General features: G+C 41.7%; 2 protein-coding genes across 2 annotated transcripts; both read left to right on the plus strand.

Annotated features, from left to right (window-relative positions):
* The first annotated feature begins 10506 nt into the window (after nucleotides 1-10506).
* LOC128712552 (uncharacterized) lies at nucleotides 10507-11869 on the plus strand. The gene is made up of 2 exons (XM_053807445.1): nucleotides 10507-11519; nucleotides 11593-11869. Exons 1-2 carry the CDS (start codon nucleotides 10507-10509, stop codon nucleotides 11867-11869), a joined length of 1290 nt encoding a protein of 429 aa, XP_053663420.1.
* A 7887-nt stretch (nucleotides 11870-19756) lies between these two features.
* On the plus strand, nucleotides 19757-48652 carry LOC128716066 (unconventional myosin-Ia). Its single transcript, XM_053810988.1, has 11 exons — nucleotides 19757-19910; nucleotides 35905-36302; nucleotides 36499-36673; nucleotides 38640-38941; nucleotides 44212-44383; nucleotides 44639-44811; nucleotides 44995-45357; nucleotides 45773-46008; nucleotides 46112-46275; nucleotides 46795-48188; nucleotides 48314-48652. The coding sequence occupies exons 1-11, from the start codon at nucleotides 19757-19759 to the stop codon at nucleotides 48650-48652; spliced, it is 3870 nt and encodes a 1289-aa protein (XP_053666963.1).
* The last annotated feature ends 4194 nt before the right edge of the window (nucleotides 48653-52846 follow it).

Raw genomic sequence — 52846 nt, forward strand, 5'->3', positions numbered from 1 at the left:
AGAGTGTAGTCAGTTGTTTATTTAAGGTAATATTAGAAATATTGGTAATATTGGACTTGCAGGGAATTTTATGTGGGAATTACTTTCACTCATCTTTGTATTATCGAAGTTGGCGTTCCTTCTGTTTACGAACAAAAAATCAAAACCACATCTTTACTACCGTGTTGCGATCCGAAAAAGCGATAGCGCTGTCCGAAGGCGCCCAGATTACCGAACACCAGTCACGTATTTCCACGGGCGACATAGGTCTGCGCGTATAACTCACCGTTTCACTAGCTACGATTCGGCCTCTTTTTGCTCGCACCTAACATACGATGGCACGGTTCATTGTCGTAGGTTGTAAACGCGAGGTACCACGATGACGAGCGTACCGATAAGGAACCGGCAGGAACCGTATCATCAAATACATCGTTGCTATCAAAACGTTATGATCTATGAATTTATTCGCTTCCGTCGTGCCGACAGCAAACCATCGTCGTTGGGTTGCAGCTGGTTTGGAAGATGAATATGTCATCACGTACGTTGGGATTGCTTTCCCAGTAGGTGATGAGTTGTGTAGTTGATTTCAGTCTTCAGATTATAGAATTACCTGAGCTTCATAAAAGTTGTTGCCTCAGTTTTGTTCAACAATCATGCTGTGTTCACGATTATGATCAAATGCAATTAGCAGCAATAAGCAGAACCGCTCAAAATCAATTGTGGAAGATGCTAAAACTAATTTGATGCTTCCGTACATAACAAAAACTGCAGACTTCTGAAATGATAAATAATAAGTTCACATTTTACTTCACAGCAGATTTATAAAAGAGCCAACCATTGATTGGTTCAATGACAGAGACATATCCTTAGCACACGGACTGCACAACATATCAACATTTCCTGCCCAACGGGTTACAAGCATATTTTTAACTGTTCGTCTTTGGCAATGTCCGAAGTAAAAGCAAAATACAAAAAAAAAAAATCACAAAGCCTCAAGCGACCATTAGCAATAATAGCCGTATTAATTAGTGATTCCAGCAGCGTTTAATCTTACCCTGCCTTTATGCGTGTCATCGTTCCGTTTGGTTCAATTCGTTTAGTTTTTCGTTCTGTTTGCCCTGCCATCGGGGCGTTCTGTGTTGCGTTTTGGCGAACTTCACGTGCGTAGTTTTTGTGTCGCGTGTATCGTTTAATGCCATTTTATTATGGCACATGCAGTTCTGAAAGTAGTTGTTCGTACCATTGCGATGTTTTTATGCTTTCTTATAATTTATTGTAGCATCAAAAGCTGCTGTATGTTTGAAAAAAAAAATCGACTCAAACAAAGATATTGAAGTTTGTGAACAAATTAATTGAATTATATTTAATTAATATTCTACTAAATTAATTGAAATGTTCTACAAAATAGAAATGTGTCTCTATTCCAATGACCACAAACTATACCAATTTCGTTGTTGGTTCATCGCTTTGTGCAAAGATAGAATATAGTAGGGATTGTAAAATTGATATAAATTTCATTTTATTAATAGAGATCACTTTCCCAACGCCCTCGAATCTACAATGTGAAACACAGCTAAAGGCTCATGGATAGCCAATTGCTAATGTCCCACTGATCTCAGAAGCGAAAGGGTCACCAAGCCATGCTTGATGCCGTAGACTTTTCGTATTTTTTTCTCCTTAAACAACATGGTTTCGATTCCCCACCACGCACATCTGACCAAACTCTGAGGAAAACTTAATGAGCCTTTTTGCATAAAATAACCATTAGTCCGGGGAGTGCAACACCCGTGGTAAGGTGAGGCTGGTGGTTCGCTCAGCTTATCATAAAGTTTATTAAATTATGGGGTAATGTATCATTCAAAACCCGACCAGAACCACCTATCCCAGGGCGAGCCGGAAGGGATTTGAATCGAAAGCAGTGATTACCATAGATGTCCAGATTTAACCATCAGCTCTAGAAGGCCCGGTTGGATTAAGATGTGTATGAAAGAAAGCCTCCGGGGCAAAGATCCAAACAATTGAACAACCGCTTAGAAAAGCGACCGCCGTTTGTTGTCTTGATCGTTTGATCAACCTTACCGGGTGCTGCTGACTCGCAGGTAAAAGTAGTCAATCGATGCGATACGAACGGCTCGCAAGAAAGAAAAGCCCCACCATAGGCTAGCATCTTATTTTAAGCGCAACGGTCCGGCTTCAAAAGTGGTGCAACATTACCCGGTCATAATTTTCCAACGCTTTCCTCACCGAACTGGGCACCACGCAACACTGCAGACGAAGGTAATTTCCATTAAAATAATTACACCAGCACGATTCTTCGAGCGCATAAAACAAGACGTAATAATCCATACATCAATCGGGCGATCGGGCGGCAAAATGTTGGGGGTGAGTTCAACCGTGCAGGCAGAAATATCGTCCAAATGGCACCGATGGCGAACGCGCTGTTTGGCACAGGTTTCGTTCGCATGTTTTTCATTGCCGCTCAACGATCACTTAATCACGGTCGCCAAGATCCACCTCTTTGGTATAATGCGAACAGGATCATTATGGGATCGTGTACCACACCACACACTGTTGGATGTTTGCGAACACCGTTTGGGGCGCTGGTTCGCACAGGAAGCTACCTAGCATCGTGCGTGAAATGCGAGGAAAACGATCAAATTCCAATCGAGCGCAGATCTTTGCGAGTGCAATGCCGTATGTACGTTCGAATTGTTGATCGTTACTGCTGCGCGATAATGCACTTATAGCCTCTTCACCGACGGTTCTTTACCGAAAGGGCAGCAAGGCTGTTTCGGTCTCCAGACACTGCACTGCATGCAGTTCGTCGCCGGCGGTCACCGTCGTGATAGGAAGCGAGGGTGAAAAAACGAAGGAATTTGCAAAAAATTCAGCATTCGGCATCGGGGTAGAAAACATTATCGGTAATGATCCCAATTGGATGGTATCGTTTTTCGTTGCGTCACGCCGAGCCGTGTGTTCTGCAGCTGGCTTTATTGCGGTTGGTTCCTTTTGGTTGGATTTGGTAATTGTGAGGTGCAAGAGTTTACTTTTCAAAAGGATATTTTCTGACGTTCGTCAAACTGCTCGACGTCGTCGTATTATTGTTGAAGTACAACAATATACTGCGTATTCCGTGGGAATTTTTGCGTTTGGATTTACCTTAATTACGTAGCGTAGCAATTCATGAAACAACATTTTTTAATTGCTTTTAGCTTAAGATTTTCACTTAATAAGAATAGAAGAACACTTTTCTGAAAGATCAAGCCTGATAACATTTGAATTTCATTTGACACTTTAATTATATAAAATATTTCATTTGAAAATATTGTACTTCAAAGCTAAAATAGGAACTGTAACATTGACATGATTTAAAACGTATACGACAAATGTTTCGTAATAATTTGTAGAATGATGATGGTTTAAAAAACCTAGGAGATATCTGTAAGAAATGGAACGAATCAATGCTTCCGGAAAAGTTCCCGGTCAGCAATACCTGTGCACAAATGTAGTCCAGCGGAAGATTTACACGTTTATGGTCAATTTTTATGGCGCCAATACGTAGCTTTACGACAGTCGTGAAGCAAGAACTACCGTGAATGTATATCCGCGAGAGTTAATACTAGTTCGCTTCTGCTGGACCGATTTTCCACGGCATTGCATCTGGAAGATTGTTCATCATCTCTTACCCTCGGCTGAATTGATATTTACTGTGCTAAAATTCCAGATGCTAGTAATGGAAGTGTTGTGGTTCCATGTTAAAGTTTTAGTAAACTGCTTCGCTCCTACTGTTGCAGCATGCTACCTAGCTAATTGAGCGTTACACAGCTGTGCGTGGTAGGTTGGATGATTTTATAACCTTTAAAGCCATACCGGGTCATTATCTAATTACGCAAGACAGCGCGTGATTTCTTTCATTGACGATCATCACTCAGCACAAAGCGTGCTTTGCGGTATGAATGATGAGGATCATAATTATGTTGACGGAGTATTAAAAAAAGAAGCAACGAGAGAAAGGAGATTGAGCGATGAGAAAAAGCAGCTATACATAATAACAACACGGACACTCTAGTGATACGCCTTGTAAAGTGAGCTTGACCATAAGCAAAAGTAATGCTTGATCCTGCAATCACAGCTTGTGTCGTGTGGTTTTGTATTGCTAGTTTTTTTTCTTGGGAGAAGTGCACACAGCAGGCAACATGGCATGTTTAATTAGACGACATTCGGTAGTTAATCAGAGCACTTACAGGCCAAATTTTCTCACTAAAAAATGAACTTCCCTGCAGGTAGTAGGTTCAACAGTAGAACAGCTTTCGGAATGATTTGTGGACTGTCAAAAGGGTCATAACTTTTTATGCTTTCAACCGCTACCGCGTACCGAAATGCTCGTCCGGGGTCAATGCGAACAGTGAGACACTTGGTGCGTGGCGCGTGTGGTCAGTATTGGAAGATATAAATTTAATTGTCATATAGAACGTTTGTTGCCACCTTGTGCTTTTTTCATACTACTTTTCTCACTTCAGGCAAAAGGAAATAAATCAAAAAGGGGGACGGAAAATTTATGAAAACAGCAGAAAGTTTGTGATTTTTGTAAGAAGAGAATTTTTTTGTATCAAGCAAAGAGAAAGAACCAAAGATCAAGCAGGCTTAAGTGATCTTGTATCTTGTACTTGTATGTATGAAATCCAAAAGTTGTGTAAATATTTGCTCCAAGCAGACATGCATGTTTCGTATTTGCAAGATATAGTACAGCTCGTATAAATGATCAGCTGAAACGATATAGTACGTTTGTGAAAGTTTCAACCTGGTCTTCTGTATACTAACTACTCTGCAATGCCTGGTCATGGCGAGACTGCAATCAACAGACGGGTCACATTTGTGTCACATTTCGACTGACAAGCTGGAAGCACCATATTTGCTAATTAAATTACTACTCATTTTGTGTGGTGAACTGTTTGCCTCAGTGCAGGACCTTTTCTTTGATCGGATGAGAAATGATTACGAGTACGTGAGAGCATGCGATGGCAATACACACGTCCGATGTGATGCAAAGATCAAGAACCTTGCAGCACGTATGCCATGGCCGCGTAATGTATTTGGCAGCTGCGAAGTAGATGCATTGCGCAAAGATAATGCCGTTTGTGACGCACTAGTTCGGCCAAGGAAACGAGTGCGATGTAATTCCTGCACAGTGCTGTAAAGTGCTATTATCTTGAACTAGTTTTTTATCATAAATACAGATGCCGAATGCAATGTGTTGTGTTTCTTTATGTTTGATTATCCTTTTTATGCATTCTGACAAGTGTTACCCATGTATGATGGTTAATTACTTTAAAATACTGTTTTCTTTAAACATTTACTTTTATTTATTTTCTTTGTGGCTCTAGAATCTTTATTTAAGCTGACTTTCGCCTTATAGTTTTGTATAGTTTAAGATATTCTAAAAACAGTTTGTATCGATCCAAGGGTACGGTAGATGAATAATTCCACCCAAATCGGAGTTTTGACTCACTTTGTTTACCTTGCTTAGTTCAATTAGACAACTTCTACGGTTATTGAAACGTATGATCTTAAGGCCATTATCTTATTGAACATTAGAAAAAATTGAAGACATGCGATAGTTTGATTTCATGGTTAGATTGGGGTAAAATATAGCTGCAGCACAATGCAAGGCATCGTTCTATTGAAAGGCATGTAATACCAATCTAATCACCTTTTGCAGTTTCCGTCAGCTGTGAACAGGTTGGATTGAGTACCGAGAATAAGTGCCATCGAGTTGATCACTAGTTGACTCGGGTGCAGAAGCTGCAACGAATGGAATTTAAATTCCTGCCTAGCGTTCGGTGGATTGTAGCCACGTCTTGATTGAGCTGACCAGAGAAGAGCATCGAGGAAATTAAATGCTCGAACCGGCTGAAAGCGTGGATAAAGTGGTTCTAATTTGCCTCATTTAGAAGTTGATGCTCGGCAAGCAACGAGCCTGTGTTCAAGATGGAACAGCACTTCGGACACACTCGTCGACTTTTTGCCTCTGGGTAATTTACATAACTTTGCAAACAAGATGCCAATACTGACGCGTTTGTAAACGTAGGAAGCAATTGTATTGGTATCTCTACAACTTCTCTATCCCAAAATATAGTTACACAATGTTGAATATCTTCCTACTACTGTCTCATGCTTGAGTGGAATAGCTACAGAATATCTCTCTGAATTTACGAAGAATTTTCATTGCAATTTATCGAATATGCTTCGCCCGTAATTATCTTCTACGTTTTACTTGTATATACTAGAAGATTCTAGAAGAGAACTATGGTGTCATTTACGGTTCCTACTATGCATAAAGAACAACTATTTTTCTTTCCACCGAAGAACAACACGACATATTGTACTATTAAGCAGATAGAAATGTTTCCGTTCAATTGCCTCATGTTAAAAAAAAAAACTCAGCACCAAGTGATGTAGCGTCTCTATTTTGGTCTGCCTGGATCAAGATAATGGTTTGAAGATGAATATTTCGGACCTTAAAGACAATTAAATTCTATCTTATCTCACGCCTTTTCCTACTACACAGATATTGCCTACCAAAGGTAAATAAGCACCAGCAGTACCAAATAAAAAGTCGAATTCCAAAGAAAATCCTATAGCAGCAAACATCGTTTCGAGCATAATCTCTGCACCGAAGCTACATGGAAGTCGTGACGAGAAAATTGTTTGCTTAGCTTTGTTACAATTATTTAAACGAACGCTTGTGTTCTGGCGAGAAAAGAAACCTGGCGCGCTTGCGAATGAGTGCTGGCCAAGAAGTGCGGTACGAGAAAAGCGACGACTTATTGGGCATTATCTTTGGTGCCGCTTGTCTTTTTGGATCGTTCTGTACGGTGGATTACGCTCGATTGATTGACTGTGAAGGACTGATTAATGATAGTGGCATGATGTTGCGGTGTAAAGTGGATAGACATTTCGCACGGAATGTAACCATTTAATAAGACTTTTTTTGGAGCTCAGGGGAATTGTAATTGATAAAACGCTTTTTTGTTGTTGTTACGATGTATCTCCTTTTTTTGCAGTTTCGTTTTCTGAATTCAGAAAATATTTGAGTAAACTTGAGCAAAATTAAAAAGCAGTAAAAGTATTTGGGTGAAAATTCTGTTGGCGTGATCGTTTATTTCACTTTAGTATTTTTCGCATACATTTTCCAGTTAAGGGAAACACTCAAGTATTTAACATTTATTTGTAGGTTCCAACGAATCTCCTTCTCCAAGGTTAATGGCAGACGTTTAACCAGAAGTGCAGAAAGTAACAAACACGTCTCATAAAATAGTTCACTTCCTACGATCGCGTCCATTGCTTTCCGGTCAACGCGATGTGTGGCGCACATTGGCAGTTGCCACCCATAAATCGAAAATGAAAATCAAATCAACATCTTTCGCCCATTTTCCCATCCCACCACATGTTGAAAAACACACACAAGACGAACGCCAGCGCTGTGTAAATACTCCTTACGTCAAGCGCTGCCCCTTCCGGGCGGAGCACATTTAGAAAAGTATTTATGTTTGGGGCCGTGATGCTCGCTGTCCGTCCATTGAAGCTATTGTTGAACTGTTGGCACTCGGGAAGTTGTCTTTCCGCGCCACCGGTAGACTTTGTGGAGGAAGACAAATCGGTTCCCGAATGGGATGGCTACCATGGATTCATCTCTGCCTTGAATGGAACGTGTTGTTTCGTTTGGACAGACGTTTGATGTGGGTATGTCTTTTTATGGGCTACTTACGGCAATACTCCGCTTCCTCGTCCAAACTCGCTGGTTATAGATCAATTGTGTTTCAGCTTGTGGCATTGTCGAGGTACGGTTTGTTTATTTACAATGCTCTAACTATAGCGTTTCGATGATGTTAGAATGATTGTTTCAATTTTTGGTTTCTAGAAAGTTTATGTCATTGTACTAACCTTGAAGGAAGTAAGAATGAAGCTGCTCAAAAAAATTGATCAAATCTGAAAACTATACTTAAAGAACTAAAGATTTTCTTAAAGTTGGATTATTTTTAAAATCAAAGATCTTCTCATTGTTCCTCTCAAAGATGCAACTGCATGAATTGAAGTCAATATTTGTATTGATTTAAAATGATACGATGTACTTTACGCAGTAAAAAATAATAAACAAATCACCAGTATCATCAGAATCTATCAGAATATCCAGCTCACTAATTGCGAACAAGCAGAAATTTGTGACTGTAAATTTCTAGTGGCCCAAGTCTATCGTGAGAGATTTTTTGGCCCGAGCTTAAATACTATGACAATTTCACTGTGGGTTAACCTTGTTAATCGGTGCTAGCATAAATTAAGCACAAGCGATGTGCTCACGTCCAGTGACGAATCGTCATTTTTCCCGAAAGGTGCTTAGTGTCGGCACGAAGTAACGAACTAGTTGGTAGAATACAAAGCAAAACAAAAACCCAATCCATTACCACGCTCTTTCAGCAACCGATTGAGGAGGAATCTGAAACACTTGGTATCGTTCATACCGAAAAACGACACGGTTCGGTAGGTTTTAAAGCATTTAAGCTGAACTAGTTCTGTTTTGTAGTGTCTACAATTGAATTAAATTATCCTCTTCAGAGCAGTTACAAAACCAAAGACAAGATACGCCGATAAATGTGTCCCAGTGTACCATTCAGCAGTGTTTTTTTTGTTTTATTTTTCCTACATCCATCGTTACGATCAGAATGAAAGTAGTATCCGAAAACAATGAATCCGCATGCATAAGTTGTGTTTCACTGGATCTGTCGGAACTTATGTAGAAACCGTCCGGTTCCTTGACGCATCTTCGTGCGGAAGATTTTCCTCCAAGCTACCAGAAAGGGTTTGATTTTTTTTCCCAAGCGATTCCCTTGTTTGTTTGTTTTCTACCAAAGCGACCACACCGTGGTCTACAAACACCGGTTTTATTCTATCTGTAGTTCTTACAGAGAACCTCGGTATGGATGGTGATGATGTTGTCTACTTTACATTGAAGTGCAACCTAACTGGCAGCACAAGACGTATTTCTCCTGTGCCGCTGACAGCGAATGATCCGATTATGATGATTCAAAAGGTAAACGAGAAGCAACGAGAGAGCATTTCCCCGGGTGGGGTGGGATGGATCGCCGGCGGAAAAACCGGTGCGCGTCCATGTGCGGTTGGAAATTGATGTAGAATAATTATGACACTTCTTACTCTTACCACGTTCTTACTGGAGTCCAAGGGTTCCGGAGGCATTCGGACAATATCTTCATTTTCCCAATGGATTACGCTCATATTACCGACAGTAAGTGATGGTTCACCGGAGGGGCAATTTGAACTGCAGTGTGCTTGAATAAGATTGAATTTCTTACGAGTCAACATTTGGCGGTAGCATTTTATATGGTGTGTTATGCCACAATTTATTGAACAAAATATGTTTGATGCTCTTAAATTGTTTTGCGGAGTGTCGTTGCAAGATACATAAATGTTTTTTTCAAGAGAGTTCAGAAATTAAGATTTTATTTTGGAAAATGTTACAGAAATAGCAAACGTACATATTATATTATATATTATAGTAATAATTACTGATATTCATACTTTAAAATAGCAAGACTCACAGATGAATGGAATTCGTATGTCAAGTTCAGAGTTCTAAAACATCGTGTTTTGCTTAACAACCATTTCACCTACATGTGTCATAGCGAATTCCACTAAAATATGGAAACTAAGCAGAAAAATAAAACTAATTTTGTTTCATTTTGTTGTTCCGATTTTTGCAGGGTTGACAATCCGTCACATAAGTTGGCAATTTTTGGCCAGCGGATTGACTGAGTTTTGGTCTGCGAAACCAGTTCCAAAGCTACAGGGGCAAATCGGACGTGAGAGCAAAACAACATATAAACCAAATAAAGAAAGCAAAGAAGAATTTTGATTCCAGCAAAAAAAAAAAAACAAGAGAACCAACCAGATCTGGAAAAGCAAACGGAATGAAAATTCGACAAAGCAACACCAAATCGTCCACGGTTCACGCCAACAGCCCGATGGGCAGTGTGATGTGCAGCGAGCAAGTGAAATTTACAATTTCTTAAGAAGGAATCCCACCGACCGTGGGCACAAGCCGGCTGTCGCGGAGCATAGTTGTCTCCGTGTTTCGTTACGATTGTCCTGCGCTGGATGTTTTTGGTGACACAAACGATTTTTGGTGCAGTAGATACAGAAAGTATGAGAAAACACATCCGACCAAAAAAATGTGGCGACATTTTCGTCTGATTATGCCCCTGATGGAGAAGGTAGCAATTTAGTGAGGGGCTTCTTGAATATTCCAAAAAACCGTGCATCCGTCCCCTTTCGCAGAGCGCAGATCGCTCATCGCTCAGCCAAAGAGGTGAGAAAGCGCTAGCGGGCAGACCCAAGTCAAAGGCAACTGTATGGTTGGCCCTACACATCGATCAACTGGCTAAAGCTCACCACCCGAAAACAAACAAACGACAAACAGTCAAACCAGTTCCGTCCAGGAGTTGACATGGTGACATGTTGCTGCCGGACCAAACGTACGAGCAGGCGACCCTGGGTCAGGAGCGACTGAGAAGCTCGTCAGCGTACAATGACGGCGGTTTCCCGCGGCTGTTCGCTCTGAAGGCGCTCGATGTGAAGCGGTTGCAGCAGGATCTGCGTGGAGCCAGCCTGTACGTCGATGGTAGCGTGGGTGCGGAATTGGCGGGCGTACTCGCGAATAATGAGATGAAATTTGGCATTCGAACGACGGACGAGAATGGTGAGGGTAGCGGTAGCAGCGGTGTCGGTAGTTCGGGTGACGCGGGCAATTCGCGGGACGGCAAGCGACAGGAGCTTGATGTGCGTCTGTCGATGACAAATGGTGGCAGCAACCAGCACCCAGCGGCTGAAAAGTTACCACTACCGAAGGAATTTACCACGATATGTCCGGATTCGGAGAGTGTGTGGAGTGGCCGAGCTGCATCTGCAATGACGATTGGACACTCAATCGTTACAAAATCGGTCCGTTCGATCGAACGTAGCTATGCGGCGAATGATGCTACTAGATGCCGCATGAAGAATAGTCACAGGGCGCCACCAACGAGGTTGAAGAATCATAAGGATCGAGGCATAGGGTTGGAGTCGGCCAGCTCCGATGGGAGTAGTCTAAGCTATACGAGTAACTCTAGCGATGACGATGAGTTTGTGAATCATGAAAGTACGTTGAAATCGACGAGGCAACGTATGTGCCAATCCCGAATGGACGGTGAGATGATGGATGGGAAGGAATTGGCACTTGACGCACCTGCTCCATCTGATGGTCCCGATCCAGGTGAACGTGACGATTACGACAAGACGTCGGATTTTTTCAACAACATTCCAGAATTCCAAGGTGAAGCATTGGGACCGTTCAGTATTGCGGGCAAACGCACCGAACCAGACTGGGGCAGCATACGCACGAACGTGGACATCTTGCGTGCCTGCGAACTGTTCCTGATGCGGCATCGGATGCGACCAGACTTTTTCTGCAAGTACAAAACGGCAATGAAGTAAGTTCGCTGTTTTGTGGATAAACTTTAAATGTTCTAACTTGCGTTGTCACCTTTCGTCCAATTCCGATAGTCCACCAATATCAGCACCGGCATCGTTTCCGCTGTCCCGTTCCCGAACGCCCATCGATGTTCGGAAGCCAAAAAGCGTGTCCCCGCCAATGCAGAGGCCAGCGTCGCGGGCCCACGGGACGATTAGCTTCTCACGTGCCTCAGCTACTTTACCACACGATCGAAACGCTGCTGATCGGCCAGGACCGATATACAGTGTACCGAATCGGACCGGCAAAAAGCGACGTCCAAATGCGGGTAAGTTAACACGTTATTTTGTTTCGCTCTTTCTTGGTTAGTTTTTGGCCAGTGTATGTAGGTTGCTTGTGTTGCAGTGTATGTAGCATATACCACTAGAAATAATTTTTTAACAGACCCGAACGCAATCTCCACGAAGTTGTCATTCGTCAATTCACGCTTGCAACTTATATTTGCAACTTTTGACATTCAGTATGTTAGACATATCTTGAAAAAAATGATATTAGCTTTCATAAACCATCATCCGATGATGAAAACTTTGAATCTTCTCAAGTCCTGTCTATCGCTCAACTGTCATCAGCGCTGTCAGAAACTCTTCGATGATCGATCATTCGCATGTGATCCATAAAGTTTAGGCAATCATCCATCAGCTTTTAGCTGAGCGATCCTGTCAAGGATCGGCAAACATAATTCGGCAAATTTGGCTCGGTATAAGTTCTTTAGCTTTCAAATATATATTACCATCCTCAAATCCATCATGGAACAATTATGATGTTCGGTATACATGCCTGTTTGTGATGGAAGTTACCGACACTGCTATCAATGTGACTGGTGATGAGGTTAGAATACACTGTTTGTCTTAATTGTTAACACATTATGATGCATATTTGTTTTTTTTCGGGTAATATTTCCATCCGCATCGTTTGAATGTCGACATGATAGTTCTTGTATGAGTATAGCATGAATGATCGATCACCAGTTGGGGAATCTTTGGTAAAATATCAGATTGTGGGATAGCTGTGGCAACTTTCAAATATTTGCATTATTCTTATCAACATCACTTTAGCAGTATAAGACTAACATCAGTTTTGAGCATGATCCATAATGGTTCAAGAAAATCAATTGAAATGTTAAATAAAACATCACTCAACATCACATACATATTACGCACATTAGCAGGCATCATAAAATGATGAGTAATTTTTGGATAAATAATTCTTTCATCACCGATTACCATTGGCATTGTGCAGCTGACAAGTTATCATTATGTTTGACAACAAAAAAAAGGATCCGCCCATCACATTCGTGAGTGGTCCTTCGTTTTTGTGAGAAATCCACATCCATCAACCACTGATGAGATGGTCCAATGACACGGCAGAGAGACGATTCTGCCACAGTATTTGATTTCGACAGCTTTCCGACATGAGCTCGAGTACGTTCTCAAGTCAAGTGCAGACACAAGGTTAAGGGAGCAAGAAATGATAATTTAAGTTGTATTAACAGTTCCGTGGCAGGTAATTTTTCCTTCATCGTCCAGATTTTGAAGAGTGAGTTAACGCTTTCGATTGTTAACATAGCCCCCTCGCCGGGATGTGGCATGGTGGCTTTGTTTTCTCCATAGCCGACATTCTCCGCCTGCCTTTCGTTGGATCTCTGGTCGACGCCCTGTGACTCGTTTTTCTCCTTCTGGCCGTTGTATCTTGATGCCCATTTCCTGTGCATCCATTCGTACGTTTCTTTCCTGTAGCAAATTCGGAGTGGGGTGATTTTTTAACAATTCATTTCTTCGCTCCCTCTGCCCATTCGAATTGTGATCAGATCCTCGGCCAGTTATCACACGCTCGCCCGGACGATATAGCCTCACAGGACGAAAGGGAAAAATAAATACGGAAAAACAACCTTCTCTTGAGAGGCCAAGCACCAAGCAATGAGAATAACACTCGCTTGGCGCATGCTGAAACCACGCGAAACGCCAAAGGTTTCATTCAATTATACGTTGCAAAGTGAGCGATGTTATCAGTTTAAATTCAATTTTGATTAACATAAGTATCCCCGGTGCGATTAAAATTTATGATTCGTGAAATACCAGAAAATGGGCCCTTGGCTCGACGTATAATGCGAACGAACAAAATAAACAACTCGGAGCGTGATAATGCGATCGGGTCGCGAACGAAATACGGAACAGTGGTGTAAGAAACTGCACTGCAATGCAGTTCGGACAGACACAGACGTACGCAGCATAAGTGCTGAAAAAGTTGAAGGTTGTAGACATGCACTGGTTCGAATGAGAATAAATGGGACGAGGATCAACCGGGGCATCGTGGGTCCAGTCGGGAATGGAGGGATATTTGGTCGCTTGGCGAAATGAGCGTCTTTTTAATGAGATAAACATGATAAAAAATGTATGTAGGCGGGTGAGAACAACGTTGATAAGCGTGTTGTTAAGAATGCAGCGAAAATGACTGAGATTGCACTGGAAGATAAAATGTTAAGCGTTCCATTTTACAATGTTGAAGCAATATTTCCCTGTAGAAAAAGCGTGGAGCTTTGCTAGGAACGGTTTGACTAGACCTGATAGTGGATACTTATTTTTGAATAAATTAATTAGTATAATGAAGGAATATTGATCATCAAAATGTGATATTGAATGTGAGGGAAATTGATAATGCTGATGAACAAGTGTTTCTCGTCTAGTACTAAATTGGTACCATTGCCATAATACCCATCGGAAAGCTTTATAGCAGCATGAAAAGCACTGCCCAGATTTGTGTCCAATTGAGAAGTTAACCATTTCGTCGCATTTTTCCCTGCGACAATTTAAGGTCTCCATGAAGTTTTTAGTAAGAGGATAGAAAATCCGCACTGCATGGCCTCGACTGGCTGAAAAGAGAATTAACTTCATGTAGACTAAAAAGATGAACTTCCAATGTTCAAGTTTCTGCCAACAACATCATGCGCCTGATACGGGTTGGTACGGTTGGTTTTTAGTTTCGCTTGGTCTGATGTTTCGGGCGAAAATACGATGTTGCCAATCGGGTATCGAAAGCTTACCGAAGCTTAAAAGCTTTGGAGAAAAGAGACGCAAAAGCACCTTTTTTCTGGTTTTCAAGATTAAAAATACATCGTCAACTAAAGCTTTAAAAATTTATGAGTTGAAGTAAAAATTGATGGTTCAGTCAACTCTAATGATGTACATCACTTTGTATATTCAGTGCAAAACAATATGCAAAATGTTTTAGTGATATTTTTCTTCTTTATCGGCATAACGACCTTAAGAGCCTGCTATTTCAGACTTTCGTTGACTTTATTTAATCGTAGCGGGATTATACTCAGTCCTGCGTATGTAGGTTTGGTCCGGATGGGATTTTGGACCGATCTTGTGATGTGATAAGCGGCGCCGCTACCAATACATCATCAAGCCGCCTCGGTTTCTGACATTAACATTAATTTTAATGAACGAAATTTATGAGCTTTAGTTTAGTAAAATGAGAAATTGATTGAAATTGATTAAAGTTGAGAAATAATGATTGTTTTATTAGGTATCTTTTAATACTTGTTTTGAAATTTAATGTTATATGTTGTAGGTCATTTAATATTTTATTGATAATTCATTACACAGCAGCAGTCTCTTCAAATTTTCTCAAATTGTTTTGTTTTATTTTCAAATTGATTTGTTTTTAATTTATTTTAATGTAATATTTAAAAAAGTCGCCTGTTTTGTTGAATACTTTAAATGCACAGAAGGAAGTCAACTATCTAACTATGCAGAGAAGGAACACTAATTTTGAAGTATAAACGATTTCACTCCAGAATTTGCCTTACGCGGAAATTCTCATATCTCGATACGCGGATTTTTCTTGGGTTAAAGCGATTTGCTATAAAAGCGTATCTCGGAAATAGCCTGTACATTGTTTTTATCTTTTTTATTTTTTTATTCAATAAGAACTGCCAGGCCGTAATGTTTGTAACTAAAGGTTGTTTGTTTGTTTGTTGTTTGTTTGTAAACTAAGATAGAACTCACATGCGTTTGAAGACATATTCTATACATTGTATGATCATACAAACCTTTCTTTCGCGAACAATATTATAATGCCTTCTGTTTTGAAAATGTGCTTTCTTTTCAACTTTCACGCAAGCTTAATGATCAGATTAACCCCAAACATTATGAATTAGCATAATAAATTTAAGATATGATCGTAAGCAACAAGAAAAAGAAATGAGGAGGTAAACAAGAGCTATCTGGGCGCCGTATTACTGTCGTTATCTCAGACCACTGCACAATGTCCTCGAGGAACCAGGATGCCTTTCTTCGCGTTGCCTTTGCTGGTGGGTCATCCACAACCATTGAACCGGATAGCCCCTCTAGCGATGATTCAACGATTGCAGTGCCGATAATAAGTCGAAAATTGCAAGAATGAACAAAAAAACCCCAACATCCCAGAATACACTCATTGTTTCCATTTACGGGTGTGTACGGGGTTGCTGGAAGCATGGACAAAACATCAACAAAAAAAAAGACTCTATACAATGTTGCAAAAGGTAAATTTCGTTTGCAACGTGCCCTTGGCAGGTGATTTTTTCATGTTTTGCAAACGAATCAGTGCGGTGGGGAAATGCATTCTTACACTTTTTGTTTTCAACTGTACACTCGCGCACGATGATACCCTCGCGTCCCTTTTCTGTGCCAAAATTGTGCTCATCATTCATGCGACGGAAAACGCTATTGAAAATGCAGAATGCCGCGCTCGGGCTCGCCGATCACAGCCCTAGGGGTCGGAGTGATGCAATCAGGTTAAATTTGCCCATTAAAGGAACACAACCCATCGCAGCCGTGTACTGCCATCTTGACAACGTCACACGTTGGCCCCTCTTGCTGCGTTTTTTTTTTACCACGAGCCCAACAAATTATTCGACCAGCTCACATCTGACCCGCTAGTAACCGCTGAACCCACCGCAGCATCTGGGACCTGTTTTCTCCTAATTAAACAACGGCGAAAGGTTTTTGGTGGAGATTAGAAATGGTCCGGAATTCGAACACCTCGAACAGCCTGCCTATACGTGAAATCGGCTTAGAAAACAGGTTCCAACGTTCGAATGCTTCAGAGTAGCCTAGCCTTTTGAGGTTCGCAACGGAGGCAACGTATTGGTAGTGCTTTTTTTTGTTATCTTTCTCTTCTTTCATCTCGATGTTCTTCGACTCAGAAACCCTTTTTCAGTGGCCCCATAGCATTAACATTTGTTTAGGACATATGTTAAAGGAAAAAGAAGGAGAAAGAACATAAATGGAAGGGAATGAACGAATGCGAAAGAAAATAATAAAAAACCTGTTCACTTGACCGGACCTTTACGCGTGTGTGCTTGACAAACCTGTATTGGAGCGGAACTCTTCGAGAGGTCTCGGAAATGTAGACGGAACCTTACTTATACTTACGAATGATGTTGGAGTCGATCGTAGCTGGATGATATTGCCATTTGCTGTTTCTACTCTGTTCGCTTCCCCTTTTTCGATTGGACTGTAATCAGATAAGTTCATTTATCCGGCGAGCTTTTGTGTCATTGCGCTTTCGAGATGAACATATTAGTAGTGGAGAATAATATGAATAATAATGATAATTATTATTATAAGATAAGTATAAAGACACTTTTTAAACCAACAACAACATCATTTTAAAAATATGTCACTTGAACTGCACGAAAAAAATCATGCACATTTAGTCGGAAAAACTGTACGATATGATCCTGATAAGAAGTAAATTCGTCCAGCATTGAATTGTTTTGGTCAAATATCATTTGCATTCGTTGTACTCTTTGAAACGTGCAATTTCTACGCGTAACGAAATGCCAAGAAAATGTTACGCAAAACCTTTGAGTCACACAAGTCGTGGTCTTCTGTGGATAACATCTCGATCGGGGATGTAAAGAGCACATGTGAAAGAAGCTTTTATGGTAGCAAGAGAGAGAGAACATAGAAACGCAATAAGAGACGGTAAGAGCAAAAGCTCAGAAAGCTGAATAACAGTAGGCGCGAGGTGCGCATGAATCCATGTTTTCAGGGGTAAGAATGAGCATGAATAAGCGTTGGAGCGTTCATTTCAACCCGGCCTTACTGCAGTTTTAAAACCAAGCTTTCAGTTAGTTCAGTTACCTTAACGTTCAAACCGTTGGTCTGTTTCGTTTGGAAATCTCCCACCCAAGAGAGGATCGTCACTTGATCGTGCGGCGAAGTCTTTCAACCTTACCTTAGGTTTGAGTGTTGCACAAATATAAGCGTATTCCGGAGAGCTTTTTCAAAACGGTCGCAAGGAAGTGTTAGTTGCTCGGTACAGGTTTCCAGCCATGAGTACGACGTGATCTTACACTTCCTTCCATTTACACCTTTACTGGTGTGCGTTTTGTCTGCACACCGTTCATTCGAAAGAGAGAAGGATGGTTAAGAAACGAGAGAAAATGCACAAAAGCGGTTCGAAGTATGATTGTTTCTGTGCACGGTTTCAGAATCGAGAAAGTTTCCGTGGACGATGGTAGCGCGCGCGTGCGGTTTGTGAATGTAACCATGAAGTGAAGGTAGTGAAAAGCAGTTGCAGGAGTTTTGTGTGCTTTAATCAAGTGTTGAATTAATTTATGGTGAAAAGAAACAAGCAAATGTGAAACTAAAACAAGCCAAAACAAAGAATATATTGATAGTTAAAAATTAAACTTATCTAACTTCGTTTGTCGAATAACTGATCAGTGTGTGTGGTTTTGCAAGAAGATTGGTTGACTGTGAAGTAGTTTACTAGAAAATCGACAACATTTGTCCATTGAAGACAAGTGCTTTGTTTTCGTGGTTTCAAAAAGCTTGCGTGACCCCTATTTGCGTCTAGATAGTTGAGCCATTAGCCAACTGCGGCAGCAACGGTGGCAGCAGCAGCATCATCATTATCATCATCAACATCAACAACAAACTGAACAAAACGCAATAGACAGGAAGAAACCAGCCACAATAGCGACACCGTCGAAAATTATCCCAGTCGGTGTGTTTGAAAAGTAAAAGAAAGGCCAGAAAGAATGAAGATACGACAGGTTGGGAATAAGAAAAAGATGCATAGAAACTAAGGATCGACAACAACAATAACAATAACACTAGCGACGAGAACTACCACCCTGCGGATAGTTGAAATTTTTGAGGAGAAAACGGGACAGCATCAGGCGAAGGAACGGCTGAAGAAACCATGCTGGGGTTGTTCTTCGGCTGTCCAAATGAAGCATTATAAATCATAGGTTTCGTAGGGCTTTCAGGGAACCTGTGCTGTGAGCGAATGGACGAACAGTTTCGATGGAGGATTACGGTGGCGGGATGCGAACGCGGTGTCGATTTTTTTCTGCCATGTTTGATGGACATGGAAGGCGGTACTGTAGCGTACGGAATGGTAAAAGCTCACCAGAGAAAGAAGTCCAAATAAATGAGAATGATGTATGGTTAGAGAGGTCGAAGTGCTATTAGGAAGGAGAAGGGAATGAAGAGATAGCAAAAGAGCAGCCCGTTGCGTAGTGGACGCTCTGGACGTGGACGCAAAGGCAAGAAAAAGCAGGGAAACTGGTGTAACAATAATCTTTGGTATATATCGGAATATAACGCAATGGTTTGCTTGCTTGATGTTTGCTAGAGCTGTGCATGTGTTGAATGTTAAGAGTTTGTGTGCATGTGTTTTGTACATGCTTGTGTGTGTGTGTGTGAATAGTGAAGTGCTACAATAGGCCACAACTTGAAGGAAGTAGCAATAAAAAAAGAAAAGTGCCGTGATTTTTGTGACCGCAGCCGTGGTGTTGAAACAGGATAGAGAAGATGAATGAAAACTTGCTGTCCATAGGGGAATGATTCTAGCGATACGTTGGGTCAAAGTTGGGCAGAAAAGAAAACGAAAAAACCCAGGAGAAGAAAAACGATTCTCCAACCCAATAATTACAGCAAAACATAATTGTCTACCTTAGCGCCAGAGTTTCCGCAAAAAAGCACCCGTTTATGATGAAAACAGTAAACAATCAATGAAGAGGATCGAAGCAGAAAAAAACAGTTGTGCAAAAGTTTGTTTTAGATATTATTTGGAGGTCAACCGCAAAAGGTATAATTTATCGAGCGCCTTGCTAAGAGAAGGTTACACGGGTGACAACGAGCGTGACACAGCTTTGCGAATGATTGTACTTCGTGGTCGGTCCTACCCACCCGCATGGTGTTGGTTGATGTCACGGATTTTTTGAGTGAGCATCGGCATAGTGCATCCCCGAGCAAGATGGCCACCCTGGGCCTGTCGAAGGTATTCATCCTGGACAAGTACTTTACCGAGTTGCAAAAGTTTTGGGAAACGGAGAAAAAGCTGCAAGGTAAGACGGCTATTAAAGTTGAGAGAAAAATAAGTTGATTTTGAGTTGGATGAAAAAGTTGAGCTTGAAATATAAAAGTACAAAAAACATGTTATTAGCTATACACTGGTATTTCTTGTCACGCAGGTGATGCAGTACAAAGGTACGCAGAAAAAAAAGTCTGTACCTTTGACCATTCAACGAAAACAAAAGCCATACACTCTAATTAGAATATGCAACTTCCTCCAGTTTATTTTTGCACTGCACATATGCATCTGGTTCCAGCAGCACATTGAAAGCTGGAACTTTTTTTTGTGCTGTGCAAGACGGCGTTCTCTGTTGTTGCGGCCACAAAATTGGTTTCGCTCCTAACCGATCGTTCGTTGCGAATGAAGGTACGTTCAGCAAAAAGCTGTTTTGGTAAGAGAGCACCGCAGCAGCGATACAGCCGCCGGTCAGCGATCTGTCCAGCCTAATGACGCACGTCATTAGTTTTGAAACGAAATTATGCTATTTATATCGTTACTCATGAAAATGATTCCTACGCTGTACCCTGTAGCTGGTGCTCGAAAAAAAAAAACGGGGAATGAAAAACGCTCGTCTCAAGCAAGTTACAATAGAGTGTACTGCAAGCAAGCAGTCAATTAATGAAACACACAGTCCTAGTGGTTTGGGTTAACCCAAAAAATGAACGAAACTCGTGACTAAGATATTGTCAACTACGATCTAAGGGAACGAAAATCAGATAATAAAACCACAAAAAGGTTACATCTAATTGCTTTCCATTCAACTGGCAGCGAGGTTTTATAGTTACTGACAATAAATCCTCTTCTATGCGAAGATTTTCTAACGCTGGTTAGTGGTTGGCTGTATATGACAAAGGTGTACAATTTTTTATTGGTTTATCTGATTTACCCTGATGAAACCATTATCTTCGTGGTGGTTTTTAAGTATCTCAACTTCAGTTGCAAAAACAGGCAGCTAAAATAAACATGATTAGGTTAGTCTCGCAGTCTTCAGATGTTTTTTGAAATATTCAAATAGGAAGGAAACATTAATGTTATATTCAAAATCAAATTATTGTGTTGTGAACTTTTGATAGTAAACGAAGATGGTAGTTTTGTTATGAATATGTATTTCGAAACTCCGCGATCATAAAGTATTGCACTAAATGTACATGCACTTCCCGGTCAGCACTCACTGGAAGCTATTCTGGAAGCTGTCGGTTAATGAATGCAATCACTGATTTAACCTATCACGCGACTCGGTCCGTCCGGAACGCTTGCAGTTGTAGCCTACAGTACTGGGCTTGAGTGTACGTTGTACAAAGGATGCCGTAAGCGCTTTGGTTCGTGCATCCGTCTATCATCAATCGGAACCAAGATGAGAAGGCAGCAATTTGTCCGCAAAACGTTATGCAAACCAACTTTCGCGCTTGATTGGAAAAGGCATTTATCAGGCATATACCTGCAGCTAAACATTAATTCTTTCGCGTCGTTCAAAATGTGGAATGCATTGGGTTGAGTGTTGCATTCAAATCTCCGTTCGAATGCATCGTCTCGGCAATGGGGAAAAAGGCCCAGCTTGGCTCTGACACGTTGCTGGATATTGACTTCATGATGGATTTCTAATTATTGCCTCGTTCGTTCGATGCCTTTTGTCCAGGGCCTTTTGCGTTTATCAAACGATCTTTCTTCATCGTCACTATTTTGTGTGGAGTTTGTATTTCAATATGTTTGGTGCGTCTGGCGTCACTGAGAGAGTATCATGACGATCCATCGGAACAAGTATGCAGAGTTCGCGAGCTTGAAAAGAATGCATTTTATTTGTCTCGGAACGCATGGAAGTCGCCAAATTCTGAGCAGGATAGAGTGACTGGACGGAATAAAAAGGGAAACGTCGTTTTCCGAAAATTATAACTTATGTATTTTGCGTTCATTTTCGGTTCTTGCGCTGTTCTGGTTCCGCTGTTATTTAACGTTGCGCGATTGCACACCGGGATGAAGGAACCTTGAACCATTCATTCGTTCTCTTGATGCTCACACCGCACTGTGCTATCTTCGTATGGTTGAAGGTTGACGACGCCGGGCGCTTTGAGAGCGAGTGAAGGTTTTCTGCCGTTCTTAAGAAAGGTTGGCACTCTGCTCGTGAATCGTGGATCGAGATTCGAAAATGGCCGCACCGGGTATGGGGTTGTTTTTATTTTACACTACTCTTTGGTGCGTCATTTTGCTTTCGTTGTTACTTTCTGCCTTTGGTTGAGTTTTGCGTCTGTACGATCATCATCGTTGCAGCACTGTTATTTTACTTAATTTTCACAATGAACGCTGAAAAGTTATAGTAAGTAAAAAAAGTTAAAGGTAAAAGGTAAAATGGTAAATTGTGGGTTTGTTCAGTAATAAGAAATGGTGAAGTGGATTAATATAAAACATCTAATATATTGTAACACCATCATAATGACAATCATACAGTAAAATAATGCAGGATTAAAGGTCAATTAATGACTAAAACCTTTGGTGTAAATGGCGATTGAAATTAAAATGGTAAAAAAACGTTGGGAATAACGTGAAATGGTATTATTTATAAGATAATTTATATTTTTTCCTCCCGCATAAGAGTTTAATATTAATAATGAGCTTCTAAGCAAAAGCGCCTAAAAGTTTGTAATTTAAAAATGAGTAAACAATTTTGGCTGAATTCGCGCTAAGTTTGGCTAATTAATTTCCAAACATTTTGCAATGAAAATAAACTTCCCTTGTGCGTTAGGCATAAACTCGTACAAAAAGCCTACACCTCACAAGCGGCTTCATTACCGTCTCGCGTGACACAGCATGCAAGGGAAACGAGCAAGCGAGCTAAACGGCGGCATAAGCGACGAACCTCCACAGCAATGGCGCAGACGGTAAACAGGATGCAAGTAGATGGTGTGTGCGCAGACATCGTGGTGGATGTTCCGATTTCATGTTCGGAACTTGATTTCCCTCCGCGTCCACCGTACGTACACAGTTGGCGGAACAGAATTTATCGGCATATGCATTGGCTTTTAGCTGCAGTCGATCGAGGACGCCATGATGACTGCCATTTGGCGCGCAATCGATGCGTCTCTCGGGTCTCCTTGTGTGTCCTTCGGTTCGTTTTCCAAGAAATATGCCAAGCGCAAGTGTTTGTCGTTCCTCTGCACCGACAAACGGATGAAAAACGACCTGCCCAGTGTTCTGGGCCTAAAGATCGGCTACATCAGGGTTGATCGTGGTGCAGAATCGGGCGCAACATGTCGGATGCAAACTGATACAATTTTCTTTAGCTACAGTGCAATGTTTATGCAATGATTTGTAGTGGCCATTTTTGTGTACGATTGCCTGTTGGCTTTGGCGTTCATTCAGGCGTTCTTGTTGCATTTTTTGGCGCACACTGCACTGTCTCCGTCGTCCCCGAGTGCACGACATCTATTGTGTTGCAATGCAGCAAGCGCGGTTTGAAGCATTGCAGCTACACTTTGGGCTGTTAGTATTCATTCCCGTTCGGTTGACCATTCCTGCCGTTCCGTCGACCAAACACCACATTCACTGTTTCGCCCCGTCTGGTTGGTGTTTGTTTTGTTTAGCTGGGAGTGAAACGAGCTAAAAAACGAGTTGCGAATTTGGTTTTATTGCAAACATAAGAAGACTGCTATCTCATCTTTTGCATTCCAACGAATGTTTTGTTCTTGTGGCTTCCCGCGTGAAGACGAACAAGCACAAAACATCCAGTTGAAAGGGGTTGAGGTTCGTGGGGACGTTCTCCCTACCTACCTGGAATGCCAAACCGATCGAGAGGCGCGGTGGCGAAGATATTGAAGTTGAATAAAACAGAATTCACACACAGCACAAATTATATTCATACATAATTTATGTTAGTTTGTGGTACGGCGGTGGGTCTGATTTCGTCTTTTCCAATTTTGTCCGATCCCGCCAGGAACGGTGAGGCGTATCAAATTTCATTTTTATAATTAAATCCTGCCACTCGGTTGGGAGCTTATTGTACAGTGATTATTTGGCACATTGTGAAAAGAAGTTCATTCTATCAACCATTTCATCAAACGAAATAACGTTTTTTGTGTATGCCTCGTTTATTGTTACGGGCCGATCTTAAAGCAGTAGAAAAAGCACAATGGTTGAAAATAAAAAAAATAGATTCCTACAATGTACAGATATTTACCTCGAATATAAGTTCCTTACTATTAGCATTATCAAGCTCAATTCGTAAGCTATAAAAAAAGATTTTGACAAGATTCTTCGAACACAATTCAACAATTTCTATGCTTTCGATTCATTCTGGCAGCTCCCAGTTGTTTGCTGGAAGAGTAAAACATTTATCCGAGCTGTACACCAACTCACTTCGTCGAGCTGGGGATAAACATAATGAGTATGGCTTCCAGCCAATGGTGTTCATCTTGTGCAAACGAGACCTACCACATTCTTGTGGACTCACTCTGAGACCGTAAGCGATTGTCAGCCCGAAACCTGAAAACCGTAAGCCAGCATCGTCGTTTGACCCTTTCTGCCTTTCATCCGACACAGTCCAGAGTCACAGACAGCTTTGCACGGTCTGGCAACGTACAAAATCCTCTTACTGCACAGTCAACTCCCGCCTGTTGCTCTGAACCATGGAGCTATGAGCAGCTCGATAGCTATGAGCCCTATTTAGAAAGGGTTTTTTCATCTTTACCAGCACTATTCAATGTAAGGCTGCTATGCCAGTGGATGTTATGGGGCCACTTTTAGATGGAGGTAGTTTTTCGTTTGCGAATCAAAGCGAACAAAAAGTTTGTCACGATTTCCCATTTCATGAGCGAAACCATTAGGTGGTGGCAACTCTGGGATGAATGTATATATACTGGCGGTGTTTAGTACTCCTCCTTTTTGAAGAACTTTTGAGTAGCTTTGGTCTATAACATAATTTGAAACGTTTACGCTTACGTTACATCGAGTAAAATTGGAGTTTACTCGAATATGTTCAGTACATATTTATTCCTCAATTATATGTTTGGTAGTATATATGATTTATTTATTAGTAATTCACTGCGAAAAAGTAAATAAAAAAAGAATGAATGAATATAAACAAACGCATTCCATTTTCCTTTAGTATCGTATCATAAGCTCTGTTTTACTCGCAGCTTACCACATTATGGAACTGCAATATAAATGGAACGCAAGCATAAAATTCCATAAATTGCAACCGAACGACTGCAGAAACTGTCCCTGTGCGGAATAACATTTGCCCGTTGGCTGAGCTCGTAAACATATCCACTACCCGTGTAAAGAAACAAAAATTTATTTTTATTGCAAATTTCCTTATGGAAAAGCAATGCCTGTACCAAGCGGCGAAAAGGGACGAGACCGGTTGACCCAACAACGAATGTGGCCTGCCGTTGCGATCTTCAAATGGTTCGATTCATTGCTTGGGGTGGTTTGAACCGAACGATCGAGGTCGGATTGAAATGGTTTAAATTGGGAAGTTTACCTTCTCCCTGTGCGGTTTTGCGGAGTTAGCTGAATGGCTGGTAGCTGAGTGCAAAACAACAGAAACGAAACGTTGGTTACAAACCAATCGGACCAACGTGTGAGCGAGAGTCAATGTATCAAGGCAGGACGGAATACGTTCTTATTGCCTCATAGCCAATTTATGTATTTATGAGACGAGTGCGCTTGGCAGTGGATTTTTTCACGCTACAGACACGTCCGTGGTTATCGAAGTGTGAACGTTTGTGGACGCCATTGCAAGATCGTGCAGGGAAATGTGCCACATTGAGCGTCCACGCTGATGGTAGTAAAACATAAAATACTAAGGCCCACCGATTGCGACGCAGGAGTCAAGCCTTTCTTTTCGCTTGCATCGAGCGCGTCCGGCCATTTGGCGATGAACGAGTTTTCTATTCCAAGGTGCAGGAGCCAAACATGTAATCATCGTAAAACTCTCCCCGAATGACGGACACATAAAAACACATCGAAGTCCATGATTCTCCAGCGGAAAAGTTTCGTTCGAATGAGGCAAACCGCTATCAAGCGGGTACGATTTTATCCACGTCATCATCAAGGGTTTTGTTTGATTCAGATCTTTGAATGGGTGGGTAGAAGAATTTTAATTACAGCTTTTAGTGGATTTCCTTTACGGTAAAATATAGCATTGCGTTAAGATAGCATACACATTTCACAAAAACTTAAATGTCATGTTTTGTAGCATCTTATTTGTGCAGAAGAAAGTTTTAAGTTTTCTTCAGTTAATGTTTTAAGTGTTACTACAAGAAATGAGAAACGAGTATGCAAAAGCTGTAAATCTGAATTCAACAAGTAAGGACGTAGTGACTCCTTTGCAGCGGTCTAGTGTGACTAGTCACAAGTTTATTAATTCTATTTACATATTTGATGAGTTTAGTTCGTGAGTGGACACATCCGGTGTTCCATCGATCAATGTCAACCCTTAGAGCTACTGCAATTTGATCTATCACGCAGTACTTTGTAGTTCAATTGTTGGAATGTCTCGATTAGTTTTAAATTGCGCTTATTAGTGTTCCTGCATGAATGAAATAATTATCTGCAAAACAACAGATTAACATTGGCTATCAAAATATTTGCATACATTTATTACATCGACTTAAAGCATTTAAGCCGTATCATTGTTGAAATATTCACATTGATACACGATACGTGTGAATTTAAATTCCTGCGGCAAGCATTTACGAGCTTTGAAAATTAATTAGCCAAGAATGATAATGTGTACATAATGGCCTGGAAAAGGTAGGAAAGCGAATGAGCAGAAAAGCGATTATTAAGTTGGAACTTTAAAGCAGCAAGATAAGGGCAGGAAAGATCATGGTATCCAGGAAATCTTCCATCACCTGTCAGCGACAGCAGCAATTGCCGGTGCGGATGACACGAAAAACTCGATTAGTACGAGTCAGTGAAGCTGAACCGCACACGAGTTTATCTTTGCTTGCGTGTTGTCTCACTGAAGAGCATCATCGCACATGGGAAAGTACGTGTCGCGTAATGCGGAATGCAAAGCATTAATTCTTCGGTGGTGGTTGATCGTTGATTAAAGGTTGATTAAATACGGCGAAAAAGCCAAACAGGCGACATGACTCCGTTCCACCAAAAAATGGATCATTTGTTGTTGACAGCTGAGTCCAGGAAGAATAAATAACAGAGCTTGATGCACTCACTAAAGACCTCAACGCGTGGCCATAATTTTCCGACGACGAACCCCTTTTGTACCAGTTATATTTTATTTCGAAATATTTATTTACACATTTGTAATGATTGTACTAAAAGTATAACGTTATTAGACGAAGTAAAGTAGTACAAAAGAACTAAACAAATACAAAAAAAACTATAGTAGAACAAATGCTGATATTACGATGTTAAACACATGCGGCCTTCACCGTTTATAAATAGTGATTTGTGTTCCCTTTGTGTTTCAATAAACTCTGCATATCTATTCTAACTGTTTTTGATCAAAAGGTCGATTGGTGTGATTGGTGCGTCAGCGACACACAGATGGTAGTAAATTATTCTCATCAGGAGCGGTTATAATAAGGATTATCTTCTTAACGGAAACTCACCAAAAAGGAACAACCGAGGTTTCGAATTTCATACCATCATCAAATGATCCACAAGCTCTAGCAATTGGCTAAGCAAATGTTGATGATGAGATAGCGATCGAATCGAATGTGATCAAAGAAAGGGGAAAAATCAAATCATCAAAAGAATTTCCGAGGGGTGCAAAACAAACGAGATTCAATCACACAGAGAAAGGTTTGTTTGCTGGAGAGCTATAAGGAATTATTGACAGAAACGTTAGTCCGTAGGCACTGTTTAGATTGTTAATGAGTATCAGGCTAGTCAATAACAGTTTAAATTACATATGTGTCAAAATTACCTGTACTTAATGTGTTGGATACTTTTGTTGAAGGTATTTTCGATTGGGCTTAATCACGTTCGAATACGGATGTCGGAGGACATTTTGTTAACAATTGTAGCAGAATCTATTCGTTGTGTAGAGTTAGTAATGAACGCAATCAGGTGTTCGTTTTGTTTTAATTTCCGTTTTTGATGGTTTTATATTTTCCTGGTTTTTTCGAACATCTCGACTCTTATTGCCAAGACAAAATCTGGTCCTCATTTGATGGCTTGACGATGTGGCTGAAACTTCCACCGATCAGAACGAACAAAAACCAGTTATACTCCTTACACTTTGCGGACATTGCTGAGAAGTAGCGTACCGGGTTCGGGAACACGACGAGAACCGGTCAAATGTTTTGATCGGGTCGTTTATTTTGTTTCGATCTCTACCTCTGTTCCGAATGACGACGTGAAAGATAACATGAAGAAGCTTACCTTGCAGCGGTCAACGCGCGGCCAGCTTGTTTGGAATATTGGTGACAGCTGAAGAAAACTTTCTTCCCAAAAGGACTTATTGGAGCCGCTTAAACACACTGGGTGTTGCGCGCGCATTCGAAAGAGGCTTCAAACATGGGCAGCTGAGTATGCAGATATGCTGCTATTAGCATAAATTTTGTATCGATCCATTGAATTAATTGTATCGCATATTTCATTCATTTTCCCGAACCTTTGGCAGGGTGTTCCGATGGTGTCTTATGGGCCTTACCGTGCATGAAAGATTCCGATGCAGAAGGAAAACGCCGGAACAGAACGAAAATGAGTACTTAACTTAAAATGAATCGCAATTGCAACACAACATAATTGAAAATCGTTTCTGTCTTTCACTGACAGAAACTTTGTTCTTTTACTGTGGTATGGGTTTATCTGATAGAACAGTAATTCCAAATAAACCGTGAAGTCAACGTCATCGGTATTTGTGTGGTTTAATCAAACGGTGTGTAGCAGATTGTTGAATAACCAAATGATTAAGAATTCCAATGCGAATAGCACCAAATCAAGAGAAACTCATTGTTGAACTGCAAACGGCATACAACTGCATCATTTTGTTTACAGTACTGCGGTATTTAATGGTTAATAATACATAAACATTACCATAGACACATTCTTTTATCTGCCTGTGTAAAAGCCCTCTTTAAATAACTTTTAGAGAAATTTTTCGATTATTTTGTAACCATAGATACAAAATTGAATAAAATGTACGAAAAATGAACTATTTACTGTCAGACACGAGAAACTCAATAAATTATCATCAAAATCTCCCCTGACGCTAAACTTCACAGATGTTGGTTGTACCAAAAATAATACCGTTCGGCATCGGGCTTCGGTTTCCGTCGCGAAACTGACAAACATCCCTTACCGCAACCCTCCGGTACGTTATTTCACGCGCCAATTTATTGCGCCAGAATCGTGCTGTTCCGTAGATGGGTGATTAATTGATGACACTGGGACAAACACTGAGATCGCTTGCTCTTCTTTTCGGTTAATGTTATTTCCTTGCTGTCGTTCGCGCGAGTACCACCGTTCAATTGATCGCGACTTCTTCTGCACTCGGAGGAATCTGTTGTACGAGCGAGCAAAGCTTTCGATGGTGACGGTGGCATCCAATTTCGGCAGGTGCCGAAATTGTTAATTTGCTCTTCTGTTGCCGCGCTGGTTTCGCTTGTTGATGCATCACCGGAATCGATCGATGATTGGACGGTTTCGATTCGTATGAACCAGAGTTTGCCATTTTCTCTGGGACGCATTATTGTGTTTTTGTTTTTATTTCTGCTGCTACATTCTGTTGTACATTGAGGGTTCTTGACTCTGTTTGGCCATCGTATTGATCGTTCATGATGGGTGTGTATAATAATTTCAATATCTGATGCGTAGATAATACGTTGCTATCGATTGTAACTGGACCGTGCAGAAGCGGACGTGTAATTTTTTAAACGAATCGTTGAGTGTAACGAACCGTACATTTGTTAATTGGATGTCGGAACGAATGCGATTAGATACCCGAAAGAGGAAGATCCTGAACGATCGTTCGTGTAACATTATAGACGTTGTCAGTTTTTGGATCATTTCGATACTTTCCTGACCGGATTCGATGGATTGATACAATTTTTCATCGGATAAGCATCCCGGAGGAATGTTTCAAAAGGCGTCGCATGATATTTTTGTACCGGTTGTTTTCATAGCACAAAGATCACACACGGCCGAAGCTTTCAGTCCGTGTTGACACATTTTCCCCCTTTGGCATGTCGACGTCCAATTTAACGGTCCGTTATCCTCGAACAAGCAGGTCATCCATAGCCCGCAGACATCGAGCAGAAAAGCTTTGTGACGAATTTTGCGCTCCAAACAGAGTGGATTAACCGATGGGCGAATCACACGCTAGCAGCGAGCGAAAGAAAGCGTACATAACTTGCGTGCGAGAGTAGATAACACATGCACAGAAAAGGCGTAGCCCTCCGGGCATGTTGTTGAGTTCGATCATCGGCTTCTATAGTTGCTTTTGACGTACGATCCACTTGTCTGTGCCGTGTGCGTCTGCCATCATCGTATTCTATCCGGTGCTGTCAGGGTGAAACCGACGCAGGGCCTTACTTTATCCCAATTAACCTTATCCACAAGGGGTCCCGATCATCTGCGGCGAATTCTTCGGAATCGGCTCGGACCATTCGCATGTTCCTTTTTCGGGAGAACGACGCTTGTCGGACTAGCGGTCTGCTTAATCTTCTTGACTGGATCGACCAGATGGGATTGGCTAGAGACTTCGGTGGGACGCCACCTGAGTACAAGAGGATCGTATCGTCTAAAGATGCAACACGTTGGTATCCAAAGGTTATAAAAAACCCGCTCCAAAGAGACAGGATCAATGGAAGAGGAAGGTCTGTAGGTAAAACCTGTGTGTAGTGCGATGATAGACACTGAAGCTCAACTTTTCTTTGCCTCTTTCATTCACTAGACATAGATATAGACCGGTGTCTCGAAACTGGGGGTTAAACTTGCTTGACGGTCTTGGAATATTTTCTAGATGCTTCCACTATGAATCGCAAAACCAAACACTGGCCAACACATTTCCCTCACGCTCATATCCATTACTATAGGATATTTCTGGTAAAAAAGAAGTAGAAGGCGAAACATCAGAAACAACAAAAATTTCTAGCGTCGTAACTGGATTTGGACAACAGAGAGAAATTATCCGAGCCCTTTAGCCCTAGCCAATCGTCAACTTGCTTGCCTACTTTCTTCGGATTCCGATCTATGGAAGGTTGTGCTCACCTATCGGCCGCCCAATTTGACGGCTAGAAGGCTTAAATTATCGACACACGTTCCCCAGTTGGTGTGATAGAGTTAGACCAACGGTCCAATGTTTAGTGATGGACTATTAGCGCTCTAATGATTACCATTAATGAAAGAACTTTTTTCCGACGGCAAAGTGTATTTGCTTCTATAAACTTCTCAGTTGAACTTGAGAAGAAAACATTGTCCCTTTCAAGGTTTGAATTGAACTTAACGGAACATTCTTGTAAAGCCAGGGCTGGCAGGACTTCTCAAGGCACTCTCGCATAAGCTTTTAGAGCGGTCCATGTTTTTAATATATTCAATGTTATTCTAGTGTTTACTTGAAACGATTCCCATCGCACGCTACATTCAGGTGTTAGACGCACATCTGGTACCTTCTCGCTCTTTCTTCATCCGGGCACTTTTCGAATGGTCGATCGAACGAAAAGTTCCGTTTGAAAATATATATACTAACTGTACCACTTACTTTTTTGTTTGTACCGGCAACCCAAACAAGCAACCAATCGTTTCGTTAACGGTGGCAGTATTTAGCGGTAGATTGAAAGAATCTAAAGTAACAGGAACAACAAAAAAAGCAAATTACATGACCTATTCTAATGGATTACAAAGTGCAATAAGCAACTAAATATAATTACCGCTACTGCTACTGAACACACCAGTTAAGAAACCAGTGACTTTCGTACTGGTAGTAAGCTTTAACGAGCGGCCAGGTGGTGTTTTGGCAGCGTACGCGGTCTTCACACAATCCTCCATGCGCAGGACCTACTATTCAGCTACGAGTGAATAAAGTCAAAGTAAAGCAGAAATAGCCTAGACCTCGTGAGGTTGTTGCGCCATTAAAGAAAAAGTAAGCGTTAACGAAGATAGTAGGAATTAAGATGCTAGCGATTTTTTGTAACACTCTGCTTTGTAACTGTGTTAATTCATTTCGACTTTTCTAGATGTAGAGGTTCAATTAGGTCACTTGATAATAACAATTAACCATTGATAAAAGCGCTCCTCACGTTGATATGATGAAGGCTTCGTTGCATGATCCATGTATAACCATTTCCATTCGTTGCAGTTTCCATTTATATCAAGCCAAGATTTTTGGACGATAGCAATAGAAAATATCCACCAAATTACGGAAAACAAACATATACTGATATCAACATTCACCCCGATACTATTATACTGTTATCAACATTTAACCCGATTGCAGATGTAATTCCTAGTCGGCTATATCGCTAAACTCACAATAAAAGCACAGCTTGTTCACACCAGTTTCATTCAGTTTCTTTTGTCTTTAAGATATTCTTTAGAAATCGTGTTTTAAAGTTATTTTCCAGATATCGACCTAAAGCAGTTAACATGGTTTGTGTTTACATAATGTTAGTCGATCTTTAGCTCACATCGAGATCACTCGTATACGTAAAATTCAATTGTATTGAAAAAATTCCACTCGTCTAAGCTACTCAGTTTCAGTAAAGTTTGACAACTATAAAGAAGTGCATAAAATATGCATTAAAACTAGCTTTTGCTTAAAAAAAAGGTTTTGGGTAACGCGTAATTTAAGAGAATACCTTAATTTAGGAATGTATTGAATCCTACGCTTTCGTAATTTCAATGTTGATACATCCACCATGGGCATGGCTGGCAAATCGAAAAGATAGATGATCAACTCTGAAATCTCTTCTCTGATCGTTGTCTCACTGTACGCATCGCAGAACAAACGTCAAGATGGCCGTTCAGTGAAAACGCAAAACCTTCATCAAAGTTTTCTTTTCGGTTGTTCGTGATACGTTGTTTGTTCATTCACAGTACAATTTCTTCCTCCCGAACTATCTGCTTCTCGGTCGTATTTTCAAGTAGTTTTTGAGTAAGGCGCGAAGATTCGCTCGGAACACTAACAGCTGTGTGCGATGATGCGATGATGGCTCGCCCGGTTGAACAATCAAAGGAACCAACCATAGTCCATACCGGGCATAAGCTGGTCGTTGAACTTGGCGTTGGCTGCTCCGACTAATGGGTCTTCTCTAGCGTCGCGTGTTTTCTACCGGACGGATGTCCTACTTCTGAGCGAGCCCTTCATCGTGCATGTGACCTACGTACAATATGTCCGCACTCACTGTCGCTTCTATGGTCCGTAGTTACTGGATGGATGGCTAGAAAGTGGCCGTGACAAAAGCTTTCCACAGATGGGCATCAACGTTGCTGTTTATTTCCTTCGTCTAAGATATATAGAGGAATGATGTTCACATTTCCGTTGCGGGATAGTTGGAAGACTGTCAGGAAAAGCACAGGAAAGTATCGGCCGAGACGTTGAAACCTCCGGTTATCATTAGCTGTGTGGAACGTGCTTCGATGAAGATGTAAATTTTATTAACGGCCATTATAGCACACAGCTTTCCTCTCTCTTCTGTTTACTGAGGTACTATAGAACGTACCTTGAGTATGTCGACAACAATATCAAGATGAAAAGGATCCAATTATGTTCTTGTCCTGTGTTAGTATGCAGTGCAATTTTATTTGAATATTTGTTTCTTAATGTTTTAGCGACATATTTTTGAAAAGCATTGCGTTTTATTCGTCTTTCTTGCCATCACAAAGATAAAATGAGGATAAATTAATGAAATGTGATAAAAAGTTGAACATTACAGGGTTGTGGATAAGTCAGAAGAATTTGTTTTCTGAATTAATGTTTATTTGTTCATGTCTGATGAACAACCCCATCTGATATCTGATGCGTGATCTTGTGCATTCCTTCTGCCCACCTACAGCGTTCCATGAAAGATCGATTGTACTTTGAACCTTCTCATCCACGATCACGGCGTTAACAGCTCATTTTGGGAAGGAAAATCTCATACATTACCTGCATACAGATAGCCTCACCTTCATCTTCACCGTGTGCCTTGTGGCAAAGGTATTTGCCGTGCGGTGGTGCACCTTCTACCGGACTGCTTTATTGTCGGCACTTCGTTTGTTCGCAAGATGTCCGCTAAATGAGGCAGCATAAAACATATCATTACGCTTTATGTTTATAATAAAACCGTTAATGAAAAACTATCACGAACCCGTGAACGATGCAAAGACGGCGTTTACTTGGATGAAATAAACAGAAATGCATAAAAATCGCGACGCTTGAATCGCAGTGCGAAATACTAACTGCATACAGACAAGTGAACCCGAAACGTCCTGCGGGCTAAAAAAAACACACACACACTAGGGGACTTCAGGGCATCTCTTCCACTGGTGAGTCGGTTGTTATCTTTACCGCGTCCGATCCGATGGGTGTGAAATGGGGCCACGTACGCAATCCGAAGCATCGGAGATTTGGCGCAACTTTCGCCTCACAAGCGTTTCGAATATCCATGCGTGTGCTGCGTTGCAAAAATAAAAGAAGTTACAAACCCTACCGGGCAAACGGTGCAATCAAACCGTGCCAGGCACCGGATCGCTCCCGTGAGCAACAATCCGAAGTCAATTATTTCGTAATGCTTATTTACGAAATGATGGCCTTTGGGGGTTGTTCCGCGTTGCGTTACGGTTTTTCGGGAAGCTCGTCTCCACCCTGAAGGAGCGTTCGGACGGTGCTCTCTGTAGCTGTGATTATCATAACGGGAAAACTCTAGGCATGGAAAAGATGGACACGAGAGGTTGGGAGGTTTGCAGTTCAACCCAGGCCGATCACGATTCGGCGATTTCCGCAAATTGGACGCCTGCAGAAGTCAAACGAATGCATTGCGCCGTAGGTAGCGCAAAGCTTACAAGGTTAAAAATATGTCACACCACATCACCAAGCCGGTGTGAAAAGTGGTACGCACGAACTGCTTGCCTCGATGGACGGATGGATGTCTAAATTGGAGTGAATGTGTATTGTGTGTACCCGTCTGCCCCATGTTCCGGAGTGATCCTCCCTTCCGAACTTCACAAAGATTCTGCTGGATGCTTTCTGCAAAGAATCATTTCGACAAACAATCGAGCTGAGCCACGTATCTTTTTAAACTCACACTCGATGTGAGTCCAAGCGGTGTGATTGGAGAATTTTAATGATGTAATAAGATTAAGATCAAACCTATCGATTGGTCTGCGTTGCAACGCAGCTGACGCCATATCTTAAGAAATCCTCGTCTCTTTCTCGTTTTGCTCATTCTCTCCATTCACTGTGCACGATGATCCATGTATACGAGCCGGTTAGGGAACAGTGATGGAAAACCGGGAACAGGCGCAATTATCTGTGCGCATGTACGCGCAAGGTAGTGAATGAAATCGCGTGGCAAGAAACGGCCAGTTTTGTGTTGGATAGCATATTCCAATACGTTGCGTGTATCTGGACCAGTGAAGGGGTATTCTGTCTGTCCAGGGTGTCATTATGCCTTAGTATGTGCGTGAGCGATTGACGGGAGCTGGAATGGGCGAATACAGCATGCCAGTAAAAATTCATGCACACGCAAACATACCGTATCCAGTTGTGCAGGGTATTGATATTCCGTTTGCTTGAGTAAACCAACGCAATGCGCGTTGTTTATTTCTTCTTTACATTATCTGGAGTACTATTAGTCGATCGTTACTGGTTGGTTTTCGATACCATTTTGCAGGCAGTTTTGAGAACATTCAAATTATTCTTATCCATCATCGACCGAGAACCTGGCAACACAATAATTCATGACGTAGGTTTCCGTTGATATCTTTTTTGACACCCTGAAGTGACATGGTAAAATTCTCATAAAGAAGCTCATTTTAAACTTCAGTGGATCAGAGATTGAAGAGGCAGAAATTTAATATGACCGTTTGTTCCATTTCAGATGCATCTTCATCGAACGAAGCCGTCCACCTGCAGCAAAGACTGAAGAGCCTCAGCTCAGAATTAGTGACGCTGAGGAACCGACTGCACACCGGCGGACAGCCCACGGGAACCGGACCCAATGGAGGCGGTGTCCCGGTCGGCGGTGGAACAGTAGTATCACCAACATCGGCACCAAATACTAACAACACCGGATCGAACCACCATGTGGGAACGCATGGTACGGCCGGTCTGGCGACACACGCGAACAACGCGTCCAGTAACAACGGTCTCATAACGACCACGGTCGGAGCCAACGGGATCAATGTGCTACCACATCTTGCCAACGGGTGCCCCAATAGCACCAGCAACAATAACAACAACTGCAACTCCACCAACAGCGCTACCAATAATGCTAAGGTAAGGCAAGAACCATGAAATAACCATTTTAATACCACATTTGAATAGCGAGTGGAGCAAACGAAACTGTAGCCGGCAATCGGATCTTGATCGATTGATTTATCGCTTTATTGGGGTGCCGGTGGGTACACTCAGTTTCAACTCAGGCTCTAGACTTATGCTTCCATTTGTTCCCATTTCGTGTCTCTATCGACAGAACCACATGCTAGTGACGAGTGCAGCCCAGTGCATACCTGCGAATCAGGCAGGCAACAATCTGAACGCCTCGCAACCTAACGTCAACGTCTTGCCAATCGTTTCACCAAGAAATACCTCAATTCCGTACCCTTTGCCACATCACAATGTCAGCAGCGGCACAATGCTTCATGGAGGTGAGTAGAACAGAGGTATTATTTACGTGCTTGGTACCCCATGTACCCCAACTCATATGCATTTGAGTGTTGTAAGCAGCTCGGTGCGATCCAAAAGTTTAGTGGTAGCGGTACAGGTCCTCACGCGACAGCATCTTTATCAAATCCCTTCATAAATATTATCCCGTATGCAGCACTATTTAACACCTGGGAAATAAAGTACAGGGAAATCAAGATCTGATATATCGAAGTTATGATGCCATTTAGAAAAAGTAGCATGCAATACAGATAACAGATTTTTACATAAAGATGCCAGAAAATGCCTTAAGAAATAGGGGCTCGCCTTCTGGAAAGATTGGTGTTGATGAAGGTTCGGCCAGCTGACCTTTTAGATGATCTTTCCCATCTTCTGAACATGGGTTGTAGATTACCGAATCACAGAAAACAGTTCATCAGGCTTATAAAAGAATGTTTTTGGTATAAGTAAAGATTATGATAAGCTGCTAATTTTGTTTCTGTTTTGTACTTTACCAAACGTTTCTTGTATCTCTATCCGTCCAACATCCAGAAATGAACATCTGGCCCGTAGATCTCTGCACAATATCTCTGGCCCGTAGAGCACAAATTTTCATGGACGAATCATGGGATGACCCTGAACGTATTACATCTGAGGTTTTCATTCTGTGTCTTGATTTAACTTGCAAGCCACATACGCGATCATCCATCAGCCATCCAACCTGAGCGGCATAATAATTTGTTCGTGTCCGGGCAAATCGCACGGGTCTCTTCTGTTTCTTGTCGGAACCGACCGTAGTAAAACGATGACAGTGACTGATGTGACCGGGACTCATCGTTGCATAATGCTGGTATCTAAAGAGAGAGAAAGATAGAGGATCTGGTTCGCTCTTCGTGTACGGGTCCTTATGTTTCACATCCCCATCGAAACGGCCATGATTATAGTTCATTTTACTTTCGTTCACGTTCATTCCAGCGACACGGAGAAAGAATGCAAGGCACTTTGTTGGGTTTTTGCAACGCTTGCAAGTGGCCGGTATTAATAATAAGGAATATCGCGCATGCCACATTACTTGCCGGTGAGCATGTTGTTTAAATTATAGAGCATATAATTTGTTTCATACGAGAAGCATAAATCAGAACGACGGCGAGGAGGTTAGACTTTTGCACGCCACGAACAAACCCAAAACAAGTACTGCAGAGTGTTTGCTTGCCTTACGGGAGGAGCATCGTGCAATCTTAGAGGAAATGTGCAGCAGAAATTTAAATTATTTCCTTGTTGACCAAACACTTCACAGTATGAATAATGTTTTAAAATTACCAAAATATACTCGTATGGTTGAAGAAAATGCGGATGACTAATCTCGACATCGATACTCAACGCTTGTCGCTGTGCAGCCTTAATCACTGATGCTAACAATTCGACTGATGGCTCATTTGAATATTTGGAATTTTATGAGGTTTCCAGCTGTGAACCTGTAGAGATTTGAGGCGAAAGTTGTAGCCATTATCATAGAGTAATGGTTAAGCTTCTTTCTTTCTCTGTCTCTCTAGCTAGTGGACTATCATGGCTTGTCAGTATAAGTATATGCGTAACCTATTAAGGTGAAAAATCGTGCAGCATTACACGACACCGTTAAGTCTTCCAGGTGGAGGAACTGGGAGAACTAGTCTTGAAGAGGGTAATCCAGTCTTCCAGGGTAGATCGTACGTGTTTCATTTGGAATCCGTATGGCTCCTTTTACTAGTTATGAATCGATTTTAATCAACTGCTTAATGTGAAATAATTAGTTTACCGCAGTAGGACACCGAATCGGGAATTGATGTAATTTTGATGAAAATTATGAGCTTCCAACAAACATTGTAATCAGAATCGTTTTGGACATTCGAACCAAGCATTGGTCGTCTTCTACCACTACTTCAACACTACTCTGTTTGAACGGGCATCTAATTTTTCTTTGTCCATTATTAGATACGATACCATGCGGTGGAACACTTCCGAGACGTACGGCAATGGGCTTCGGTGGCAACTCGATACAGTACAACGTGGGTGGACATGCTGGCAGCGGTGCACTTGGTACGATCGTCTCACCTAGCGGTGGTGGATCCGGGACACTGCTAGCTGGTAGTGGGCCAACTACTGCCCATTTCCGCGACCGACAGGAGGGAACGGGCACTAACGAGATGGACGATCTGATACATCTGCCTGGACCGCTTACCGAGGATGCCGTCATGCGTACGTTGCACAATCGCTTCAATGATGGGAAATATTTCGTAAGTATTTAAGAAATTATCGCTGCTAGAAATCTATCACACTGTCAAAGCTCTCGAACTGTAATGTGAATGGTATGTGGGATAAAGGCTGAGGAAAATGGTTATTTTAGTGGTATTTATTGTTTCCTTATCGTTCATCAAATCCTGGTATCCATCAATCATGGACTAAGTGTGTCACTCGCTTTGGTGGGTATTTGTTGAATCTGATTCTAGTGCCAAATCCACACAATGGAACTTACTTGAATTAATGATTCCTTGGCATAAAGTTGTTCAAAAAAGAGCTAAAAATCACATTAACTAAAACCACTCGTTGCTGGGTATTGATGGCAAACGTTATTCTACCCACCTGATTGAGCGTCCATAATGAACCCACCTTTGGTGGACCACTTTCGCCCGATGATTCTGTGGTTTAACAGTAATTAAAATCAGAAAATAATACCGAATGCGTTAAAACACACACAAACGAGTAAAGAAGATTATGGTCGAAAGAAACTCAAATAGTGAAAATATACTCTAAGTAGCGAGTTTAACCGAATCATCTGACCCGCTTTTACTGAGTCGTTGGCGCTGTGTTTCTCGCACCGTTTGTAGCGTGCCTAGGAGTTACTTTTATTTTCCATTTTCCTTTCACTGCTCACCGTATGTAGGCTGGCGTAAAACAATTAAACAATCAAACATTAAACAATGATCACGAATACATGTCAGGGTCAGAGCAGTTTGGGTGTTTCACGATCATTTGTTACTGTGCAGTTTCGGCACGTGTGTGTAATGAAAATTGACTTTTTCTTCTGCAAAGCGTAATGTGGCGAAATTCACCCTCCAAAACTGATTGCTTCGTGGCAAAGGCGGCCGGTGTGAAAGAAATGAATGTGGAAATGTAAATTAAGCTCACAAAATTCATTTTTTAAATTGTCTGCTACAATCATTGTTGCGCGTTTTCTTTCGTCCGTCCCCGGCTTGCATCGAAGGGGTTGGTCTTGATTAAAGAGTCAGCTTTAATGAACGGTTTTGCCGATGGTCCGCATCAATGGGTCTAACCCAAAATGTAGGTCTCCATTTTTCAAAGTCCAAGGCTCTATCCATTTCGTGGCTCTCGCCCAAGTTGTTGTCCACTTTCGGACATTTTCCTTGATTGTGATGATCGTTTAGCTGGAAATTGTTTACATTTTCCGTTTCTCACGCCAGCACGGCAAACCAAGCGCCCGGGAAGAGAAACACAATAAGAAAAACAATCGGAGAGAAATTCATATGCTTTAGCGTGGAAAGCTGTGAAGGAAAGAAAAAGTTTGAAGAAAATTTTGCGCAAAACATCCGCAAACTGGTTCACGGTTCATTTTTTTTTGTGAACCACCAATCTTTTCCAAAACAATGTCGATCGTGTTAGTGGTCTTAGTATAGGACAATATTGCCGCCATCGCACACCGTCTAACCCGTTTGATTGATGGCTCGATCGATTTTCCTGCGTGTGACGGTGAGAGGTAAGAAATTGCAATCATCCATTGTGCTGACGATTATCAGCTAGGATGAGAGAGATAGAGAGAGAGAGAGAGAGAGAGAGAGAGAGAGAGAGAGAGGGAGGGAAAAGAAAGTGAGTCTTTTCCGCCACATTCGCATATCGACGATCGACGACGCTTTGATCATGCCGAAGGAAAATGAAAAGTGAATCAAACGGCGACCGAATTGGGGACAATGGAAAGTGAAGTGAAGGGTTGAATAAGGAGGCAATTGGATTGTTTACAACGAAGATTTATATGAAAATACGCGTAGTTTTACATTCTGTGCCAGATAGCGCATCAGATGGAACCTCTATTTTTTAAAATAATCTTCTTAATAATAAAATAATCTAAAAACGTTTAATTACGTCCAATTCGCCTGTTCGTGAAAGCATCAGCACCGAAAATATTTCCAGCATCTATTAAAGTCTTGTTAAAATCTGAACGCTACACCAATTAGGCTAGATGAACGAAATAGCTCCATAATTATTCGCTCCACCCCATTGCATAGATTCGTGGTGCAAAGACTTACGGACTCGGTTGGTAAGAAGTAAAAACATGAAAATAAAACAATCAACACCCTGTGTCACGCGAGAAGCTATTCCAACGATCTGTGGCATTTCCGTTTGGTCCGCGGAACCGGTCACACTGCGCTGGTGTGGTCTCTGGTCGTCGTTTAGTTGTTCGTGTTTTTCTCGCGTCCCGTCGCGGCGATCTTCTTGCGTTTGTTTTTGTTGCATTCCATTTTTATATTCATTTCATTTGCTAAAAGGTAGCAGCAACCGCTCGATGCACGCTTCTGACCGACGGCCTTCTTCTTCCGCTCGGTCGCGATCCGGTTGGGTAAATCCGCGCCAACCGCCAAAGTAATCATAAAAAGCGCTAAGCTATGCATGTAGTTTTGCAGTTGCACTTTGAGTTTTGCATTTTAGCTTTAGTACGTGTGCGTGTGTCTTTGTATCCTACCTTTAGTTTATGCGAGACGATTTCGCTCAACGAGCAGGAATAAAATCGGTATGTGCTTTTGTATGTGCAAAAGAAAGGTAGAGGCTCTTCTAACGGTGCTGTAGGAAACAACTTCTCATTGCTCACAAGCACAAGCACAAATCCGCCCGAAGCATATCTTTGCCAACAGCGATAGGTTCAGCATGGAGCTTTGGTCGGCTGCCATTTTGAGTGGTCGTATCCACCGCCCAACACACTCCGTTCGTCGGTCGGTGCAAGAACCGCCATGGTGAGTGAGCAAAAGCAGAGGAAGAAGTTCTGTGGTTCATTCCAATTAAACGCAACGAACCAGGCACCGCTTACGCATCATTAACGGGAACGGGTCCGGCTGGCTGGCGGATGGGAAAGGAGCCTATGAAATGAAGATTAAAAATAATCATACGAAGGTGGGAATCATCGTTTAAGTGGTTTTGCGCGTTTCGCTCCGAAACACAGATGCGCATACACGATCCGGGGCCGGTTGCAGAAATCGATTTTCTGGGAGCTTTGAGCTGGATTTGTTGTTGTGCTGCGGCCGTTGATGTTTTGCTGTTCCTGTAAATTCGCGTTCATTCGATTCGATTAACCGCACGATTAGCTTGCAAGCCGCCCATGCTAATGTCGGCGACCTCCGTGAATGGCCACAATATTCGCCTCCGTTGTGCGTGTGTTGATGTGCGAGAACCGGCGGGATATTTAAGCATTCCCACTCTGCACATTGCATTTTCCAATCGCTTGACATGAAACATTTTTTTCTTTGGCTCGGGGGACATTCTTAGCCAGCTCAACGTCCAATTCCTCACGGTTGAGACCACCAAAGGGTACCCGATAACCCGATGTAATCACGCTTTTGGTCGACGACCTACTTGAGTCGTAAGGCGTCGCCCGCAGCATCAACTTTCTACTTCCATCGGGTGATGCTGCTGTACATAAATCACAATCGATCTTTGTACATTGGAATTTGTGACGTTCGGCTTCGATCATCACCGCAGTCGATCGATTAATCCTTATTCTTTGACTGCTTGGGGATGGTCAATGCAATGGTTGGTTCTACGGTTTCAATGATGTGAAAAATATTTACGATATTGAAGAAATGCCTTTTCTGTTCAAGTTAGTAAGTTTGTTCTATTTAAGATATTTCAAACTTGTTACAATAAATTTCCAGGCAATTTAGCAATAAATAGGGCATGGGCATGATCGTGATATGACATATTAAATCAAATGAAATTTTACTAAATGAGCAATATGATATAGCAATAATGCTTCCACTAGGGCTGGTTTATTAGTAGCAAAGGTGAGCTACACACTACAGGAATTTCACTAAATCTTTATCTAAGCCATTCTTTTCTAATCAGAAATGCAAGAAACTCCTTCGTTTCAAAATCTCCATAATTATTTAAACAACAACAACATTCTTTTCTAATCCAAAAGTCTCAAATTTTCCATTTTGTAAATTAAAGTTAAGATAATTCGGTATGTGCTTTTGTATGTGTAAAAGAAAGGTAGAGGCTGTTTTAACGGTGCTGTATGAAACAACTTCTCATTGCTCACAAGCATAATCACAAATCTGCAAATTCGATAATACGGCAAATGGCGTCATTTTGGAATAAATATATAATAAGTGTCAGAACTGATAGATAATATGCTAGATTTATAAAAAAATATGATTTACAAAAAAAAGAACTATAAATATTTTAACTGAATTGGTTAAAGCCCTACCATCAAATTGGTAAATATATCCTATTTTGCAATTACAAATGCTACGATACAACTCGTATTTCGATTTTGGAACTTGATAAATTCTTAATGTCGTTTTGGCTGCTCGGACTAAAACCATCGGTTGGCCTATGGCCTATAATTTCGAAAAGGTAACTGGCAATTGCTTCTAACGAAGAGCATTGATGAAAGGATTTAACTTATCAATACATGATTGACAGTATTTTTGTTATATTGATTTTCCAATCGCTATTTTAGTATTTTTTTAATCAGAATCGATGGTTTCAGTCGTTAGAGTTAGTCAATCAGAATAAAAAATCTCAACGCACCTATGAGATAATATTTGAACCATCTGTTCAACTAATCACTGCAAGAATAGTTCTATGTCACCCGATATGATACCTAGTGTCTCTTTAAGATACAAATATCATTTCGATAAAAACGCTAACTACAGCTAACTAGTCCACCCTAAGCACATGAAGGTGCGACACGATCATACGATTGCAAAAACAGAGCAATACCTGGACACGTGCAGTTCTCTTACACGTCAAATTATGCTTGACTGACTAACCTTCGCGGCAGAGGTGGTAGGAAAAAAGTATATGTAAATAGTAAACCATAAACCAGTATGAGAGCAAGACCGCTTACACAGGCCTGCAAGTACCGAGGATTGCATAACATTCCTCTCACTTCTAGTTGAGCTAGGGACATAGAAACTAGCAGCCGTACTGAAAAAAGACAGGCTCACTTTTCGTATAGCATTAGCTACTGTGATTGAAGAGGCAGCGTTTTTTCACGTGCAAACTAATCGCCATAGCACGCACTCTAACCAGGTGCTTATAAATAAGTGCCACCTTGAATAAATCTATGACTATGAGGAGCGAAGTATTCAAACAGTATTGATGAAAATTGTTAATTGAAAATATCCTGTAAGATTCTCTAACGTTGCTGTTATTCGATGCCATATCTGTTGGGAAATAATGTCGGAAAATAAAATACAGCTAAAGACTTATGTAAAAATTACATTTCGTTGTCACATTTTGTCTAACGTTGCCCATTTTTACTGCTTTTTTCTAGACAAACGTCGGCCCGATACTACTGTCCGTCAATCCTTACCACGATGTCGGCAACCCACTGACCCTATCTTCTACTCGCTCCGTCCCTCTTGCCCCTCAGCTAAGAAAAATTGTTCAAGAAGCCGTTCGGCAGCAGGCAGAAACGGGTTACCCGCAGGCGATTATTCTCTCTGGTAAGCATCAGCGAGACTCCAACAGCTTCTAGGCTGTGGTTTAAAATCCAAATTCCATTTCAATTTCCTGTTCGAAAAAACCATACATACATACACAAACACACAAAATCCATACCATGATAGCATATGGTGTGACTTTCTCTCGCATCAACATGTCAAAAGCTCACGGGCCTCATTAGCACCAACGATGGGACCCTAATACACATCATCTAATCGGGGTTTAATCTGGTATATTAACTATCTCACCGCTCAAAGGTACTTCCGGTTCGGGAAAGACACACTGTTCGATGTTGCTGCTAAGACAGCTGTTCGCGGTGGCAGGCGGTGGACCAGAGACCGACGCGTTCAAACATCTGGCCGCAGCCTTCACTGTGCTGCGTTCGCTTGGATCCGCCAAAACCACCACCAATTCAGAATCAAGCAGAATTGTAAGTATTTTATTGTTGTAATAATAAAACAACCCCCAATACAATTGGGCCATGCAAGAAGAGAAATATCTCTTGTTTTGTACGGTCTGTAGTTTATGATAAATATTTATTTATGATAAAGTTGTAGTTTTAAGCGATTTTAAAAATAACTCGATGGTTTTTCTTTCTTGTCATTTTCTTTAGGGTCAATTTATTGAAGTACAGGTGACGGATGGCGCACTGTATCGCACCAAGATTCATTGTTATTTCCTTGATCAGACGCGCGTCATCCGACCGTTGCCGAATGAGAAAAATTACCATATCTTCTACCAAATGCTGGCAGGATTAAACGCCGATGAGTGTGCCCGGCTCAACTTGGAAGGATACTCGCCGGCAAATTTGCGCTATCTTCAGCATGGTGACATCCGGCAGGATGAGCAGGAGGACGCGGCACGGTTCCAAGCATGGAAAGCGTGTCTTGGCATTCTTGGTATACCATTCTTGGATGTTGTACGCGTCCTAGCAGCCGTTTTGCTTCTAGGCAATGTGCAGTTCATCGATGGACAGGTATGTGATGCGTATCAGACGAGCAAACAAACCAGAAAAAGTGTGCCGAGCGAATGACGGTGAACTTTGGTCTGATGGTAGCGTTCTCGCGCTTCACGGACACGGAAATGCGTTCAAATCTCGTTGGTGCTCTTTATCTCTTCCGAGTGAGTGACGCATGTTGTTCTCTCTCGCTTAGCGGTAAACGCACTCTCTCGCTATAGTGATGAACAAAGATGTTTTTCATATTGGGTAATTTACGGCTGATCGCGTACACTCTGTGTTCGTTTCCCATGATCAGATAACTTTTACGTCTGAGTAGCGAGTGCTTTTTACAAAACGTACACACCTCTTTTGATTCAACATCCAGTTTTTAAAACATAAACAGTATTATTACAATGGTATGTTGTAATTACAACAATTTTATTTCATGCAGGGTCTTGAGGTGGAAGTTGTTGGAGAAACGGAACTGAACGCCGTTGCGAATTTGTTGGGAGTTCCGCCCGCTCAACTGTTTCGTGGTCTAACGACTCGAACGCATAATGCCCGTGGACAGCTTATCAAATCAGTTTGTGACGCCAATATGTCGAACATGACGCGAGATTGCTTAGCAAAGGCACTCTACTGTAGGACAGTAGCGACGATTGTACGCAGAGCAAACAGTTTGAAGCGGTACGTAAAGCATGAAGACACAGTTTTCCCTCATTGGGTTTTTTTGATTAAACTATTTTTTATTTGTAAATATTATTCTGTTCTAAATGGAATACATAAACAGGCTTGGTTCAACACTTGGCACACTTAGCTCGGACAGCAACGAATCCGTGCACAATCAAGCAGAAGTGGCAAGTCAGCATGCGTCCACGATTGGCGGAAACGCGGGTTCGAAGTCTATGGCCGCTCTAAACAATGCAGTTCGGCATGCAACAGATGGATTTATCGGTGAGTAAACCATTAAAATTTCGAAAAATGCATAAACTAACATTTAAAGCTAAAATGTTTCAGAACTATTCCCAACTAAATGGTTTTAAAATACTTCTAACCAAAAATTGGATCGATTAGAAATTGAATGAGAAAAAAAAATATTTACTCTCCGCTCATGCTCGCAGAAAACAGAGAAACGGAGAGCAGCAGAACAGTGCATGTCTAAAAATAGCAATGTCTATGCTGGCGCCCTCTAGTGTGATTAAGAGCCAGTTCAATCCAATGTGAAACGGGCGCAGCCAAAGCTGTCCGATTGCAGCCAATTTTCACAAGTATGCAGCCATATTTGATTCTCATAATCCATGATTCAAATATAACGGACCAATAGAGCAAAATTAAAATAATAATATTTTTTTTAAAGTTACGTATTGATATGCAAAGTAATGAAATGTTCACTTATTGTAAAATGATTCAGATAATAATATGGTTTCTGCATTTCTAATATGTAATTTAATATGTTTATAATCAATCAAACAGGAATATTGGATATGTTTGGTTTCGAGGAGCCACGACCGGCACAGCTTGAACACCTTTGCATCAACCTTTGTGCGGAAACTATGCAGCACTTCTACAACACTCACATCTTCAAGAGTTCCGTAGAATCATGTCGCGAGGAAGGCATCATCTGCGACACGGAGGTAGACTACGTGGACAACGTTCCTTGCATCGATCTCATCTCATCGTTGCGTACCGGTCTGCTGAGTATGCTGGATGCCGAGTGTTCGGTGCGTGGTACGGCGGAAAGCTATGTCGCCAAGATCAAGGTACAGCATCGCAACTCGGCTCGGCTGGAACAGCGTGCCCTGGAACCGTACGATCCAAGATTGTTTGCCATTCGACACTTTGCGGGACGCGTTGAGTATGACACCACAGACTTTCTCGACACAAACCGGGACGTGGTGCCGGACGATCTGGTATCCGTGTTCTACAAACACACGTGCAACTTTGGTTTCGCCACACATCTTTTCGGTACCGAGCTGAAAGCGTTGTACGCCCAGGAAAATGGCCCGCGAGGTCTCAGCTTCCGTATTGCACCCACCTCCCATACGGATCTTCTGAATGGAGATGAACCAGTTTCCACGCTGACCCAAGACTTCCACACACGGTTGGATAACCTGCTTCGAACGTTAGTTCACGCGAGGCCACATTTTGTTCGTTGTATTCGCAGCAACACGGCCGAAAAGGGTGGTATGTTCGACCGAGGTGCAGTCGTCCGTCAGATTCGTGCACTGCAGGTACTGGAAACGGTTAATCTGATGGCGAGTGGTTTTCCGCACCGGATGCGCTTCAAACAGTTCACCGCCCGCTACCGTATGTTGGCACCGTTCCGATTGCTTCGACGCTGTGAAGAGAAAGCTCTGGAGGACTGCAAGGTGATTCTTGATTTCGCACTTGAAAATCCGCCCGAGTTAGATGGTTCGGTCACGCTGTCGTGGGCCCCCGGTAAACGCCATATCTTTCTGAGTGAGGGCATCCGTCAGCACCTGGAACGATTGCGTACGGAGGTTCGCATGAAAAGCGCCACCTTGATTCAGGCTACGTGGCGTGGATGGAATCTGCGCAAACGGCTCGGTACGATAAGACGAACCCACGACATCCAGCTAATGGGTGGGGCACTGCTGTCGATTAATAAAGCGTCTGGTAAGTATAGCTCTGCCCCTGATAGTCCCAATCGAACGACAGCAAGAGTCACACTAGTTTTGTCCTCAGGTGCTCGCACAGGAAATGTTTCGCATGCAAACGCGAACAACACGGGCACGGCTACGAGACCGCGACCACAGCCAATCGCTGGTACGCCACCACCGGATCCAAATGAAAAGTGTGATTCAAAGATTATCGCACAGACCTGCACGCTCTTTGGGTTGGATTTGGTATGTTAAAAAAATACGATGCTGTATGGAAATGCTCGTATATAAAAGTGCCAATGGCATCTTGATTAGAACTTGTCGTATTAATATATCCTGTTGCTATTTTTATGATGCTTCCTCCACCACAGGAACGTCCTCCACCAGTGCCACCGTCCCGTTCGTACACTGTGACTGGGAATTCGAAGCTCGGCTACCCACAGACACGCATCATGAAGATGAACTTTCCCGAGGATCCGGCTGCGGTTGGACTAGGTGAGCAACTACGCAAGGGTGAAGCTGTCACCGTGACGGGAGCATCCCATCGACGAGGTCACCTAATCGTGGAACACAACGGCATTAGTCTGCATGTGCCCTTCCAGTACATGGAGTTGGTGAAGACGATTGTTCCCGTACCGACCAATGCTGGTAATGCTCCTTCCGGGACCGCCGTACCTCCAGCACCGACGGCCGCTGCGGTCAATATTTGATCACCGATCGGATCCTAGGTCCGCCAACCTGTACAAGCATCACGCAAACACGAACTTCCGAGACAATTCTCGCGACAGGGTAAATGACTGCATTTTGTTAAATTTTTGAGACTCTAGGGCAACAGGGAAACATGTTACATTAAGCCGTTCTTTCACACATGCACTCTAAATTGTAGTATGTTAAGCGCACAGCAATAAGGTTGAGTAGTTGTAGAACTAACGGTAAGCATAGTGTTATTATTTAACGCGTATCTTTCGAGCAGGGATTGCTAGAAGAATATGGTTTTCTTTCATGGAACAAAACAGGACTAGCAATGCTAGAAGTTGAACTAAAGCATGCACTATACAGTACAGTACTATCAGCGAAATCTGATGTCTATATGAAGTTTACTATTGTAAGGTTCTAGCGTAAAAATGTTGCTGATTTGAACTTGTTTTGAACGATGTTGCATACGTTCTAGCAGGAAATGAGTATTACCAGTGCTCGTTTCATTCGTCCTTAAATTTCCTTAACATTTGGAGAGTTAATATTACGGTAGGTTGTAAGAAAACCCTTTACCTATTATCTTCAAGACTTCCATAAGTGCCAACTTTGCATGTGTTGCAAGTATTGCATTAGAATTAAGTGGATCCAGCAGGAGCATTTTGTGTTTCGTTTCAAATGATATGAAAGTTAATTTAGCTTCGAGTAAGAACTGTTTTCGTTCAGTTAATCAATTTGTGTGGGAGCGTTAGACATTTAGGATGATTTGCGCCGAGTGACAAAAAACTACGAAGGTGTTCAAGAACATAAGAAAGGTTTAAGAATATCTTTTCCTGGTGACAGTCAACAAGTTCCACGTTTTCAACAGCATCAATAGACGGAAAAATTGTAATCGTTAGAGATTAAAACGTCTTATCTTTTGTTGGTGTTGTTTTCCTTTTCCAAGCCGACACAGAAATGGTTGCCCGCAAATTTAAGCAGAAATCTCATCAAGGTTGTCCAGGAAGCAGTTGTTATGTTGCTGATACTGTTGTTAGCTCTTCTTTCGTGTAAATCTCTTTGCCTTTTTTTATTTTGTTGTAAGGAATGGTAAGACATGGATTCAATTTTCAATCTAAAGTTGTTTGTGTCTGCTTCGGCTGAAATTCAGCACGAAATGTTGAAAGCAAATGAAATAATACAATCATTGTATTTGACGGTGTTTCCTAACATTCTATCGGCTTGTTTTCTTCTTGCCATCTATAAAATCAAACCAACAGAAAAAAAATCGAACAACACATTTATAATTCAGCCACCGTCGATTTTGCGCTATCGCAAACCAATCAAATTACCAGTGACTTTACTAGCTTAAGAATGTGTGTGTGTTTTTGTATAGGTAAGAGAAATAGCATACGAGAGTTGTCAAGCTTAATCAACCCCGTATTGTACCGTCAGCGCCATTTTATAGTAGTATTAAGGCAGGGATTTTCGTCCACGAACAGGTGAAATTAATTACAGCATACCCTTTCACCAATGATGAAAGTAAAATACAATGAAATCTTTGTAAAATATATATGTGTGTGATGTTTTATTTTTTATAAATAACAATTTATCCCATAAGAGGGAATCAAATTTAAACTGTTAGAGTAAATAATAATTAAATTTCATAAACAATTTTCTGATAATAACTTTTAAAAGCCTTTCCTTAAGCGCATTGAAGGAGTTCCGTGCAAGCTTGCTATGTTTATATATCCTCTTTCTGGTGTAATTAGTAATGCGTTAAAGCAAAACGAAAAGGGTTCAATATTCAAAAGTGACAACGGCAGTTATGATGAGATACGTTCAACGAGATACGGCTGACAACTCCTTCTTCTTCTTCTTCTTCCTTTTCTTCTTCTTCCTTTTCTTCTTCTTTTTTATTCGAGTAAGAACTGTATCCTCCTATGGCTGGCAGTACTATGCTTATCCGTACATACTCAGAGGCTTACCCAAACCCTATGTTTGACTCGCAACTTCAAAGAGTGATATTGGCGATTCAGTTTTGCGCTAATTTTCGCTTAATTTGGATTTCGATTTTGGATTTGATTTTTTTCGAATTGTAACTTTTTTTATTTACAAAATTTACAAAATCCTTAATAACATTCCCATCTTCATCTTTCCAATGCTTTTTCAATTCATCAAATGATATCCCTAATGGTGGATTGTGTTTGGTACAGTCAAACATCATGTGTCTAGTGGTTTCCTATGCAATATACGTTTAAAAGCAGCTTAAACACTAACCCTATTGTCAAAGATTTGACATAACCTGCCCATTAGAAAGGATCTGAGTTCGGAACGAATGACAGAAAAGGGCGCCATCGTCAATGGGAAAAAAGGGTTGCATTGCGAGGATCGATTCCTATTCCTGTAGCAGATTATCAATAACGCAGTAATAAATTTTTAACCTCTCTGACCATAATGACGAGGCTGTTAAAAATATTACACAAAAAAATCCGAAAGTTTGCAACTCCTATAATTAACTACAACCAAAGCAGGATAAGGAGAGGACGAAGTAAGACTGACCAAGATACAACCGAGGAGACAAATACTAGGAAGAGGGAGGTAAGTAAACAAACATTAGACACTAGGCAAAGGATAACGAAAAACGAGAACGGATCAGAGATGACGACAGGTAGAGAGAATGGAGAATGGAAGGCCAGCAACGAAAACAGCCTAAGCCTGAGATCGACGAAATTCCAAGGTAGGCAGCTCAAGAAGTTCGAACCGCAATAGGATATGGTGGTAACGGCGTAGTAGTACGACCAAGTCGCCTAACCGCGATACGCGTAGAAAGTTGTTGCACCCTGTTGGTTTGAGCGACCGTGGTAGATCCAGCTGGACACCATACACCATTGGCACATTCGAAGATAGGATGCACAAGCCACTTTCAGGCACGCCCCCATCAGACATTTAAGGGGTAAAACGTTTAATCAAGCCAAAGGTCCTGAAGAGAGTTTAACAACTTCCAGATATGATCATAGAAAAACATTAGATTATCATAATATACTCCCAGATCAACAATCGAAGAGACCTGATTGATGGGGAAACCATTTATGAAGTAATTGCTAAAAACAGGAAGGGCAGATCGTGATCGTTAACACAAGCCCTGAGGGACGCCTGAGGAACAAGGAAAACTAGATGACAGGGAATCTGAGATCTTCACACGGGACGTATGCCAAGCCAGGTAGGAAGATAACCATCTAATGAAACCATCGGAAAATCCGACCTTCGACAGCTTGGCCAGAAGAAGGTTATGACAGACACTGTCAAAAGCAGCTTGGAAGTTAGTGATGATCGCGTCAACCTGACTTCCAGAGTCGAGCAGCCTTAGTACGAAGAAAGCAAAGGTGACAAGATTCGTCGAGGTAGATCTACCAGGAATAAACCAACTAGAGACGGACTAAGACAGGTACTATCCAACTCATTTTCCAAAGCAACGGAAAAGAGGATAGCGAGAGAACTAGAAAATATCTGAGGCGATACAGGAACAAAGACCAGTCGACAGTTTTTTCGAACCGACGAGGAAATTCCGTCGGGAGAAGGAGGGTTTTAACTTATCAATGGCCCTTATTACAAGGCTAACGTTAACCGTAGGAGGAGACACATTGATAGCATTTGCAGGGACATTGCTTATGCTCTTGGTGAAATCAGCTTGGTCAGTTATTGGCCTATAGACGCGCTAGGGTTTGCTCTGTTTTAGATGCATTGCATCTATTTTAGAATCTATTATGCATATGCATTTGAAGCGGATTTTAACAACCGCTGGTGAAACACAGAAGAACGGCGACGAAAGGCGCGCAAGGACCGAGTATTATCACTTTAAAAAGAGTTTTGGACGAGGGGAAGCACGACAAGTGGTACAAAAGCAGTAAGCGGATATGACCTGGCCAGTAAAATCCTCAACAGCTTTGTCAATAGACGAGGTAGCAGGTAAATAAGACCGGTCCATGCTGACAAGCAACTCCTCAAACCTATTAAAGTCATTACTTTTAAAGTCAAGAATATTGGAATTAATCTGGCTAACTAGTAAAGGAGGCATCCGAACAAAATAACAATTAAAATTAAGAGGTGGATGATGCGGGGCGATCGGTAAAAGCGGTACAGCATGCGGTGAAATAGCAGAACAGGATAAATCAGTTTCCGAGGAGGCTAGCACGAAATCCAGACAACGTTTGGACCAATTCGAGACACCG

Source organism: Anopheles marshallii, chromosome 3 (genome assembly GCF_943734725.1).
Source record: "Anopheles marshallii chromosome 3, idAnoMarsDA_429_01, whole genome shotgun sequence".
Lineage (NCBI taxonomy): Eukaryota > Metazoa > Arthropoda > Insecta > Diptera > Culicidae > Anopheles > Anopheles marshallii.

What these genes read in the sequence shown, in the direction of transcription:
- LOC128712552 (XM_053807445.1), top strand. Translation starts at nt 10,507, where the DNA reads ATGTTGCTGCCGGACCAAACGTACGAGCAGGCGACCCTGGGTCAGGAG. An exon ending in AAGTACAAAACGGCAATGAA is followed by an intron (nt 11,520 to 11,592) that starts GTAAGTTCGCTG and finishes CAATTCCGATAG; the next exon opens with TCCACCAATATCAGCACCGG.
- LOC128716066 (XM_053810988.1), top strand. Translation starts at nt 19,757, where the DNA reads ATGGTGTTGGTTGATGTCACGGATTTTTTGAGTGAGCATCGGCATAGT. An exon ending in GCGCTACCAATAATGCTAAG is followed by an intron (nt 36,303 to 36,498) that starts GTAAGGCAAGAA and finishes CTCTATCGACAG; the next exon opens with AACCACATGCTAGTGACGAG. An exon ending in TCAATGATGGGAAATATTTC is followed by an intron (nt 38,942 to 44,211) that starts GTAAGTATTTAA and finishes GCTTTTTTCTAG; the next exon opens with ACAAACGTCGGCCCGATACT.